At 32.6% G+C, this 72,089-nt stretch overlaps 1 protein-coding gene across 1 annotated transcript; it reads right to left on the bottom strand.

Moving 5' to 3' along the window:
• Positions 1-35,349: 35,349 nt before the first annotated feature.
• On the bottom strand, positions 35,350-70,754 carry LOC138931824 (zwei Ig domain protein zig-8). The gene is made up of 5 exons (XM_070292977.1): positions 69,388-70,754; positions 47,397-47,605; positions 41,366-41,594; positions 40,205-40,504; positions 35,350-36,823 (listed from the first exon to the last, which is right to left on the bottom strand). The coding sequence occupies exons 1-5, from the start codon at positions 69,446-69,448 to the stop codon at positions 36,723-36,725; spliced, it is 900 nt and encodes a 299-aa protein (XP_070149078.1). The 5' UTR covers positions 69,449-70,754; the 3' UTR covers positions 35,350-36,722.
• Positions 70,755-72,089: the final 1,335 nt, after the last annotated feature.

Genomic DNA, 72,089 nt, shown 5'->3' with positions numbered 1-72,089 from the left:
GGATTTTTTAGATCATATTTTATTAAATTTTTTGGAGATAAGAAACAGTTAAGATATAAAAGCACGTTGAATACAAAAATAAATAAAATAAATTGTGTACTTTCTGACGATTAAAAAAATGAATTTATTTTATATAAATAATGTACAGAATATTCTAGAGAGATATAATTTCATTTACATTAACGATGATAATCTGGCATGGTTATTAATGACGATGTCTATATAAACTCTCGAGTAATTTTACTCGAATGTAAAGCGCTCGCGATGGCACGGTATTACGCTGATTGAAACAATGGAAATCAAGAGTGGCGTATTAAACGGCTAAGAGAAATAGGAGAACGGAGCATAAATTCATTGGCGAAACATGTCGGACAACACACGGGACGCAATACTTGTTTGTTGCATCCTACACTGATATAGCGTTGCGTTTGCTTGTGCGCTTGTTTCCTAGAGTAACCGATTGGTCGGAATTAAAACATGATATTTGTTCTTTAAATGGACTAATGTTTTTGTCATTCTCACTCTTTTTCCAATACAACGTTAAAAAAAGAAAAAAGAAATGTTTTACATGCGGTTCCCGTAAAATAAAAAGTTTTGAAAGTAATATAAAAGCTTATATAAAAAATATTTGTTAAAAAAATGTTAAAAAACTAAGTCAAATAATTTAATAACTCAAAAAATATTAGTTTGCATTTAATATCAATATATTCTTGCTTATATATTGAGACTTTCTCTCTCTCTTTTTTTAATTTGTTTTTTAAAAGAAAGTGAGTACCGCTATAAAGCATTTTAATCAACAATGTCTATCTTTGCGCTTTTAAAAATTGCAAAATTTTTTGAAAAATCGTCAATAAATATATATCATTTTTTTACATACAATATATATTACTATTAAAATCAATAACTTACATTTCAAGAATTTTTTAAGAAATGCATAAGATGAGGTAATTTTATATTTTATTATAATCATATTCATGATAAAATATCAAATATGATAAAATGGAGCAAATGATTGCAGATATTATACGGGGTCTCAATAACGCTGGGAATATTACGCTTCTGATTTGCCATTCTCATACATACGGCGCGGCATAAAATTCCAGAAGACAGCGCTCACTTCCGGAGCGAGTACGTTGCGACCGCTGCGAAAATATTTTATATGTCACGATAAGGTAATGATCCTCTTTCGGGGTTTTCCAGCCAAGACTAACGAAGTTCTCCGTCAGTCCGGAAAATCGAGTGCCCGAATAGTTTCTCCTCGTCTTTCATCGACCTGAATTCGCGTCGTCGGATTGAAATTCGAAAAGAAACAATGCGAAGCGCGAAGACTTGCGAGACTGACTTGAATGTCTCCAGTACTAATGATTTCTCCTCTGCACTTCGATTGGTTTCATTATTTCGTTCCAACGGTAACAAAACACTTACTTTGCTTTCGCTTTTGTTTTGTATTGAGAAAATTCTTTCACGTTCGTGTATTTTGAGCTACAAACTCACCAGGAGAGATCTCGAAATTCTTCTTTATTTGCACATTTTTTGCCGTAATTGAAAAATCGGAAACCGTTTTATTTATCTCGAAGCACTATACTCGCGACTTTATATTTTGCAAATTCTATACAGTTTATAATTTCCAAAACCATCGAATGTCCTTTTAAAAATAGATTCTCTGGCTAATTTAGAAACAATTTTTGCTCAACAAAAATGTTGAAAAATTAACGATTCCTGAGTTATAAGCGATTGAAAAAGAAGAGCTTTTGCAAATTAAACGTTGTAGAAAAGGAGAGAGATTTGTTAACAAAAGTTAACAAAATTACATTTCTCAGTATTTTAAATGGAATTTACTTTAATAGAATTTTAATTTGAGATTTTGATATAGTTTCTGATACATTTTTCTATTTATTATTGCAAGAATTAATTTGTTCTTTATTTACTTTGAAGTTGAATTTGTCAATTTGTTCCACCTCTATAGAGCTACCAAACCGTATTATATAGACCGTACGATCTAATTCTTGTGCTAATTGTCTATAATGAAATCGAACGTCATAAGAAACGCTAGTAAATTGATTTATACTGGAGATATCCCAGCTTTTATTTTACATTTTTTACTTTTTATAATACAATTTTTAAAATTGATATCTAAATTAGTTGTGAAAATGTTTTTTGAATATCGAATGAGAGAGAAAATGTATCTATTTTAGATTGGTTCGAGTTCAAAAATAATTGAAAACAATAGTTATAATTAATATTTTTTTAAAATTCTCCAGTTAAAATATTTAAAAACTACGATGTCTAATATAATTAAGGCTTATGAAATAAAAAAAACTTATTAAGTATAAAGGCGAGTTCATAAAATTACAAAATAAAGTTTGTCGTTATTATGCGATTAGTATACCATTTGCTAAACTTTTTCCTATTTTGTGCCAACTTCTTTCCATAAACTTACCTGGTAATTCTTGTACCGTGTTATCGCCTCTCTGACCGCTAACGTGTCGGGTGGAGTTGCTGATATGTATAGATACCTCGTGGGATCCTCGGGCTCGTGTAAGGGGCTCTCCGATGCACTCTTTAATTTCCTTCGCACTTATACACACGCTCTCACATTCACTTTCGCGCTATACAAAACAAATTTGTCCTAATCCCTATCGTCCTGTCCTCACTTTCTCACGCCGTAACTTATCTCGTCCTTTAATGATCTCTTCTAATACTCACTATGATTTTCGCACACCTGCTTTGCTCTACGTTTAAGACTCGAATCGACGTAAACCGCGCACAGGAATTTAGGTTGCCTCGCAAGAGAGGCCCCTCAGATGTCCGATATTACCAAATAAGGCCATATCGGACGATACTTGCAAAAAGTTGTTTGCGCAGATTTGGATGCTTCTCGAAGATTTCCAGTCAGGGCTTTTGACAACGTTCGAAGGTGGCGTCGACGACTCAACGTACTGAAAAAGGAATTATCTACGATTCTTAATATCTTGAATTAAAGTTTTTTTCGTCGCGTTATTGATCGCCAGATGATCGATCTCGCGCACAAATATATGGAAAAATTATAATTATATCCAATCGAAATTGCGTTTTAATCATGAACAGAGCATCGCGAGATAATGAACCGATGTGACAGCGATTGAAATTAGATTGGCTTATTTTCCGGCGATTCCAAATTCATCATTCACTTCCATGAATGTGTGTTTACCGACTGAACTTTTTTTGATTAATTATCCGTAAAGACCGCGTGAGAAAAATACGGTCTGTTATTTAAATTAATTTTCTACTGGTGAAATACTCGCGAACGATGAGAACTGCAATGGTCAAAGCGGAAAAGTGCGAACACCTCGATTCCCGTTGTGATATTGTTTCGCTAACAATAAGTTGCCAAAAGCTTGCTCGCTATCTCACTCGCAGTTCGTCTTGCCCTTTTCTAAAGTGTTTTTTGAGAAAAAGAATTTTTTTTTATCTTAAAATGTAGGGCGAATTTTCATCAAGTGAGGCAGCAGAGTGTTTCGAGTTCAGCTTTTGAAAATAGGATTCAACTTTCTTTTTGATAAACGGACAATCTATCATACATATCATATCTAGAAGCTTTCTTTCTTTTAATTATGATTTATTTGGTTAACGCAAAGTAGATTTTTCCTTAAATGTATTAGAAAAACTAATATATATTTTACGAATTATAAATGATGAAAATAAAATGTATATTTTTATATGTAAATTATGAGAGATTTTACTTTATATTTAATTTTAAATAAATTCTAACAAAAGAACAAGGAAGAAATGTATCTAATTTTTCATTTTTTACTTTCTATTATATTAATAAAAAATATTAATAAAGCAACTTACACATCAGTACATCATATATATTAGATTAATAGTTTAAATAAATATAAAATGGTATACAATTTAAAACACGCGCACTTGCTTCTATCTTTTATGATTTTTTAAAAATACTTAATTTATCTATAAAACAAAAGAGGAAAGTAAATTATCTTACAAATATTTTGACAAATTAAAACTGAGGACTAATGTTCTCAAATATTAATAATAATTCTGCAAATGGCAGACATTATATGATTAACGCAGGGTACACACGTACTTGGAGGATTTATGATGTGGCAACATACGAATCTGTCGAGTTTATATCAGCGGCAGCACCTCGACAACGTGTGTCTATGCAAACAGCAAAGTTTGCTCTTGCCGGTTACCCAATTCCATTAAGCACCAAAAATATTGCACTTACAAATCTAAAAATAATATTGCGTTTTTACGTACAATTTTCATTCCAACAAAATTCGAGTTAATTTTTATTTTTTATTATTTCAGTTATATATATAGGAGAAAAAGGGATTAATCGTTAAAATCTCGGATCGCAAATTTTTAGTCACGCAATATAAAATAGTATCTTAAATTGAGATCTCGATCATTTGTACGCTTGAATAAATCCTTCGTGGGATATAGTACTTTTCGATTCACGTATAGAAAACCGTGGTATGGAATTGTTTTATATCGAATCGATAAAGACTACAGTAGAGGGATGAAAGTAAAGGGAGATAAGAAATAAAGTAAATTCTGCATATTTTTATTATATCAAGAAAAAGGAACACGCATAAAACACGTAACATTAGCGAAACAACGACGACATATTGCGAAGCAATGTGACGATAAAAATTAAAATGCACAAATGCAGGGGGTGAGAGTAGATATCGCGTCTCGGAAAAAGCCTGCTGTTCACTTCGCATGTCTATTACGTTTCGTTATCGCTGATATTTCTGTTGTTCTCACAATGCAAAGCTCGGGCCGCTGCCATCATGATAGAGTTTTAATCTCGTTACTCGTCATTTCATTCGCAGTTATTTCCCGTCGGTGTCGACTATAGAGCGTATATACGTCGACGGGGGAGAAAACGCCGACGGGGGTCTCTTCGGCGAATTGAACGTTAATATTAATTCGCTACGACAGTTATCGCGGACTTCAAACGAATCCAGTCCGCGAGTAACATCCGCTCACTCGGTTTATCCTCGAGCTATGTTGTCGCGTAAGGCGCAATCCGCAAACCGCGCTCGCCATAGCACTTCCGCTTCTATTAAGTCCGATGCAAATGTTGCTTTAACGGAGTTAAGGATAAAATTAGATTTTCTGTTTCTCTCCGGCAATGGCAACATTAAAAGTGGATCAAGATGAACTTATGGCCCACTGAGTCTTCTATTTGATTCACCCTGTGATATCGACGATAAGTAAAAAGCCAAGAAACAATAATAATATACAACAAATAAAAATTAAAAAATAATTTTAAAAAATATTATAAGATGAGACATTAAGCAAAGAAAATGAGAGGATTAATAATAATATTAATTACACATGCCACAGTTATAGCATGATAATTACGTTAAGATTGTTATTTCTTATATAATATTAATCTTAATTTTAAATCAAAATTATATAACAAAATAGAGAATTTTTGTCCAAAATAATATTGAAAATAAAGAGAAATTGAAAGAAATATAATTATCTTTTTCTTAAATTTTTTTCTATAAACCGTAAACAATCGAGTCCAGGCAGAATTCATTTGGCTTATTTTTCTGAAACACCGTTGATGCGAGTGATACCACAATCGCATAAAGCTTGAATAGCTCTATTCCATTCGACGAATGATTCTGATGAGATTGTTCATGTTTAATCAAACGGAAGGAGAAAAACGGTCCCAGCTTATAGATCTGATAGATATTTTAATACGATATATCGATTTCCTTTTTCTCGTTACAAAAAGTTTCATAAAAATAATTTTGTTGTTTCAAATTCGAGGAAGATTTAATCATTAATAGCGTTAATTAATTCTTTCACGTTTATATAATTATAGGTTAGCTTTTCGCAAAATATTATATGAAAAATCGCGATATCTCTTGCAATATTGGTTTCGGCATAAAAATGCTAAGAGTCTTTTATATCTCGTGGGATACTACCCAAAATTTTAATTAAAAAGTCGGAAATGTGCGAAAAGATTTATCACTCTCAAAGCTTGATACATCTGTATACATCATACGAAAAAATCGATCTTTTTTTAATACTTGGCTATATCTTTATACGATATAAAACTAGAACAACATAGGCGCGCGCTTTTATTTGCGGGCATTTTCCAATTTTGTTAACTTTTTCTTTCACAAATTGTCGAGATGTCAAAATTCGCATGATTTGACAGTTGCAAATAATACGAATGAAGCAAGTCGCAGCGCACAAGCGAGACAGCCAATCAGCATTCGCGGAAAAGTTCGAGGTTTCATGCCTTTTTTAAAAAGGGAAATTGTGATTATTCTTTTGTCTCGCGACTTCTGTATCGAAATGATTGTCCTTTTCTGCACATATGATCCTGTCAGGTTTCATCTCGCTTACAGCTTATATCTCTGAAACATTGTTGATGCGAGTGACATTACACTCGCATGAAGCTCGGATAGCTCTATTCCATTCGACGAATGACTCTGATGAGATTGTTCGTGTTTTATCAAACGGAAGTGGAAAAACGTTTCCAGTTTGTAGATTTGATAGATATTTAAATGCGACATGTCGATTCCCTTTGTCTCGTTATGAAAAGTTTCATAAAAAAATAACATTGGATTTTATGCAACGATATTATTTTTTCTTACTTATATTAAATTTATTCAAACCTGAATTAAGGTTTTAATTATGATTTCGGTTAGAAATATAAAATTGTTTTTTAGCGAAATTCCTCTCTTATTTTTAGTGAAGTATCTTAGAAAGTTAATTAAAGAATGTAACACAGAAAAAAATTTTGATTGATCAATAAATAAGATAAGTATAGAAATTATAAAGGCATTTATTTTAAGTAATGTATAATTTGTATTTATTCTGTTCGCGATATATATTATGATTTTCTTTTATTACTCTATCTACCTAGAGATACACTAAGCACACATTTGTCGCTTATCAGCTATAAATTAAAGTTTTATTTTTTAGCATATGAATAGCTATTGTTTTAACTTTTCAATATACATGTAGATGCTCGCATAGTTCGCTGCGAAATTGCTTCGCGTACAAAAATTTAATTCGCATTTATACCCGCAGTTGAAAACTAAAAATAAAATTGAACGGAGAGAGGCCGATACATACGGGAAATTAAAGCGCCGCCAAACATCAGGGGACGTCTCACATGCGTGAGCATATATGTGTATGTATGCATATGCATGCATTTATTAATATTGGCACGAACGTAGAAAGAATAATAGCCAAGCATTGGAAAGAGGAAGAGTAGTTCTGACACTAAGATCGAGTGATCAAGAGACACGATCGCACCAAGTCACGTGCAACAAAAATGAATTGGACCGTATATCTATACGCGAGAAGCCCAATTATATCTTAGATAAATATGAAATCTAATTAACCGCTAGATTAATTGGTATCTTAATAGGTAATTAATTGATAGTTTGAGTCTCAATTATATGAAAATAGTATTGTTAACATTTACTATCAAACATTTCATATATATATATATATATATATATATATATATATATATATATATATATAATATATTCTACATTTTTATATACATATATATTTTATAATACACGAAATATTTCGGCAATAAATTAACAATTACATACACATTTGTCCTTGGCGGCGTATAGCGCTTCATTATTTATATGCCGCGACCCGCAATCTTATTATCATTCGCGCGGCGACGTTCGAGCAGTAAAATAGTAATACGAGATGCTCCGTATATTGTTCAAATTTCTTTTCAAAACGCGATCGGAACAAGTATCGGAAAATTTCGCTTTAATCATGATAATTAATTTGATGATAAATGATATATAACTATGCGATGATAAACCTTTATCGAAGCGCATATTTTGCGCAATTATATTTCAAGTAGGAGTCGAAGCAATAGAGATAAAAATTTTAAATTATTGTATCGTTATGATCTTTACGGATTATAATAATGTACATAAAATTATTTTTTTAATGATTAGGGTTAAATATATTTTGTTCAAAATTTGTAAATCTTGCGGTATTGCTGGTTTTTAATTCTAGAGCTTTTTAAATGTCGTGTTATTGCGGCTTTCCTTTGGCATAGTCAACAAATAGAGCTAGCTAGGTCACTAAAGCTATTAGGACATTAAAAAAAGTTGAAATAAAATAAAATTATAAAGTTAAATTTATTTGTGTAGGAAATTAAAAAATATAAAAGTAATATTTAAAGTAAAATAAAAAAGTAATATTTAAAGAAGTTACAAAATGAACGAAATTCGGCCGAGAATAATTTTCAAAAAAGTGAACGAGAGGCTTTTTCTAATCAAAAGCTTCTGTTCCGCTTCCTGCTTCGCGAGTATAGTTGTTAGTATCTGCCTGACTCGTAATATAAAAAAACAACACTTATTATATTGACAAATAAATAAGTTTTCAATCGACTACAGAAATATTTTGTTTAGATCTTAGATTGCTAGGATATAAACTGTAAAAAAATTTAATTTAGACAATTATTTTTTCTTACATTCTATACTACTATATTTAATAGGAAATATTTTGTAATCTAATTATAATTGTAATTAAGAATTTTTATTATCGCAAATTTATAGTTATCTTTTTTTATAATTTTAATCGCAGATTTTTCTCTCTAAATTTCATACAAAATTGCAAAAATGATTTGAATTATCATTATGAATGATTCAAATATTCATGTAATTAATGCAGCGTTTTTTAAAAGTAATATGGAAGCGATATTAATGCAGAATATGTCAATCGAATCTGCGACACCGGTACAGTAACAAAAACCGGTGAGACAAAGCGCGAGTATTAAATTCATAAATTATATAGACGACGGGTGCGATGTCTGGTGTATTGTCGGATATAGCTCATACAAATAAGAAAATAAGAAAGTGAATAACATTCCGCGAAGTTTCCGAACTCGTATGTTATCCGCCGATTTGTCTGTCCGATTGCCTACCACAACCATGGCTTACCGAAACTAACTTTCTTTCGACGAGGAGGATAACTTTGATATTTTGGAAGACAGTCGGTAGTTGCATGTTTGTTGGCTTGCTTGCTACATTACACATTATGAAGAAATTTAAATAGAATATTTTCATCTAATAATATCTCCTCTTTTTAAATTAAAAGATATAATTTTATTAACGAAAGTTTTCTCGTGGAAAAGTTATAAAAGAAAATTTATTGAAAGAAATTTTTATTTCGAATACTTTGCAAAATATAATATGTAAACTTAGCTTAAGAGAAAATAAGAATTTTATCTACAACATAGAAAATAGCATAGAAGAAAGTAAATTCTCTTCTATGCAAGTTAAAGTTTCAAACTTGATAGTAAAAAGAATGTCAATTAAAAATATATAATTCTTACCTTCTAAAATTTATATTTAATCGCACATAATGTGATGTAACTACACTTCTTATTTCAAGTACGGTAGAAAATGACCGAATGAAAGGAAAGAGGCTTCGATCGCAAGAGATCTGAAGAAGAGGATTTACGAGAAAGAGAGTCATACGTATACAGGGTGACCCATTTTAACTTAGGCAGCCAAATAACTCGAAAAATAAGCACACTACGAAAAAATGTTTAGAATCAAAATTTTGTCATTTCGAGGGGGACGTACAATGACGTTAAAATGAGCCCCCCCACCCCTTCCCCTGGGCGGTGAGGGGGGGCAAGTTTGAAATCTTAAATGGGAACCCCTATTTTTTATTGCATATTCGGAATCTTTGGCTAAAAACACATACAATTTGTCTGAAACATTTTTCTCGATTCATGATAGATGGCGCTGTAATCGACGAAATTCAATTTCTTCGATTTCTCTTACTGAGAACCCATGCTTACGATTCTGCAATAAATTAACAATAAAAATACCACGTTTTCATTGTTAATACTCGAAATTAGTCTTAAAACAAACTTCTCATTATTTTTTATTACTCATTAATTACTTCTCAAGAAACTGCTTTTAGCGTAACCCAGGAACAACGTCGTGGACGTAGCAGTTTTCTGTTCCCTTCGGGGTGCTTGATTAACGTGAGTCCCCTCGCCTCTCACAATTCGGGGTGCTTGAACGTGTGGTAACCCAGCCAGTGAAGGCAAGGTCGTGTGGTGATCCAGCCAGTGAAGGCAAGGTCGTGTGGTGACCCAACCAGTTAAGGCAAGGTATAATTTGCCATTTTACCAGAATTTTATCAGAGTACAAATGTTAAAAAAATACATAAACACTTGTGACTTTGGCACTAAATGGACAAAATTTTGGAGGGATACTTAGAGGAACTCCATCAGATGGAAAGTCCAAAATGTCTCGGTACTTTGCACCATTCAAGTTGCCTAAAGGGCAGGTTACGCTAAAAGCAGTTTCTTGAGAAGTAATTAATGAGTAATAAAAAATAATGAGAAGTTTGTTTTAAGACTAATTTCGAGTATTAACAATGAAAACGTGGTATTTTTATTGTTAATTTATTGCAGAATCGTAAGCATGGGTTCTCAGTAAGAGAAATCGAAGAAATTGAATTTCGTCGATTACAGCGCCATCTATCATGAATCGAGAAAAATGTTTCAGACAAATTGTATGTGTTTTTAGCCAAAGATTCCGAATATGCAATAAAAAATAGGGGTTCCCATTTAAGATTTCAAACTTGCCCCCCCTCACCGCCCAGGGGAAGGGGTGGGGGGGCTCATTTTAACGTCATTGTACGTCCCCCTCGAAATGACAAAATTTTGATTCTAAACATTTTTTCGTAGTGTGCTTATTTTTCGAGTTATTTGGCTGCCTAAGTTAAAATGGGTCACCCTGTATAAGGCACTAGCGAAATTTTGAAAGTTTTGCGTTACGACCCACTTTCTTAGTTAGAACTCTTAAAACAGAGCACCGCGGAGTACGACGTGCAAGATTTTTAAAAATACAAGAATATTTTTCTTTCATGATTTTTCTGTGCAAATTATTACCAACGATTCAGGAGAGAGCAATTCTATATATCGATTTTTACGAGAAAGTAATTTACGGGACGGGGGAAGAGGAGAAGAGAATTGAAACAATATATAATAGCCATGAAATATATATGCACACCACAATCTGGTCTATATCGTAAAATTTAGCACGCCACTGAACCGCTATCTTACACTCCGGGAAACAATTCGTTTTGGGGGAATCATTTGATTTTTTTTTATTCCTTCCTAAACTCGCAGTCGGACGTTCGCGATGGATTAGCTCTGTGCATGCGCGTATCACATTGATAAAAGAGAAGCAGAGGACAGTTTAGAAACGATCCGTGATATAAAAACCGCACTATCAATAATAGTTATCAATCTCACCGTCATTATTTTAACTAACGACGCGCTCCTTTTTTCTCGTGCTGTTGGATCGTAAGGACATTTCATGTGTCGCACAAAAATATAAAAAAGCAGGCACCAGATATGTATATCTTTCTCTTCAAAATAACGAATTTTGTTATAATTGTGCATTGAATTTATAAAAATAAGATACGACAAGACATAAAAACGTATGAAATGTAAGAAAATGCAGACAAGATGCAAATGATGATATAACGAAAAAAAGAACATAAATTTGAAAATGAACGAATTATGTCATTAATAAGTAGCAAAATTTTGTCGAAACTTAACATTGAATAAGATTGAAAATGGAGAAATAATATCAGTTTATTACAGAAAATATTAAAAGCTCTTTCAAAACCCTCATCGCTGTTCACAAAAACTTCAATATTTGTCAAGTACTTTGTCTCAGAAATTGTTAACCTCTTCAAGGATTTATTGAAGTCAAAAAAAATTATTTTATTTTCTTTCAATTAAAATTTTTAAAAATATATGTATAATTATAAAATAGCAACTTAAAGAATGTTTAAAATTTCTGAAAAAGATAATGTATACATATATGGCCATTATGCGTTAAAAATTCGTGAAAGGATTTTATATACAAAAATTCTTTCTCTCTCTCTTAATGTACACATGTGTCAATGTGTCTAACCTAATCTGAAGAGATTAAAGAATTCAAAATTCAAACGGAGAGAATACATTTCTTAAAAAATATTATAAATATATTCCTCATACACATAGAGCGAGAATGTAAATGCTTTTCGTAAGTAAAATATACTGGGATCATATTTGACCTAATTCTAGTATAGCGATAGAATATTATGATACTCAAGGGATAAATAGTTTAGTTTAGAATCTCATTTATTTCGTGGTAGAACAACGAGAAGTCTCCATGTGCTCGAGCTGATAAGCTGCCAAGTTTTCATTTGTTTCTTCAAACAACGGAATGAACACTTTATTATTGAAGAAGATATGATGAAGCGCGAGGAATATGATTGTACACTATTTCCCATTGTATCGCTTGTCTGATTAAACGCTAGAGCTCAACTGGATTTTGGGCGAGATACGGAATATAATTCGCAGTTTAATTAAAAGTACGCGATCCTTTGTTTGTACCCGATTATCGCAAAAACATTCGCGCGCGAATATGTACTCATAATAAGATTTCGTAAATTTAATTATATAATATTATTCCCTTTTATTATATTGTTATATAATATTATTTACTAAAAATGAAAATATATATAGCTTAAAATTTAGAAAGCCTTATATTTAATATAATATCATATAAGAGAGATATGATTTTTTTACATATCTTGTTCCATTATATTTTTCAGACTTTTGTTTCTTTGATAGTAATTTGATATTTTATTAGATCTTTAAGTAGTTAAACGTAGCATTATAGAGACGCAAACAAACGCCATATATGCTCGAGCTGCCATTATATGCGTGTTGTATCGAAGTGGACATTAATGTCCTCTTACGGACGATTTAGTGCATATTCTACAACTAGAATAATATATGTTGGTTAAAATAGCCGAAATATCGCAACAAACAGTTGAACACGCGGAATATAATCTCGAATATTTAGAAACTTTATTGTCAATAAGTAGAAACTTCTTCTATTTTTTTTATACACATAATACTCCACTTATATTTTTATAAAAAATTATAGATTTTCAAATATTATTGTAATACATAAAAGAAATCACTTATAATCATTTTCAAAGAGTTAAAAATCGCATAAAAGTATTTGGAAAAAATATTTTCTTTTTACGATATTGTTATTTTGCTGTTTCATATATAACAATTTTCGGTAAACATTCAAATTAATCGAATCAAGTAATTTTATTATGTCTGCTACAGGCGGATTTTATGATTAGAAAATATTTGGCGATTAAATATAATTTTTATTTTATACATACAAGTAATTTCGTTATAAGAAGTATTTGAATCGACAATGTTCGATTAGATCGTAAAAGGTATTTCGAGAGTCATGCGTATTCAATTACATGTTTAACAGTTTGAAAATGAAATTAGCCTCGTGAGAGCGACCGCGCCCAATGGAATTCGGCCCGTTGAAATGCATTCAAAACTCGTCTGCATCGCGCCATGTATTTTGGCTTGCACTTTGATATCGTTAGCCCCCAGGCGCGTTAAACATTTCAGGAATTTTGTCAATACGTATATATTCATACCCGTGACATATGTTTCTAATGATTTTCGTACGTATTGAAGCGCGCGTATTGGCAAACCATGTATGCGAGATGCGAGGAACGGATTTCTGTCACTAACCATATATTATTTATACGATCGAAACTACAAACTCTATCCTATTTCAATATACAGTTCGAGTGATTCTAGATTGAAGACAATTTTGTTTTTATCAGTAAAATTTAAACTTTCTATTTTCATGATAAAATGTAGTCGTACAGCTGACACGATATAATCGCAAAATTGACAAGAGAGATTACATGTGAGTTAAAGATTTATATTGCATTCCATAGATTAGTATCGTACATTTCTTTATTCTCCAAATTTCTTCATTATTCTATTGTTTATTCTGTTAGATACGATCTTTTTAAAAGCGATACATCTAAAAAAGAAACTGCAAAGTACTTTAGAAAATTGAATTGTAATTTAATTATGGAAAACTGTATAACGAAAAAAAGGAAAATATATGATCAATTAATTAAGGCCGTGAGAAAATGTAAGCATTAAATTTTTATGGCTTTAAAATAACATATTGAATACTACATTTCAATGAATGTAATATAACACGAAAAACCTCAGATCTGTTTTGTAATCTAAGAGAAGAGCAGGATTCCTTTTTCTCGCATTCCCGTAATTTGTTTTACTGTTAATAAAGAAGTCTCTTCTAGATCTTCTGGTTTTTTTTTTAATTATTTACGTTCGTCCGCTTTTCATATATAATCAGAAGTTAAAAGAGAGCTCTTTTTGCGCTCTTTATGGTTGTTTAATTCATTTGTAAAGCTTCAAAAAAGGAAAGAGTCAAGCGGCACTGTGTAGGGTTGTCAAGTCGTTTGTAGACCGATGAATCTAAAAATATCTCGACGGCGGGGGTGTCAGAGACCCATAAATTCGGAGCCGGTACGATAAAACTCGCTGACACGGTAGAGACCGTAATTGCTCCGAGTGCCTCGTAAAGCGCGCATTTATAACAAGCGTACATGTATTCCGTGAACGTCGATATGCGTTCAACCGAGCAAGCAGAGTTTTTCGTTAAACTTGTCGCCGCGTACGCGTAAAGATTTTGCATGCCGAAAACAGCCGAGTTTATGACATTGTATCTTTCACGCAGAGACATCGTTGTTTTTTTAAGAGACATCGTTATTGTTTATTCAAGCAACAGCCATTTACACAATATTAATTATACTTTCTTGAAGTTCATAAATAAAATAAACGTCCTGATTATTTGTACTCGAAATTACGTAATGTAAACTACAAACGAGAATTCTTCTTATCTGAGAAAAAAGATATCGTTGTACTTTCCAGGCATCTAAAACAAAAGTTTCCGCAACATTAACTATATCCTTCTTTTCTTCGATTTTATAATTATATGAAAAATAAAAATCTTAATCGTGTATTTGAAATTATATTTAAAATTATTTTATCAAAAAACACGATAGGGGACAAAAAAAATCACAAGCAATAATTTATTTTCTATTTTGTATAAATGTATTTGATAAATATTGAAGAACGCACGCGCATGTATGCTAATTTGATGTAAGCGTATCTGCTAAATTCAATCTAAATATTCGATTCCTTTAGTGATATTGTTTTCTACACAAATTTAATCTTGTTGTGATGGATCGCAATACTAGTTGGATACCCTTAATGCATAAAACATTTAGTTGTATAACAGTAGATATATTTGAACTAGTCATAAGATCGACGCAAATAGTGATCGTTGCGTTTTATCGCGATACTCTTATATTTCAATAACTATATTCGCAAAAACAATTCTCGTCAAACATAGTCAAAAGTGGTTTACGCGTTTTATTTGTCTCCAAAATAAAACGCACTATCTACAATCGACGGTTCAACGTTTTTAAAAGCAAACTTTTGTCAGATACAGCGCAAAAAAAATATTACTTAACTGTCAAAAAATAATATTTTCTTAGTTTTATTTATAAAATAATCGTTTTTATATTTTTTTCATATACATATATATATATATATATATATATATATATATATATATATATACATACATATATTAAATTTAAGTATCTTAAAGAGAGATATTATGGATACAAATTAAACTTATATATTTTATAATTATTAATTTTACAATTATCTATAACAAAAAATATTATTAAATAGAAAATTGTATAATATTAAAATTTATTTATATGAATATAAAAATCATATTGGAAACTTATCAAAATTTCAAACTTAATTTAGATTTTACATAATATCGATGCAAGCGACATTTGTATATTTTTGCAGCTATCTAATTTATGGCCATATAGAGCATATCGGATACATTTCCAGTGGGATCCAGGTATGAGATAAGGTACATTAAATTCACGCTTAGGTATGCTTAAGCTCGCATTTGACCTCAATCGTAATGTGGACAGATCTAAGATATTGTCAGCATATTGATTACGACAATATAATTTCAATGCAAAGTAACTTCCATCATTAAGGATATTACAAATCAGCATTATCAAATTATCGCGTTGCGTATCAAATTATGAAAAAAGACATTGATTAAAACTTAAATAAAAAAAAAATATAAGAGAATATCTCCTATTCTTAACAATTTTAATGATTCATGTATAGGTGAATATGTAAAGATTTATTCGTCGAGCATTATTTAATCTATAAAAATGACTTGCCAAAAATACATACGAATATAATTAATGAAAATATTATCGCGTTGTGGAAAGTTTAAAGGTTTAAATCTTTTAAAATTTTTTGTTTAGAATTAAATTTCCTATAAACATAGGTCGAAAAATGTTTCCTTAAGAAATTATCGCTCAAAAACTTTTGATGCAAAGGAAGTGCAAAAGATGAAAAGAAAATCAAATAAAAAGAAAATGAAACTTAATAAGTTTCTTGAAAAAACGATAAAAATAAAAATAAAAAATAAAAATCTTTTTTTTTTTAATATGAAAATAAAATAAATTTTTTTAAACTTAAATAACACGTAATAGTAGAAAATGAATAAAGACGTGAAAAAACTAACTGTTCTCAAAATTTCCCCCCCTATCTCCAATATACTTTCGGAATCGAGTAATGATCGATCTAGTCGGTTTACGGATTTCCTTCTGATTCAACTTTAATCGATCTAACAATAAGTAACAAAAGCACTTTTTGTACGTTTGAAACTAGTTATATCAAAATCTATGGAACGTACAACAATCATTTTGATCTCATTTGAAAGATAATTTAATTTTCTACAACTTTTGTTTCGGTACTTTTGATTAAAAGACGCATGCTTTCCCTGATATTTGGAAAAATGTGTAAAATAATCACGATTTCAGAGGTTTTTGAGCGATAACTTCTTAAGAAAGCATTTTTCGATCCATGTTTATAGAAAATTTTTTATTCAGAATTAAATTTCTTATAAGATCTCAAAGTCTGGCTGGAATGTTCGGGGCCACCCTGTATATATAAAACATATCGGAATTAATATTGACACAAGCAATGGCGGGTAAAGGGGATAAATCAGCGTAACGAACAGCTGTCAAAACAGCATCATTTCTCACGCCGTTATGCTCAGTCTGTTTAAGAGCCCGCACCCCTATACATTTCGCTTCGTCTCGTTTCGCACCACTTTTCCACAACTCGTATCACTTCACACTCATGAGTCTTTATCGCTTTGAATTGCGACAACACACAACGTGTTACACACAAGTAAATAAAATAATCCGTCTTTTCTCTCATCAATATTTTCCGTCACTTTATCAGCAGTTAACACTTTCAAAGGAGCAAAGTATGAAGAAAGAAAATCGAATAAATGTTAATTTATTAGAATTAAATCTTGTTTAACAAATATAAGGTAAAGACCTGCGGTTAATTATTTTTTATTAATTATATTAAAAACAGATTTCACACACGCGTTTAGCATTCTTAATGAGTTCTTCTCGTAATCGACTTTGTAATTTCAAACACAAGTTTTGAAACAAGGGCAAATTTACGAAAACACAAAATGGCGCACTCCAACATTGGCGCAAGACCAACATTTCCCCGTTAATCTATATGTATCCTATTAAATTTTCATCATGCTTTCAATAACACTACTTGTATTATAACGATCAATCTACGAAGGCGGGCATCCAATTAAGTACGTCGGATTATCTGACAGCGATTTCGATAGCTACAACGTAGGGGACCGTGCTTCTACATATATATATTCATATATTCTAAACATTTATTATATTCATTATCAGTCTCTGTAGCTTTTCCGTTCGAGCGCAAAACTAAAGCTACATCAGCGACATAGGTTCTCGCTTACGCATTCTGAAATTATCTGAAAGGATATTTTTATATTCTTAGAGAGATACATATGAAATGTCAAAGAATCCTTGTATAAGAAAAAATTATGATACGATAAAAGAAACTAACTTTTAAATGAAGCTACGCGTTTAATTTACGTTATAAAAATAATTTATATCTGAGAAAGTAACAACAAAATATAACTGTAAAGGTATAACAAAATAGTATAAAATATTGTAGGTATGTACAAAGATCGTAGATATGTCATTCTATCTCAATATCGAAATAGCCAACTGCATTAACATTTCGACAGGAGTTACCATTCATACGCATACACATATACTCACGATCTATTTCTATTAAACGACGTGTCTCGCATAACCATCGTTTATGTCAATGACGAAGATCTAAGCGCAATTTCAGGATTGTCGGATCGAAATGTCGACTTGGCGAAATTATTATCTGCAGAACGTGGCGCGATTGGAAAACAAACCCTTGAAACTGTCTGAATGATACATCGGCGTCAATGGATTCGCAAGCAATTTCCCATTTATTTCCTATGATTTTCTTATCTCTTAAAAGAGGAAATGAGACTATTACAAAATGAAACTTATATAACTCGTGTCTTATATAAAAGAGATCTAGAGTGTGTGGAAAATATCTCAAAATAAAATAAATAGATTATTTTAACTGAATCTTTCGGAGTTTAATTCCATTTCGAAACAACAGAAATATAGTATAAACAACTTTAAGAAACTTGAAAATACGTTTTGCCTGTAAAGAAGAAATTATAGAAGAATTGGTAAAAATTTGGGTAGTTATAAAAACAATTTAATAAAATCTATCGCCAAAATAATTAATTAAATATGTTTAGCGCAATTTTGTATTTATGTATATGGTAAATGACGATTTATTACGATGTATAAATGTTAGCAAAATTGTTATATTATTTTTAATTTTTTTCCGAAAGAGAATTCAGGCCGACCCATCAATTTTCAAGTAGCTTAATGGATCTTGCGTTAATCTCTTCGTATCTCGCACCGCGCCGTTAGTAATTAAATTTCAGTCCCAGGCCAATTGCTCGTGATTGATTTGAATCGTTAAGTGGATACGGTTATCATATTACGTGCACATTGTTCTCTTTTCCCTTCTCCTAACATTTTCATGCTCGTGTATATATAAATAATTTATAATTGTATAATTTATAATCGTGCAAATTTATTCTGCTCTTCTCTCTTATCTTTTACAAAGCAATTTTCCATAAGCAAGTAAGAAATTTTAGCAAGGACTCTATTTTAACAATATTACAGTATAAAATAGTGGTAAATTCTTTTGTCGAAAAAATAATTATATTCTAATAAAAATTTTGATTTTCTTAAAATAATTCTATGTGTAGCTGTTCTACTAATATCATTCTGAATCTATATAAATTTAATGAATTTTTCTAAGTTATATAAAAATACGTAATGTTAAATATAAATATATAAGCATGGATATATATATATATATATATATATATATATATATATATACTTATATATAATTTAAATTACTATCATAAACAAATGAAATATACATTAATATTAATTATTAACATATGTATTTTTTTCATGTAACAAATATTGTCAGAATTAAAAATTGGAAGAAGCATGAATATGAATTAGCATATATTGTATATGTGTGTGGATAACATTCATATAAATTTGTATTTATTTTTAAAATATGTAATATAATTTAATTTGTTAATGGTTAGAAAATAATCTTATGATTTAAAGAAGATATTCGCTCAACTCGACAAAGATGTATATAGCTAGTTTCTGTCTGGTAACATTTGCTGCTAATTACTACTGGTCTAATTATCATCTGAGTCGAAACAGCCTCTGCAATCAGTCAACACACGCATCTTTGCGTACCAGATAATTCTATTAGACTCTTACATCTCTCTTTTATTAAGTTTAATTTATCTAGATAAATACTAATATTAACAATATAATAAATACTTATTTAAAAAATATTAGTGTCATAAAAAATTTTGAAAAAAACTATTATTCATTAAAATAATAAAGATGTAAAAATATTTATATTTATTGGCAATGTAAAAAAAATCTTGTACAAACCGAAGACAAAAAGATAAAGAATAATTACCTGTCTTTCATTGAATTCATTTACATTTTATGATATTCTGGACGTATAACAAGAACAGTTATATGTATAATAAGTATTATTCAAATGGAAGACATTCAAACATATTTGCCAATTAATCAATTTTATTAGCGATATGCATTCATAAAATTCTCTCTTGACAGTTTCCTTTCATGGTCGGCATTAATTCGGTTTTTGCAAACAAATTGTTTTAATGCGCGATGATCAATATTCAACAATAACATCCATATTATTCGATTAGTTTAATATTACTGACAATATATAATTTCAGTTATCAGTTTCTCATTAAAAATTCATGGAAATAATAATCCATTATCGAGAGAAATAATTCGTAAATTTTGAAATATTTTCTTCACAAAAACAGAAAAATTCCATTTCTCAGCGCGATTGACGGTGACATTTGTCATCGACGCGTCTGCTCCGTCGCGAGCACATAAGAGCAGGTAAAGATGAAAGTTTGCGTCGTGCGCGAGATGGGCGGGGTGGTATCAGTCAAACTGTTTTCGAATTTGAAGGATAACCTCGGATAGCCGATATGTCTCCAAAGAAAATATCTCCGACTTGCTTTCGCCGAGCCGGATCGATGGCACCGAACTTGTCGTCGCTACGTACATATATAGCGAACTGGGTTACAGACTCGTTTATCCCTGCCAAGGACATTCAGACGTCCATTTACATGGTAACACGGCATGACGTCGACGTCGTGTAACCGGGCGAGTTTCCATCCGGCTGCCCGACAAAAGGTTATTAGATCGTGATGATCTCACTTTCTCCCCCGCCTCTCTCTCTCTCTCTTTCTCTCTCTCTTTCTCTTTATCTCGTGGCTCACTTACACGCGACGTTATGGCTCCTCGGTTGACTCGTCGAAACAAACTTCTGTCGTATACTCGGAGACTTGAAGACGCAACCGTCGTTGGGGCGCACGTCATCGGGAAGAATCCCGCAACGTGTCGTCACCAACCAGTGCAGCGACATGCCGGAAGTTATCGAGAAACATGGAATGTATAGGGTACGGTTTATCTCTCGGTGTATATGTCTTCTCATTCGCGTTAGAACAAAGAAATCTTGACAGTTTTGAGACAATGCATCACGCGGAAGCAAGACAATCGCACCTGTGCACTTGTCTCATTGTCATCTTGCGATTCCTCTTAGAAAGTGTTGATACATTGTTTTCTTGATATATATTTGAAAAATTGAGAGTCAGAGCGAAAGATATTCCATTGATTTTAATTTATTGCGAACGTGTCGTAATTCATTCATAATCCGATTTCAAATTGGAAAAGTAGAGATTCAGTATAATTTTCGCTTTTATCAATTACGATATCCTAAACGCATGCTTAATATCGTTTTTTAATACGTAAAAGTAAGGTACGGAAGATTTATGTGTGAGATATCGCACGATTCTCTATCGGAAATATCGAATATAATATCTGCATAAATTGCTTCTGCACATCTGTAACTATGTGAGAATTATTACAGCACACATATTTGCATATACGTATATAATTGAAAGCTGATCAAGATGTCCGAGCGTTATACATTACGATGAATATATCCCGTCCGCGCCGTTTCGATTCAAGACTGAGCGTAACATCTCGTAATCGATGACAAAGTGCGTATTCGTAGCTATTAACAATGACGAATCGGTTATTGCCAAAACAACATCGCACCATTTCTCGGTAAATCAACCCTCAGAGTGATTGCTGTTCATCTCTTTCCCTTCCCCTCGTCCCTCTTCCTAGAAATTCTAATTATCCCTGATGCTCCCTAAGTGATGTATGAGAAGATGATATCTGATGCCTTCGTCTAAGCTCATACTAAAACTTTGTTTTCATCGGATTGCCTAAGGGCTGGTGAGGTTGCTCCGTAATCGCTAGCCAAATCATCAGAATCTAATAATCTTTTGTTCCGAGAAACTAGCGGCTTTACATAGCGTGTCGTTACACCGTAAACGGTCGCTCTATTATGATTATTCGCTCAGACTCGGGTCTATCTCGAGCCAAGATATGCAGTACCTATAATTTAAATTCATCGTCTGATTTGTATAAGAGAAGCGAAAGAGTGAAGTGCTTTTGTTTCTCTACACAATGATTCTTATACTTTGCAATTAAAGATAGTGATAAGGGGATTCATACTCACCGACTTCTTATGCAACTCGTTGAATCTTGTAATCTGTATTTGGTGTGCGGGCGTTGGCTGGAATCATATATATATTATAGAATTACAGAAATTAAGATAAGCGTATCGTTATTATCATTGATCAAAAGATTTCTGGATAACAGTCGAAGGATAGAAGAGAGTGTCACATTTGAATAATAATACACTGCCGCTGATATAATCGTTCGCGATAATAATTAGCTATCGAAACTCACCCTAAAGACTCAATCTGGCATCTCGATCTGAATCAGATACACGGTTTCAAGACCTTCAATCGATACACCTACAGCGTAGCCTTCGCGAGTCCATCGGCTTTACTATTGCCCATTTATCTTGATCCTATCACATGATTTTTTATTTATGACCCGTTATATCAGTAATTCTACGAGCGTAAAAAGCGTGCGATATAAAAATACGTATATGTTAATCTACGGAATATACTGGCGGTATATATATCAGAAAACTATATTGATTTAGCGGTCGAGATATAAACGGTATTGTGATATTGGCTCTACGTTCTGTTTAGATGTGATTACTGTTATATATGTCGTCGTTTTTATTCAGTATCGCACTTTATTATTCTAATATTTTATCGCGCTTTCTAAATAAAATATTATTTTAACTGTAAAAGGGATATTAAAATCGTATAAAGCAAAATTTCCATAAATAATGTAATTCGAATTAAATTTTGATAGAATATATATTAGTATTTAAAACAAATTTATTAAAAATTTAACAAAACAATATAAAATTACTAATTCGCTAAAAAATCTGAAAAATATTTATAATAGTTGCTACGATATTAAATAAAAACTTTATATTTATACTCGAATCTTCACATTCTACGAAAGTATAAAATGAGATTCTTTACAAGCACTAGGAAGATAAAATATTATCGCGAATTATGTAGATTATTTAATAATATTTTTTCCACATTTAACATTTAAATAGAATAATATACGCCCTCTCCGGCTATATTAGTTTCTCCTCTTTATTACTTTTGCGCACATTTGCTATTACATAAAAAAGAAATGCGCGTATATATCATGTCTGTAGGAGGGGTAGTATTGCGATCAAAGCAATTAAGCTAAGTGGCACTAGATTAAAGGAAGAAGTTACACGTTCAAGATACTGGAAGAGAATTGAAATGATTTCAACGGTCTCGCAAGAGAACTTATGCAAGCGCAGCACTGCATTCGGGTTAATGAAGTGGAAGTCTTGGGAACTAAAGTTTCCTCGAGAACGGCCTAATCAGCTCGCGATCATATCGCGGCGGATTTTCCCCTCGTCCCTAATCGCCACGCGATGTTCCTTCGTCAAGTGTATGGTTTTATCGCGACGGATCTTACTTACATACCACTCGCCGCCGAGTAAAAAACGGATAGCTTATCCCGCTGCTACCTTTCGTATGACCGAGGGTAGTTCGTTCACTAGGATGTTAGGAACGGATTTTAATGGAAAAAGCGTATCTGCACAACGGGTGTCTGAACCGCGAGAGTAGTGCCGAACACAGTTTCTCTATCTTATTTATTTCTCTCCCTACGTTCCGGACCATCTAGCTCGGGCTATAAAACGCTGCTCGTCCCGTCTATCCTTTCTCATCTTTTCCTCTATCAACCTCCTCTCGCTATCTTTATACATCCACGTTTCTCTCTCTCTCTCTCTCCACTATCTAGTATAAACGTGCCGTTTTATAGGGAAGCTAGTAACGTTCTCTCTATATTTGACTCTTTCCCGTTGTCCTTAGAATCGACCGTTTCACTCGGGAGCCGTAAACCCCGAAGCGCAAATAGCGAAATATTCGAGGCATGTACGCGGCGCGGTGCAGTTGAACTGATATTTGTAGTTAACCGCAAAACAGAGATGGGTGTTTCTCGTTCTTAACGGCCGCGCCGCAGAAGCGATAAAGCCATCTGGATAAAAAGAGTTATACGAGAAACGTATTCGTATAATCGTGTTGTGTACATCGAGCGCCATTTTCCACGTGTTATTCTGACGAGAATTAAAGTTTTTTGCATCATCCCCGTCAGAGAGAAGGACGAGAAAGAGTTGGTTCTACGCAGCGAAACGCAAATTGTCGACGATGTATTCGCACTTGCGCGAAAATTGATTCACTGCGCGCGTCGGAATTCTTTTTTTTTTAAACTGGAAAAAAAATGAAAAATTCGGAACATTCTTTTGCAGGAAAAATCGAGAAATATTAATATTGCAATTTTATTTCAGGAGCCTTCTTAATTTTAACGGCATTGCTAGAAGATCCATGAATTATATTAGAGATGAATAAACATATATATATATAATTATTATTACTATATGTTATACATATTATTATATATTGTAAAATATTTTTATTACTTTATTACATCGTATTTTAAAAATCAAGTTGCATTTTCTTGTTGATCAAGTATATTTATTTACCCTTTTGTGTATCGATTTTTGCAAAGCTAATTTCATTAATTCTCCCCTGCTGTATAAAATTATGCGAATTTCGAGAAGCTGTCTCTCGGAGAGCTTTGACGATAAGATTATTGATACGACGAGTTAACGAGCCGATAAGTCGAGCGATTCGGAAGCTTAAAACATGTTAAAATTAAGAGGGCTAATATAACGATGAAATAATAAATCATAATACACAATATTAAAGCGGATAATGAGAGCAATGTATACTAAGACATTAAAGTTTCGTTTGCTTACCAAACATAATTGTTCTGAAACATGTCATAATAATAATGATATGTATATTTGTTCATCAATGAAAGAAAACGCAATTATGTATTAAAAAATTAACAAATCGAAATAATTATTTTCCCAATGTATGTATTTATCATACATTGTCGCTATAAAAAAAGTAGATCATATATTTTATTGTATAATTGTAACTGATTAAATAATTTTTTTAAGGACAACAACTTATCTCGCGCAAAGTCGCCTTGTCAGGTTTATAAAAATCGTTCTTTTCCGATGTGTAAAAATTTATTATGAAAATTAACTAGAGAGAGCAATTATTTTAGAAATAACATGCTTAAGACTTTTATTTCTTCGTTTTGTCTATTGTACTCACTGTAATGATTCTCTTTCGAGATCATCCGCACCATCCTATGTTTGCTTGGTCTCGCTGTCATAGTCGCGGCTGGCTATGCAACGATTCTCGCGGTTGTACTTCGTGTTACATCCATGTCTCATCGGAGTTCGTTGTGCTGCCTTTGTAGCACATATTCAAGGATTGTTATGTTTTTCTAACCGTGTACGAAACACGGTACTTCACTGCAGAATCCGCAAAACCGCGCGGCATCTCGCGAGCTCGCTTCTTACGTATTTCACGAAGAGAAAGCGTCCATCACTTTAGCTGCTGCAAACGTTGAAACTCGACACGCTATTAGAGAGCTTTGACCGGATGCTCGTTAACTGTAGAAGGATATCGTGTTACGTTTCGTCGAGTTGAGTCGAGCATTTGTAAGTGGATAAATACGGAGTGATTGATCGCGGTCTATTTAGATGTCTCTCGCAAATTGGGAGAGAAATTGAGGGTGCTTGCGCAAGAGATAAAACAATAAGACAGGCATTGACAGAACTGAGATGCTAATGAATACTGAGAAAACATATGGAATAAAAAATGAAATATGATATATTATGTAATGGAGAAGAAGAAGAGATATTATAGAAGAAATATTATAAGAAATGTAATTTTATTTTTAATATTTTACGAGCGTTTGACAACAGTAAATATAGCATTAATCTTTAGAATTTAATGATCCATAAGTGGTGCACTAGGCAGAAAAAAAAGTTCAATTATTTTATGTAGCTTTTGGTAATAATAATTGAATTTTCCATATTTATCAGATATCAGATATCAGATGCAATTTTGTTTCTACAGTCATTTTCTAATAGCGCTTATAACGTTGGTACAACCGCAAAATTTTGCTGCTCACATCTTTTTTTTTCTCTTTGATGAAGAGAAGTACAGCAAGCGCTAAAATTTTTAGTGCAACGGAAACTTTTTAGAAAGATGTTTCCCCAGTAGCCAGTTAGCTTTAATTTGGCACAACGCTAGTGCGCGGTTATTAAAAGTTGGCGACCCACACATGTATTGTGATAGTTAAAGATTCAATTTCCATAATCTTACATTCTCATGCCGATTCCATTCGCAAGTGGTCGGAAAAAGATATGTGGTGTCAGTGTCTTATGGTTAAGTGTATTTTAATTGTAACTTATTGTTAGTCATTGCTTTTTACGAAAAACAAATTAAAAAAAAAAAATTAGAATAAGATTTCTTGATAAACGCTAAAATTAATAAAAAAAGACACGTTAAAAAAGTTATATCTGTGACACATTTATTCTCTTTTAAAAAAATTTTTTTTTTTATTTTATATATTTATTAGTGGTGATATACATAATTATGCTTTTAACGCGACGTTTGGAAAAATGATAATGAATCTTCTGTGCGAAAACAATTCGCCAATTTAAAATAAACATTAAAATATGCTGCCGTTTAAAAGCAAAAATAATCATTTGCAAAGGAATTGCGAAATGTATTTTGCATTTGTTGAACTTTGTGCGCTCTTCAAATGATTTAATTAAGAGAAAGCAAATATTTCGTATTCATTTAAAAATTTTTTTCTTGCATCAATAAATAAATTGACAAAATGCAAAAGAGAATATTTATATTTTTTACTTATTATTTACTTAATATTTTAATATTTATATACTCTTATGATACCATTTATACATTTTAATTCTATCAAAGATTTTCTTAGATTTAATTACATCAATATTTCTAGGAACCATTATACATTGCTCTTTTTTTTAATCTTGCTAATTAATAGAGAAATATTATATCAAAAAATGATGAATATGTAATTACTTTTTCTTTTTTTTTATACAATTCTATAAATATTTCAAAATCTTTAGTATTATTAACTGCCCTATTTTTTCTACTTACACAATATTATGAATATGCTTTCTTGTGTCACGACATATTTTTATATTAATTTTATTTTATATTAAATAATAATGAATTTTATAAAAATCTTATCAGACTCAATGGATTTATTAGAAAACAAATATACAAAGAATTGACTTTCTATATATTCGACCAACACACATATATATGTATGAGTGATATAATAGCAGATATATATATAAAAACGTATTTTTATCTGCCAAGTTTCGATGTCTATGCTTACTTTTTTTGAATCTTCTCTTAATTCGTCGTTCCGTGTTTCGAATACAATCACGTGACGATAGAGTGTCAGAAATACCGCTCGTCAATGTCCTTTGAAGCTCGTTAGTTACTTATAGTTGGCAAAAGGAGCATTCTTGATAAAAGACTGTCGGAACAAGAGAAAATGCAGGTCTCTGAAGAAGGCAAAAGGATTTCTTCGAGAATCTGGTCGTTTCCACGACTGCGAGATGTCTCTCAAAGATGGAGATTGTAACAAAGGAAATACTCTCAAGCCGATCGTTTAAAGGTGTTACGATGTCACCTTTGTAACGAACTTCTTTCACTTTTTTATCGCATATTTATGTCAGAGAAAAAGTATAGAATTAATCTCGAATCAATTATATAATATAATAATATAATATAATTATATAATGTAATAACTATAATAAAAAAATATGACTAGTATAATATATTGTTGTGTTTATTAAATACGTATATTAAATATTATCACATATATATAAATCGTATTATATACATAAAAATAAATTTAATAAGAGAAATTTCTTTTTTCTAAAGAGACTTTGTTTGAATACGTAATATTTTTGATCCCAGAATTTGATGATCTTGCAAAGAAATTTTCTTGCGGACATTATAAAAATCAATAACAGAAAGAGATTAAATATTATGTTAATAGAAAAAAAAAAATTTTATGTAGATATAGCGATATAAAGTAGAATTATATTATTATTCGATATCAGTGAAAAGATCGATGAAGACTTATCAGGGAGCATTTATTTTTTAGGATACGTTATGTACATGCGGCTCTACATGCTCTATCCGAAAGAGCACAGGCCACTCCACTTCCTCTTTCAACATTTTTATTTAGTAAACATCGTAATATCATAGTATGTACAATAATATGCCTATCTATTTCTAACGATATCACTGCGATTACGGATTTCTTTTGTGTCCACTTTTTTTTTCTTCTTATCTCATACGCTTGCACTTAGCGAAATCGTCAATTGGAATCTACGGCTCGTCGAATTTCGGTCCGTCGCGTTGTTTCGAGCGCACACTCCAAACAATTAATTCACAATCTAGTTAACGATTAGTTTCTCACTCGCGGCGCCTATCACCTGTCGCTGTTGCGAAATTTCGCGCGCGCTTCCGTATCCCCCATAAAATGCGCGGCACGCGCAAATTGGACACAGCATCGATACGGACGAGTCGAGAGAGAATGAGAGCGATACTTTATTTAATCTCTCTGATTTCTTTTTTTTTTTTGTTACGAAGAGCGATCGTACTTTATGAAGCTCTGCAAATCTGCTCACACACGACGAATCTTTTTTTTCCGTAAATGTCCTTTCTGTACAAATACTGTACACAAAAATACAAGTGTAAGCGAGTATAGCCGCACGTTTATATGTCACAACTCCAGAATTTACGCGGTATTTATATGGAAAAAGAATCATGCATATCAACGCCAAGGGAAAGGATAGTCTAGCAAGTGAAGACACCGAAAGGAAAACGATCGTATTGAAGTTCGGAGATCAGGATGAGGATGTGAGGGAAGTTTCGCGGACAAACCAACCACGGACTTTGAATTGGATTCCGTTCGCGCCTGGAATTCAATTCTCGACACGGCCGGCCACGTGGAATGAACAAAATTCGAATTCGTTTCATCTTTTCGAACTCGGGCAACGTGCCGTGTTTACCTCATTTCGCGGCTCGCGGAATCGGGAATTCGGAATGTGTCCGCTTCTATTCTACGCGCTACGTAGAGTAAAACCGCCATAATGTTCTCTTCACGAGAAATCCTTTAATCTATTTTGAGATAATTTGTCTTTAGGCATCTACAAGTTTCAAATAATTAATGATCAAAACTGAAGAATTATTAACAAACTGAATTTAAGGATAAAAAATAAAGTCTAGTAACTCTTTGGTTAAAATTTAAATAAATGTTACTCAAAAAATTTTAATTTAAAGTTTTGTTAAAAATATATATATATATATATATATATGTAATGTTAAATTTGAGAAAATGTGACAAATAAATAAGTTGTTTAAAAATTTTCAGAACAAGGAAAAATTATCTCCACGCTTAATTCCAAAAGCAATGATTAAAACGACATTTTGATGATTCTGGGGCAGATTGTATATCTATAATTGTAAAAAATTGATAAAAATTACTATAATCAGAATTGTTCTGCAGTTATCACTTCTTGACAGCAAGCGACGTGACGCTTAAGTTACTTCCGTTTCCGTATATAGATGAATCCTAGCGCAAAGCCACGCGATGCCTGGTACGATATTCGATCACGACATCACTCTTCGGTCGGTAGATATCGCTCGCGTGATATACAAGTCGCGTAATAAAACGGATGTTTCATCCAATGATTCGTATTATTAGGAAATAATATTACGCGAGAGAAGGAGAGAAGTAATTTTTGAATGTGTGTATATGTGTGCGGTTGCAATTGCCGATAGCTTTCGTTTCGGGATCGGACAATAATTTTGCCCGCGCGTTGTATTCGAAGGGTGATGAATGCCGCTTAATGGCTCGCGCAAAATTGCACCTGATTTTGGATTCGCTCTGAACGCTCGGCCCGGCTAATCGTTGCGCTAAAGAAATCAGTTTATCGCAGAATATTGGAAAGTAATGGACCGAATATATTCTCGCAATTAAAGTCAGAAGAGTACCAACTGCGTTACTGCTAGATTTACCATGATTTCTTTGTACAACTAATAAAATTGACATATAATTTATCGTAAATTCTATATAATAAAAGATGAGAAGAAAAAAAGAGAGAGGAGAGAAAATTTGATATTAATATTATAAGCTACAAAATCACAGCCAAATTGTGTGTATATTCTTAATTCTAATTTATATTGACGTATTTTATAAATTATAATCAAGCTTAAGTTAATATAAAATGTATTATATATATTGTAATTATTAAAACGAAAAATAATAGATATTTTATACATTTTAGAAATATTTATGTTATAACACACTAAATATATATATATATATATATATATATACATATTTATAACAAGGATATTATTTTATCTACAAATTATGAATTACTTCAACTAACATCCATCAGATGGAAAAACAATTTATTTTTAATCAAACACGATTTCAGATAAATATTCATTTGCAGGAAAGGACATTAGTTTAAATATCATTATCAACGTACAATGAGTTATATAATTGGATTAGCGTAACATAACATTGAATTTCAGAGAAACAGGTAAATGCTGTACCACATTCCGGTTCATGTAAATCCAAATTAGGGGAGAGTAATACGTTTATTTCATTTTCGGATTACTCGATATTGATTAATCGTAGAAATGCCATAAAATAGAATATCGTAGAATACTATAAAATTTCGAGAAACAAGATTAATTACTTTACTTCCTTTCTAATACGTTAATCGCTTTTATAATTTAGACGTTACTTATATTTTTATATATTATATAAATATATAATACTTGCATTAAAAAAACATTAACAACAAATTGATTGAAGGATTCCCGTTAGTAAATTTCCGTTAGTAACATTACATTTATAAGCATTCTGTGTTTAACCGGAATAACCAGGGCCATTGATACGCCTTCCAAACATCCGCTCAGTAACGGGAAAATCGATGCGACACGCATTGCGGACCCGGTTCCGCGACTCAACGGCGCGCTTCCTATCTCTTACACCCAGTTTCCGTCGAAAAGAAAGAAAAACGCCTGCAAACTTTTGTTTCGGCCTCTGACGCTCGTACCCGCCCGCACAATTATTTTTCTCCCAACTTCTCATTGTATTCGGGACCGTATATTCCACCGCCGAACCACACATGTAAGCGTGACTCTAGCAAGTTCGGCCTCTTGAGAAAACTTCCGAAATATTATCTTTTTTACTCTTGCACTCTTTCGGAATTATGTGCTTTTTCTATAGCCACGTGGCAAGGTGCCGACTAGTCCTGCTTCGAGATTTCTTTATGAGTTTCATTTTTCTCTGCTCTTTATTTCTTCTTTTTCCCTCTTTTCAAAGCGTAATACATTTAGGAGGAGAGATGTGTCAAGGAAGTATACGAATGACTCTTTGAAAGCCGTCCTGCGGCAGAGTAAATGATACTATCCTGGTGAGTTGTTAATCGTAATAATCATAAATATATATTTTTCTTAAATATTATAAATAATGCAAAAGTTCGTGAAATTTTGTAAACCTTTCTATTTGGATAATTCAGGGAGCTTAGCTTCCTTGATGCAAATAGTAAACTGGAAGGAAAATTTTGTTTATACTTTATTAAATGATGACATATATACAAACACGATTGCGTGCGTCTCTCGATTTGATTTAATGAATATACATATATCTCTCATCGCTGCCAATTTAAAAAGGCTTTTGTGAAATTTCAAAAAAAATTTCTCAGCAAACAAATATTTTTAAAATATTATGACAAATAAAAATAAATATACATTCTTCTTAAGATTTTACATTTTTCTGGAGCCGTGACAACACATATTTCTATATTTTTCCATCCCTCTCTCGACTCATCGCGTTACATAAATCGCCTCTGACAAACGACCATCTCTGTCGTCCTAGAGAGTTTCTTTTGTACCAGGCGGTCCTGTATTCGCGTAAGAATGTAAAAATGCAAGCAACTTGGCTTCGTCGGGCATGAATGACGCGAACGATACTTTTGATACTGTTTGATCGCACTGGCGGACAAATGATGATTTCTTTTATCGACTTTCCATTTTCTCGCGATTTTGCGCGGATGCGCAAGCGACAGTGACGTATTTTGTTCATGCATTGTTGCATTTAAAATCCGTCTTTTCGATATAAAAATTCTCAATATTACTGCTAAGAATAAGTCAGATATTTTTTAGATGTAATAAATTAAACATTTTTCTAAATATTTTAAGATTTTTTACGCATTTTATTGATTAACAAATGTGTATGTAAATTAATTTCAACCTTTTAAATGGATAAAAGTAAAACTCTATTTAATATTAGCATATTTAATACATATAAGATATTTTATAAATTATATGTGATAAAAAGAATATTTATATATTTTTTTTGAAAATTTTTTAATTTGTGCATTCATGATTAGAAACGTTTAAATACCCAAATGTATACCAGATAAATCTTTTTTACTTTAGAAAAAAAAAAAAGAAAAACGTGAAATAAATTTCTTTCTTAACTATGGTATTAAAAAGTCGGATTTGTTACATTCTTTTAAAATCAATAAGGATAATTATATAGAATTTGAGTGTAGAAAGAAATATTGTATTCAATTATGAATTGTGTATGTACTTGCAATGATAAAATGTTCTACATGTAACAAAACAAAATCTAAGCAAAACTTTTAAGAAATGATAATAGAAAATAAACGGTTAAATCGTTTTTTTCTGTAGGAAGTAAAGCTGCTTTTAATTAGACAGATCGGTCGTCGCTTGTCAGCGCTATCCGGCAAGATGTTACATCGAAACATATGGTACATAAATAGAAAGTGAAGTCCTTCTCTCTCTCTCTCTCTCTCTCTCTCTCTATCTCTCTCGTTCGCGCGAATGGAGAGCGATTCCTCCGCATCAAAAATTCGCGATTGTCTTGACGCGTCCGAGAGCGAGGGGAGAGATCGGCTCGCGTCTAAAATTTCCAAAGGCGTTTGAATGTGATGTCGCACAAGTTATGATACAGACATTATGTACAAATTTGCGATTTGGTATGCTGATGCTAATGCCGGTGGGACGTTCATTGAACGGCAAAACAGGTCGGTTCGACGCATTCGTCGCATTGCTGATTAGGGCATCGCCATTAGGCTTAATCCGTATGTAGATGCATACGAAATACGTGCCAGCGAGGCATTGGTTGCGTTTGTGCGTGCGTATTAATACGGGTCGAGAATTTAACATACGTCCAGGAAGCGAGCTAATACGCGTGTTTCTCTAGAAGCTCGCCTTTTAATCTCCATCTCGCTAACTATTTAGTTCATCTATCATTATCTCGTTCATTCTGTCTGTCGGCGATGTGGATCTTTAGGGTGACGACAGACGATAACGGGAGTGCTCGGCATTTGATTTACTACCTCTCATTTTCTACTGATAAACTAATACATTCAAAATTATACAAAACTATACCGATTTCATTGATACTTTGATCTCAAGATCTTTACGTAATCCTATCTCTACTAGTATTGTGTATGAATTTAATTATTAGGGTAACAATATACACGTATGGTTTAAACATAGCGTGTTATTACATATGCAATATGAAACAATATCGTTTAATATATCTCTTTAGTAATTTAGTTGAATCGTTACTTGATAGGATAATCATTACAAAGATAAATTAACGAAATATCATTAATCAATATTACATTTAGTTTAGTGCATCTTTTAGAAATTGAAACAATAATATTTTGCTATCATCAAGTTGCGTTTCTTAACGTGTAATTCAATTCTGTATTGTTTTACTTATATCTATAATGGAATATATGACGATCATTGAGTATATGAAATAAATGGTCACAACTAACTGCAAAAATTAACTAAAGGCAAAAATACATCGAGAAATAAGCGTGCAATATATAAAATTTTTTATGGCTAACCAATGTTCGATCTACAGGAGCGAAATTTAAAGCATGCTTTGTCATTATTTCCATCGATAGAATGCTTATTTATGCGTGACCTCCAATAATCGCTGGCGATTATTGTATCACACGTATCGTGCACACGTGGTGAACTTTGATTCGATTATTCAATCGTTTCATTCGCGTTTATTTCCGATTATAAGATTAACTTTCATGCGCGTATGCCGTTTTTATTGTTATCCATGATAATTGCTTTTTACTGACTCTTGATCAAGTGCTGTATTAAAACAAGCGCGTCTAATTGTTTATCGTATTTTTGTTTATTGTCTTGAAATAAGTGTGATTATTATTAATGCTATACCCATCGTATTATAGTTACGTTAATTTTGACATATGCATTTGCTCTGATATTTTTATAGGCTTGATTTTTTTGTTCATAAAATATTTGTTTGTATGTTAAATATCTAATCAATTTTTATTTTTCAAATGTGTTTCTAACGATTTTATATAGACTAATATATAATTTAACATTAAATTATAAGAGAAATAATTAAAAGATCAAATCCTTTTTCATATAATTTATTTTTAAATATTTTAATTTTATTTAATATTATTTATTTAATTTTGCATGTATATTTATTATTCTTTCTTATAAAAATCGGAAAATATTACATATTGTTTTTTATGCATTTTATTCTCATATTTATTTTAAATCTTGATGATTATTAATTTTATATATATCCCAATAAGAAACATTGAAATTAAACGTGTCTCGATAATTTATCTCCATGCTATTCAACATTGTTGAAGCCTTTAATTAACGGCTAATCGTGAACAATAGAAAATTAGGTCACAATTAAAGCGTTCACAATGGGATACTTAAGCCGATTGTGAGTTTATGCTGATTGCATTTAATTACTAATTCTCTATGTCACGAGTTCAATCATGATTTAAATGAACACACACACAATTTAGATACAATTTCACAATATGCGAATCAACGCATACCGTCTCGTATTAAAATGTGTCTTATCGAATATATGTATCTGATTATCTTGAAAATATTTGCTAAAATTTATTTGAATTCAAACATTTTTAGTATCACATCAATGGCTAATTGTTTAAATTAATGTCTTAGTATAACTGATACGCATTTGTATAATTATAATTATTAATATGATTGATTTGTAAAACGGTTACATACAGATGTGTGCAAGTGTTTGCAGCAAATAATAATACAGAATCGATAGTTTTTTAAGCTTAGTGTGTACGTTAAAAAATTTATATACAGTTATTAGTATCAATTTTTTAACTTTTCATTCTATACCTAGAAAAATAAATTATATCTTCAACAATCAATATTTTTTCATATAACAGTACTTTCAAATTATTTGATTATTGATGATGACATATATATTTTTATGTAAATTTTTCATAATTTTGTAATTTCTACTTGATAAAGAAAATAGAGACAAATTGATTGGTGCATTGATCTATATCATGTGACGATGATAAGATTGATCGCAAAAACTTTTTCTACAAACGTTATAAAATTTATTTTATAACAAAATTATCCGTTAATATACAAAGAGTCTTATTTTAGAACAATTATAAAATTTATAACGCTTTAAAACAGGGACTTCTTTCAAGTGTTGAAATTTGAAAGATATTTTTAATTGTGATAAGACTAATCCTTGAGAAAGCGCGCAGAGATAACTCGGCAAATCGTAATAAAATTACGGGGTACGTCACACCGGGATCAAAGAGTGATATCGCGGATAGTATATGAGGTTCGATTGTATCGCACGGCGTTTTTATGAAATACGGAAAATTGTCAAATCGAGCACTCCAGTCACGTTTTATTTTCCATTGAATCCACGTAGCATGCATTCCCAAGATTCGACCGCTCGTAAAACGTACCGTAAAGGCAATTGCTTCTCGCCTTTACGTTTCTCGTAAATCGGGTTTCTCCCGATGCGGATTACCTATATTATCGGAGGGGGAGTCCAGTCGCGGTGGTCGCGACCCTTTTTTCTCCCGTTCGCGGAGAAAAGGGGGCTTCTTATGCATCGGATTCGCCACGAAGCGTCCGCGCTTTCGGCATTAGCATCGACGTTTACTTAACTAAATGCCTTTCCATTGAAAGATACATACACACATCCATACACGCTCACATCCACATACACATACTCTGTCTCTCTCTCTCCTTCCATCGCGATCGCGTTCACATCGATAACGCGCACGATTCCATCGCGGACAGTCGAAATGCGTGCGACGAAAGTACATGCATTCCTGCATTCTCCATTTTGATTTCTGATGCACGTCGGTACGAGAGTGTTATTAATTAGTAGTGCACGGAGAAAGTGGCGTTTCCCGATAGGAAGAAACCAATCAGTTCGGCAGTAACTCGATGCGTATTATCGTTTGAGATCAAAAAAGAGAAGGAATAGATTCGCGTGAGCGCTTTCACTTCGCGCATTCTTGTTTTACGGTATGCGTCTTGTAATTTGACGTATCGCTAATTAATTGTAATTCACAATGCTTTCGATAATCAGTTAATCGTAAACACTGTTAATTGTGGGAAGATAATTGCTGTTTTTTTATTGGCAGTTTTTTTTTCTCCTTATGAAAACATCGTGAATTACATGAAACGTATATCAACTAAACACACACTGTCTTAATCATTTTTTGTTTCGGAATCTCTTTATATCCCGTATAGAAAAAAAAAAAAATGCAGTATCGTCCCGCGATCACATCTATTAGATGGAATACGTGGAAACGCATTCGCGCGTAAACGCATATAGGAACGTACCGCGACGGATGTGAATTCTGAGTCGTGGCGACATTCCATTTCCATTTATACCGAGGATATGTACAAAATGATGAGGGACACCAATAGACAACTCGAGGACAGTATCGGTCCCGCGGTCCCGGTCTGCATAGCTTCCGGTCGCTCGCCTGGAACACGAAGAGCAATCCTACTTAAAATCACTGATCTCTTACAGATAATTGCTGACATTTTATTTTAATATTTTTATCTCAGTACCTATATACATATGGATTGTAAAGAGAATATTTCTCTCTATTTTCTCGCGCGGTTCCGTCTTTTATCGTGACACGTTGGCGTGGAATTATCCTTCCAACTGGAACTCGGCTAACCGGCTATACATTTTTATTACGTCACTCTTGCTTCTGTTACGCGGTAAAGCTATTATTACGAGAGGTTCTCGGGAGTTTATGTCAGGAATAAATAAACCATCCATCAATCTATCAAGTCTCATTCAGTGAATATAATATACTTCACGCGAACCGGAAGCGGAGGAGGAAAAGGGTGGGGACAAGAAAAGGGAGCTGAAATAGCCGGGAATTGCGGACGTGATCCGGATAACGAGGGCTCACTATGCAGCACGTGGCACGGATTGGATTTTTGCATGGAAAGTTATTGAAATACTAGTGACGTGTACATCGCGCGAGGAAAGTTTCTCCATCCAATGTGACTGGCTGAAATTAATTGAACCGCGCGCGCGTGCGCGATTTGTTTCGCGTCGCGAGATGCGTCGCGAAACTTTTTAATGAATTTCAACTGAGAACGGCGCGATACATTCGGATAAATGATCCCATTTTCTGGCGGGCGCAATTTGCCGGATCGCACGGCGCGAGATCGCCACGTTTGTCCGTTTGGAATGTTGATCGCGGGCGATTTCGTCGCTATTGTAAAAGTTCCGGCCGGAAAGGCGTGGAACAAGCGGCGTGTATTAGGCTCAGCGTCCTTCCTATCCGACGTTCCATCGGATATCGCTCACTTCGTAAAAGCGAATCGAAGTACAATTTCCGGTGACGGGAACGCGCGTGTCTCGCCCCTTCGCTTTTATCCGTAAATGCCGGACGCGAAATTTTCCGACTAGGTCCTCGTAAATTTTCCAAGTTTTGCGCCCACGCGAAAACTTTGGTACGTTTGCGCGCTATCCGCGTTTCTTATCGCAACGCGAGAGATTTCGGAAAGACATTCCTTCCAACGACGTAACTGAAAGGAGGGGAGAGAGAAGGATTGAGGGAGAAGAAGATAGGAGAGAGACGAACTTTCTCCGAAATTGTTTTTAACGCATTGTAACCGGAAACTCTGAGGAATTATTCCAGAACACGGCTAATGATAAAGTTTTCACACCAAGTCGGGGACCTATATATTTCTTTCGACGTGGAATATCGGTCGCACCAGCCGGATAGAACCGTGCGCCGCTGTATGCGTGTACGAATCGAAGAGTAATTTCCGCCCCGTTCAAGCCGTATCAAGCTGGGTAGTTGTAAATTTCTGCGAGCTTTTAAGATGTCGTATTCTACGGATGGATTTTTCGTGAAATTTAAAGAGCTTGCACTCAAGATTTATTTTTCGCCGTTGCAATTTGTATTTTCCGCGACAATACGCGCATTAATCGATATTGCAACATTAAATCTTTGCGATAGATTCCGAAGCAAACATTCTGCAAAAAGTCAGGGAGATTAAAGATTACGGAAATTTAAACACGGATTTATTCTACTTGATGTACTTTGTCTCTCATAATTTATGTGTATCAATATTATATCAATGTATGTATATAAAAATATATTAATCACACGATGCAAATGTTAAAAGAAAAGCACCAAACATATGGAATTCTATTTTTCTAAATTTTAATAGAAAATATAAAATAAAAATTTGTTAAAGATATTTATTGTAGAAATCGCTCTCCATCAAACTGTATCATAGTTTTGATAATATCGATTCAAAGTAAATGGTTTTTGTTGTGAAGTAAATAAAAAAAATTATATAATAGAAATTTTTATAAATCCAACGTTAGCTTTCTACGTTTATGATTCCATTAATGGAATATTATTGGATAAATGGCTTCTTCTCATATCGGAATATATCGGAATATATTGAGAATATATGTATAAATTATCTGTGCATGTAAAAGAATTCTTCCCTTTTTACAACGTTTCGCAAATGATTGCTTGTTACATACGATAGTACACCATGCCCGAATTATTTTTGTGTTCCATAATGTTTCACTTCACGATTTATAAATTCCGATGACCGTAATATACTAGAATATTCACGAATTGAAATTTGTACTCGCGCGACGTTGTCGCATCATGAAAAGTAGACCGGAATAACGAACATAATTCTGTGTTTTCCGCACGAATTTCATTAATAAATTATTCAAGCCGTATCAATGAAGCGTTCGCCAACTCCGCGGCGCGCAACTCCTTCACTCGTCGCGGATGACGAAGGGCCTTATTATACGGAACCGATGCATTCGTGTATTCGTGCAGACACGCGCGAACTTCACGACTGCATAATTGCCGGGAGTCGATTAGAGCGGTAAGTTTCTAAACCGAAAGCTGGGAAGAGACAGCTGCGAATGTACACCTCCGATCGATAGTATTTTCGGGATATCGGTACGCGTGAGAGATCACGCGATAAGAGTAATAAAAATGAAGGGAAATATTTTTCTTTTCGTATCTCGGTATCATTATCGTCGGATTTCCATTCTAAGCGGATTTGTGAATGGTGGCGGAGCCATTTGTAGATTCCGGGAAACTTTTTCGATCCGCATCGGGCGCGGAGAAAGAGATTTTAACGATCGTGGTCGCGGAATATTCCGAGTTTACGAGCTGGTTGTAAATAGTTAATGCATAAAGAGGCCCCGTGCGAAATCCCCGAACACAGCGACAGCCAATAGAATAATTCTGCACGCTGCAAAACGGGGACTTACGACAACTTTGGGAATTTGTGGGGCAGAAATTACAACTTACGGAATGAATAGTCGGTTCAGAGTTTCGGTATCTCCATTTGCGCGAAACGACATGATGGCCAGTCATTGCGCGACGAGACAGAATTACCGTAACTCTATGGAACTGCATGCACGGAGCTTGTATCTGATAGTCCGCACATTTTTATTATTTGCTAATTGTCTTAATATTTTCACAAAAATTCGAAAAGTTTGTCAGTAGGACGAAATTTTTTTACATTTAAATACATTTACTAATAAATACATTTATTAGTAAATTTATGCAAGATTTTATGGACGATAATTAATAATAATTATTCGCAGCGTTCGGGATTTATTTAAATAAATGTTAACGGATGCTATATAATTTGACAACAAATCCAAATTTATAAAATGTAAACTTTGTAATCTCAGGCTACTTCCGTACATTTGATTAAACGATGGAGTGGAAAATTTTTACGCGAGTATCCGCTCAGCGCACGTGACCTCTCGCGACTGTCGTACTCGCGTTGCTCGTAAAATATTGTCGAGAAGACAGAGCTGGCGGGGACTCGCAGGAGTAAAGACTCACCATTTAGGACATGAACCCTGATGGACGCGTTATTGGCGTTGCTGGGCTTGCAGCTGTACTCCCCGGAGTCCGAGGGTTGCGCCGTCTGAATAAGGAGCCAGGAGGTGGTGACGTCGCCACCCTTCTCGGTTATCACCGAGACGCCGCCCCTGGGACTGTCGTAGCTCAGTACGTTCGCATTGTAATACCAGAAGATGTAGGCTGGTGGCTCCGAGCTAAAGTGTATGGCGCACGTCAGGTTTATCGTGCTGCCAGCACCGACGTATAGCTCGGGTCCGCCCAGTATCGTCGCCGTAGGTACTGCGATAAAGAAGAATTTTCTTTCGTTTTCCTCTTTCACTCTTTCTCTCTCTCTCTCTCTCTCTCTCTCTCTTCTTTTCCCCTTTTCCCGCTCGTTGCTCTACCTCCTTACTTCTTTCACTATTTCTTATACGTTCCCCTCTCGCTCGCTCGGATAACTCCGGAGATCGCGAAAGCTCTCCGCATGAAAGCTTTTCGGGAATGGTACTTAGTGAACGAGAGGAATGAAAGATCTTTAAAGTCCTCTCGTGATCTGTGAGAAGTAACGAGGTGGAGATTCTTAACAAACGCAAGGTCAGTCTAATTGAAATAATGAGTGGGACGTTGACGTTATTCTCTATCGATGTTGAGAGCCTCGGGAGTTTCATCGTTAAACATTTTAATCTCGTCAAGCGCAACTTTCTTCGTCAAATAGATATATATTGTATATATATTTTTATTTTTTATACTGATTATTTTCTTTATTTATTTACAATTTAAATATTGTTCCAAGCATGTTTGGGAATTACATTTATCCACAATCTATAACGCGTATCTTATACGTCTTGGTATATAGCAATCCCATAGTGAATATCTCATTTTTTATGGTCATGCATTCGTAGATTCTTTTTGTTGATCATGCATTTATTAATTTAACTTTACTATAAACAAATAAAATTTAAAAAAAAATAATAATAAAAAAAAAGACGCTGATCTTCTAGATCGAGAGAGAGAGAGAGAGAGAGAGAGAGAAATGTTACGCGAATTGAAAAGTTAAATACGTTCTATTACGATGTACAACATTAAAAAAAAATGCCATTAATGAGAAGATACAAAGAACGATGTAAAATTAAATCGTGCGAGAATATACGTGAAACTTACCAACGACGTTCAAATGAAACTGATACGACTTGATAGGTATGGTGGAAATCTGACATTCGTAGATTCCCTCGTCTCGCTTCTGTGCCCATTTTATACAGAGAGTCCACTCGGACCACTCGTTATTGTGACCCGTTTTTTCTCTATGTAGCGCTTGAAATCGCTGATCGCTCGTGTATGTGTACGCTCCCGCCGTTAGGATGTGGATGTCTCTATGCCTGACCCAGGATACCTTTGCATACGAAAATTGCAATAAAGGTGATAAACGATAAAGATATAATCAATATACATAGCGCCAATAAAGTATCTTGTATGTCTTCGATTGCACTACATATTATTATGAAAAAAATATATATTTTTAATATTTCATACATTGTATTATTAGTATAAATTACCGTTTTAATTATTTTTTGATTAATATCTGGTAATTTAATTTATAGATACTATCGAGTTAAAAGAAAAAAGGATATTATTTATTTCTTCAAATCTTCAAAGTCAATTCTTTCAAAAATTAACTTTTATACCAAAAAATTGTATTGCACATTTTCAACTTATTTTTCTTTTTTTAATCATTTCTTTTACAGTTATATCATAGGACATCCAATAAATAGCGAAACGTGAATTTAAAACGATAACGTTACAAATATTTGTATCACTTTTATAAAAGATTAATAATTTTATAAAATATTCTTTCTCAACTATTTAAAGATTTAATTCATTCTTTAAATGTCGTCTTTTAAAGTAAATACATGTACTAATGAGAAAGTTGTTCCTGTGACTCATAAATTTCGTGCGTCATCTTAAGTGAGTTTTTTTTCAATATGAGCGACTCGTAAGAATATACTCTCGCACTGGAAACTTACCTCTCTCGATAACTTTGAACCTAACCCGCTCGACTGTACTACAATCTAGCGTCGTGAAGTGCTTCGTATATAGTATCAGATTTTATTGCGACCCCGCAATGGAAGGATTGAACGAGAGAATCTATTCATCTATTTCCGTGGAACGGCGAAAACCAGCGATCCGTACGCGAGAGACGGTAAGAAAAGTTGCGAAGAAAACTTTTCCGGGGAAGTTTTAGCGTTCCCATCCCCTTTTGGCGCACGCAAAGCAGATTCCGACGAACGCATGGTGGTGATGGTGTCAGTGCAAAACTACGGGTCCTCGAAGGTTTTCAGGGAAAGCCTTCGAATGGAAAATAAAAGGATTTCCGTGGAACGGAACGATCCAGGCGTTCTCTTACACTCGAGAAACCTTCCCTCAGAATTCTTCAGAAATAATATTATCCTAAGAGCCGCGCCCTTCATTCGAATCTTCTTGCATTTCTTTTAAGCGACTGATTTTCTATCTACTGTCCCTTATCTTAATTCTCTATCGATTATCTTATCTTGAAGGCAAGCAAGATTAACAAAGTTGCAGTACACAAAAAGCAAAATCAATACAATTAGTGATCGGATTAACAAGTATAAAGTTACAAAATAACACAAATTTGCATGAAGAATTGATTTGTAATAGAATCGATATGAAATAGAATTTTGCTTTTTGTCATGAATATATTTAACATAGAAATTAATCAAGTTATAGTTATTGTTTATTATTAAAGAAGAAATTGTAAGAAAATCTCAAATAGTTTTCTTACACGATCGTAAATTGCAAATGAAAACTATTCAGAAGGAGCAATAGTCTATATCTAAAGAAATTTTAATTATCATTCTAATTACGTGGAAGGGACAATAAAGGGGACTAATTTAATCGCAATCTCCTTTCTCGTGTGGAATAATAATACATTGCGGTGATAAGTGGACAAAGACGAGAAATTAAATCTTTCTGATGAGGAAAGTTGGGTCACTTAAAAGTTAGACCGTAAGAAAAGGCACCTTGGCCTCTCACCGGTTGATGCTCACCGACTATTTTAATATTTTCAAAAAAATTACCCTTTGAGCTTTCAATAAAATGTATACTTCTCTCTGTTCCGACAAAGCAAATATTTTTATTCTTCTATAGTTTTCAAATATGTAATATGATGAGGAAGAGGGAAAAATTTATTAGTCGTCCAAAGAAAAAGAGATTTTGTAATAGTAAAAAAAATTACATTTAATATAACGAATCACAACACATTAGGCGTTTGCGTGAAATAGTTATATAATGTTTTATTCAATTATTTTCATATTAAATTTAATCTCAACTAAAAAAATTATTATTTTCGCCGATATAGCCATCACGTTAAGTCATAATGCCATTAAATCATAGTGTCTAAAGAGTCATACGTGCAAAATAATATTCATGTCGAGATAATTTATCGCTGCCATCCATCAGCCATCCATCCCGAAAGTAATCGCGGAGCAACGTATTAACGTCGGGTCTTCGTACATCCCCAATGCGGGAAAATTTCAGAAATACATCCCCGTGGGTGGTCTTTAGCAGAGTGAGGTTGGAACTTGGCTGTTTGTCGATATTTTCACAGTGTCCGACCTCGTACGTAAACCAGGAGAAGAGGACGGTTGTGTGTCGGTGCGCACGTACGTACGTACTACTACCGTCAACGTATACGCATGTCCCGCCGTTCGCATCACTTAGCGTATTTACTCAGCCAAGTTTACGTCTCTCGCGAGCGTCTGGCTAGCCGGGCAACTATCGCACGGGAACAAAAGCAGTTTAGCGCTTCCTAACTTAACCATTGGGACGAATGGGGCGACTCACAGACTGATGCAAAGTGCCGGCACCCGCGCTGAAACTACGAGATGTCGGGAATGATGTATGTCGAACGCTAAGTGAAACTCGCACAAACATAACAGAAACGTGGCAAATGGTTTCTCATATTGTCTGCAAGGTGAAATCTAATATGTACATTTCTGCAAAGAGATTCCCGAAGTTCTTCGAAAATCGCGATTTATTAAAAAATAATCCATGCTGATATAACGCGCACAGGTACTTTAGTATATTAAAAATTTTTTAATTTTACTAATGTTTTTATAGATCTCTTCTAATCTTATTTCTTCGAACACTGATGAAAAATGTCTCTTTCCAAAATTTTCCTTACATTCAATTATTTTGATAAATATATCACAATATTCATCATTTTTAATATTAATATTTAGTAAAAATTTTAAAATAAATTTTTCGAAAACTTTGATATTAAGACGGTTATAAGAGTCTTAGAATTTAAAAAGAGTCATCCGTTTACATTATAATAATTAAAAAATAATTCATATATGAATATCAAATACTTAAAATTGATTCCTTTTGTACGCTAAAATACAAGACTTCTTTGGTTTAGCGATACTTGTATAGTTGAAATCTAGCAATACTAGTAATTATTGTGCAAAAATATTACGCAAAAATTGAAGCGTTGCACATCTTTTGCGTTTTCGATAATAAAGAGAGGAGGACAACTACTTTTAAATTGATGTCGCTTTAAATTATCTTGTATACATATATGCGTCACGAATAAACTTCATATTTTATTAATTTATTTTCGCGATCACTTTTTTATCACGAGTGATCTCGTTCTCGCGTCAATTGAGCACACGATATATTGATCCTGTTAATTGATGATTTTTTTGGTATTCGTCTCGAGCAAGGCGTTTGATCGTTTTTGTTTATCATTTAGTCGTAAAATATGTTTTTTTTTTTATATAAATATTAACCGTCAACTTCTTGTGACATTGACATAGTGATTGGAAATGCATACGCGTAAACAGATACCTAGCGTGATATGCGTTAGAATATATTATTTGCAGTCTCGATAGCGTCGAGAAGATCTTTTATCTTTATAATATATTTTATTCGAAATTATACGACATTTTATATGAATTTATAAAGTTTATTTATCGCGAAACAATATTGTGAGAATAACATATACATATAATGCAATCTCATGACATAAATATTTACAATCGTAACTATAATCATAAATATCGTTTATATTCTCTTTTTTTTTACTTCAAAAAAATACGTTTCTTTATTTGTAATTTGTATCCTTTCGAACTAAGCACATCTTAAAATTTTTGAATTTTTAATCTTGTCATCTGCTATCTAAAATGCCACCGCAAAATTGGCAATTAGGCGGTTAGTTTTTTCACGTCTTTATTCATTTTCTACTATTATGTACTATTTTAGTTTAAAAAAATTTATTTTATTTTCATAAAAAAAAAAAAAAAGGTTTTTATTTTTTATTTTTATTGTTTTTTCAAGAAATTTATTAAGTTTCATTTTCTTTTTATTTCATTTTCTTTTCGCCTTTTGTCTTCCTTTGCATCAGAGGTTTTTGAGCGATAACTTCTTAAGGAAGCATTTCTCGACCCATGTTTATAGGAAATTTTTTGTTCAGAATTAAATTTCCTATAAGATCTCAAAGTCTGGCTGGAACGTTTGGGGCCACCCTGTATAATATATTAGCTTTGCAACAAGCAGCCTAAGGCGACTACCAACTCGTAAATTGGGTTTCGCGTGAGGTAGCTTAACCATTAGTGCACGAATAATTAAATTGCTTTGTGAGAAAGCAGAATCGCGGAAAATTTTTTGAGCAAAACCCTGCTCTATTATTAAACGCAATTACCACGTAACGCCGCAAAACAATTATATAGGAGTGCAAAGTCAATTTCTTTCTTCTATATAATATTCAAATATTGCATCCGACGTTTTTACAGACGTTACAATAACGCTTAAATTAAGTCTTTACAGTTTTAATTATTCGTTATGATTGAAAACAGTAAAAGATATATTTTTAGATAAAACAAGTGCACGCGGTATTGTATTTGCACCTTGTATTTATAATAATATTATATCAATTTTTTTCTTTTTAATACAAGAATTTAATGGAACAATCTCTATTTCTTTTTTCAAATTTTTAATTTTGATATATTTTAGTAATTTCTTTATTTAAGTAATCAGAAACAACTTTTTATTTTTAAATTTTCAAACATTTTCTAAAACTATTAAAGCGACATTTTTCGTGTGAAAAAAATTAAATCCAGCTTAGAAACTAGAAAAATTTATCGAGAAAAAGTAACTTAACCTGTGTAACAATTTTCGATTTTTGTCATATAATACTTCTCTCAATCTTTTTAATTGCTTTATAAATCTGGCATGGAGTTAAGCTACTGTTGCAAGAATTTTTATTGGCATCATTAGAGTAGAGTAACTGAATCTCTGTCTTGTAACACTCCCAAAGCGAATACAAGGACCGTCATACAATATCCAACAAACGCATCTGTTTAAAATAATCAAAATCAAGAAGGTTCGTGTAATCTCATAAAAGATTATATTCAATGATGAATCTATACATAAGATCGATCAATTCGATTATTTAACAACTCTGATAATTTCTTTCAATAGAAACGGTAGTATTGCGTCTGCGATAAAACTTTCTTTTAAGACTGGATTCTTTCATAAAAGGAATAAAAAAGAGAAAGAGGGCAAGAGAGAAAGACAATTTATCTTCATTTTAAATGTCCTTACAGATTTAAATTAAATGTACATAAAAAATTAATAATATCTTGCATCAGAAACGTAATATTGTCAATATAATATTATCATACGTCATATATTAAAAACCGTATTATTAATATCCCCATAAAATGTAGTATTATTAATATAACGATGCACAGTGGCGTTTTCATAATCAAAATAAAGATTCTTGTTCGTTTATATTGTACAATGTAGAAATGTGAATATTTCAAATTATATTATTATATGAAACTAATTATAGCGATCCAAATATTGTCGATTTTAAATATATTATTACTATTATGTAATAATAATTCTAAATTTATCGATGCACGGATTTTAGAATATGTAACTATATATGGTATATATATTCGTATATTTTTTATTTAAAAAAATAAACATACCATAGAGATATTATCAAATCATATTAATTTATAATTATTATCATAATTTATAATTTATAACATTTAAAACTGTGCGAATATTACTCTTATAGATGATTCCTCTATTTTATGTTTTTTTTTTTTTTCGTAATTTATAATGATTATAGAGGATACGTTAAGGAAAAAAAAAAAAACACTCTTACGGATTTGTCGCCCAAGTTGCGAACTCGGCATGTGAGGTATGCTGCTTTTCCAACCAGAGCCGTCACGTTAGTATTCTGCGAGAAATCGAAGGTTGGTTCCGGTTTCGCTTTCAGTCCGGAAGAATGATCCAGCAATTGTTGTCGTGGTCTGGTATGAATCGCGTGTCTGTCCATGTTATCTATCGTTCGATCTCCTAGACTCAGCGTATCTGAAACGAAGAGAAATTTGTCGATTGAGTATTCAAAAGTTGCAGCACACGTCGAGTGATCAATATTAATTCAACGCATTACATATAAATTTTACATATTATTCTCTTATTAATTAATTCTTATGTATAATAATTATATATTTGATAAAGGGAGTTTAAAGCTACTATTGCATCGAAATTTCGAATAAATTTTATTTAAACTTCTTATTATCGTTTTAAATAAAAGACACGAAATTGTGACGACATTTGCAATTGACATTTTCAACTTTATAAAATTTCAATTTATACTAGAATACATGAATAGAATATTTTATCTGTATCTTTTGATTCATGATTGATAGATCAGCTTTTAAAACTAGACAAGCGATTAGTGTGAAATTTCGGGTTAATTGAAATCTCCAATAGCAGCTATTAAATGCACGAGCGAGGAATAACGAGCGAGGAAATTCTGAAACGCCAATATCCGCAAACGTTTACAACTCTTTGAAAAATACGCAATATTCTCGACAGCGTTTTTCCTAGAATTATTCGCTCCAAATTTCAATAAAAACGATCAGATTTTTTTGTAACTTGAAAATCGAAATTTTTTATCAATTCTCCCTCTATTTCAATATTCGCAGAAACTAAACGCAGATAGCGACAATTTGATACGCAAGCGACGATCCTAGTATTCTCCGAAATAGAGAACGATTGGCGTTTCACTCGACAAATCGAGGCTATTGATTTCGTCTATTCACTCGTGCCGCATTCGCCACTATCGCATGCATTTGTATCTCTTCTTGCATGATACTCTCACGCGCGCACAATAATTTTTGTTATCTTTTACCGTGACTCTCGCACGGAGGTTTCATTACAGTGAAAGCTTTAGATTTCTGTGAGCATTTGGATCATAGTCGACTTAGGGGCAAATCTATAGGAAAGCTAATGACATTTGAACTTTAAATGTCTTAAATTGTTGATAGATAGAGTATTGTGAGATAAAGACTAATAATAAAATATAATTATTTATTAGGTTATTTTCTGATCAATTTACAACAAATAATTTTAACAATATGCGCAAATGACTATTCAAATAACTATTTGAGTTTTATTACGCATTATATCAAATAGAATAAAATATTTTTATTTTAACAATTTTTTGTTCATATATTTATATGTTTGTGTTAAAACTTTCAAAGATTTTTAATTTTGTCAAAAGTCATCATCTGTGTTGAATAGGGCCGTTTCAGCCTGTGATGTTGATAAAATGAAATTGTTATATACAAGACACTTTTCCCTCTATTTTTCTCTTTCGGTTTGTTCAATCTCTTCTCTGTTCTTTCTTTCTCTATTCCGGATGTATTTTTCCCTCCCTTTCTCTCTCTCTCTCTCTCTCTCTCTCTCTCTTCAATATAATTAAAAAAATTACTTCATCCACAAAATTGCGAGAGCAAAGTGGATTGTCATTATTCGCATGTATTTGCGTTAAGAAAGATAATAAGTATTTTAATAAGGACACATGTGAAGGTGAGGTACATGGATGAACAACTTTCATATCAGCCAACTGCGGACCATCGATTTTCGAATCGCATATAAATATCAATTTATGGAAAGTAACCGCATGACAACAACGTAAATATCGTTAAAGTGCAACGAAATGAAATAATCTAATTGTATCGAAAAATGGAAATGGCGTTTCTTATAAAGTAAAGAGATTGATAATTTGCATTAACTTAATGTAATTTTATTAAGTAAAAATTTAATAATAAATACATCACGCGTCATTTTAACGATATAATTTTTTGTTAATTACTTTGAGGAGAGACGCTCAAATATATCATAAACGAAATTCATTGCAAAGAAATATATTATAATATAAAATATTAAAATAATATACACTTCTGTTTGACACTTTCTCCTGAAATTATAAAACATAATAGAACGTAACTACGTATAACAAGTGGTTTGAAATCCTGAGTAGTCCTTGAGCTATTCACCTGAAAAGTTCTCAAAAGTTAACGTTGATTCTAAGTAATATGTACATGTTAACTTTTAACTAGAGTTGTAAAAGTTACGAAAAGCACACGTGCTGTGATATTTGAGATAATGTAATTACAGTAGAAAGAGCAATGTATCAAAGTACACTTTAAATATTTGAGAAATGTATAAAAACAATAATTTTTATTTTTAACCATAATTTAATTAATGAAACGCGATCAACTATTGAGAAAATTTAATGGCATTATTCAAGACCCGTGTAGTTGTGTGTTGAGATGCTGCAAAATGGTCTGTAGCACTCGTGCACTTTGTGCACCGCGAGTTGTTGAGTTAGAAATGCACTCAGGAACGGTCGATATATGTTTCGAAGTAGCAGAAGTGTTTGCTTAGTGTTTGAAACTAACTCTGCTGCATATTCCGGATTTAATGGCAAAAGATATATCTTGTACTGTCGTACAAACTCTATAATTAAAGCATTGTAACAAATTGTTTCTTTCTCACATTTCAGTTTTATTCTAACTATAATATGTTTTAATTTGTATGTGAAATATCCATATCCTTTAATTATGACAAAATAATCAACTAAATAAATAATGGCCATTAAATCGGGTGAATATTTTCTCTTTATATATCTCTTTGTATATTCTTGGTATTTTATTTTATCCTATTATAATAAAGAAGTAATAAATTCAAAAAAAAATTTCTTAAACAAAATAAGTCCTCAGAATTTAAAATATAAAATAATTAAACTTATATTATTAACAGTCTTTTCATTCGCTGTATAGATAGTAGAGATGAGTAGCTTTAATAGCCAAATACATTCAAAGTATCTATAGTTTAGTAATCAGAGAACTGTAATAGCTGCGGGATGTAGCTATAGCCGGAGGAAGATTGGATGGAATTAGATTAGATCAGAGCTCATTACGCTTTAGCTTAAGAGTGAATTAGGTAGAGAATCGGTAAAGGACTCTATTTCCGATCAAGATAAATTCTTCTTCCTCATTGTTTTTCCTATAATACATCACGTGGATGATAATGACACTGCCATCTTGAAGACAATGGCTACGAGCCGCAATGTAGTAGTATCTTGTCTCTCGGAACACTGAGTATTGAACTTTAAGACGCCAACATAGCTCTTCAGCTTTGGCATCCTCGCAAGATCTGATACATAATATAGACGATAGCAAAAGTAGCACGTTTCTTCGTATTTATGGCTTCTTCGATTTTGGCATAAATCTCTTCTTCCGTAAATTCGATCATCATTTTTCATATCTTTCTTTTATACCCAAAGAAATATTATTTTTAATATTTTTGTAACAAGCTATAAAATAAAAGTATAAGACTAGTTCTAAGAATAAAAAGTATAAAGAATAAGACTTTATTATCTGTTTGAATTTTTAAAACTTTATATGTAAGAAAAGAACTTTACATTTTTAGTTGCTTACAAGTCTAACTCAAAGAGAAAATTATAAAAATAATAAACATTTCTCTGTGTTCAATCTTTAGTTTTTATTATTATGATAGAACATGTGCATGCATTTTATAAACGAGCCAGATAATTGCGATCCTTGTTTATTTCGACTTCAACGATAAAATTGTTGAAGCTTTGTTTCTCGTGAGACAACAAAGGAGAGTAAGTCGAGTTGATAGTTTGATGTCAACGCACTCAAATGGAAACGATAGATTGTAACCTCCTTAATTAACGCAGACGTATCCTAACAAGCGAGCAAAAGCTGATAGTCTGCGTGGAAAACTTTGCACTTCATTAGCTTCCCACTGTGATACGACTCAGGTGCAGTACAGTCTATGCTTTTAAAGGTTTAACAATGTGATATCCGTAGAGAAATGTATGTATGTGTACGTGTGTATTAGTATTAGTAGATGCTTGCTCGAATCTCGATATACGAAGACAGCAATGATGATATAGAAGAGACGAGTTCTGGGAAAAGCTAAAGAGAGGGACTCCCCGGAGTGCATGGAAAAGCTCGCTATAAGCTCTCTTAGTTGCCGCTACAAAATTAATTAAAGCAAGTGCTCGCTCAGGCGAGGACGCGAGATATCAAGAAATGTCTTTTTGTTGGTCGTACAGTGGTTAATCCGTATCATTTTGTAGAAGATAATAAACGGCGGGTATTTCCTTAGATATGTCACTTAAGATTAAGCGAAAAGATTATTAAGATAAAGATTTAATTATACGCGTCACACACACGTAAAGCTAAAATGTTGTTGGATGTTTATATCTCGTTCGTCACCATTGTGGCATCGCGTGGCATGTTAATATAGTACAGTTGCGGCTTGCGTGCATCTCGAGAAGTACACCGTGTTACAGACATTGCGAAACTCTTGTTTGGCTTTGTTAATTTATCTGTTCTATATACAGTATGCGCGACAATTATTTTTATAAATAATTCGTTTAAATCTCCGTAACATATATTATTCATATTTCTAATGAGAATACTAAAACGGATATGTCATTATTAGATAGTACAAGAGATTATTAATATTCAGTTCTAGATGATTAATATTTTAAAATTTTAATTCTAAAATATTAATTCTCTAAATTATCAATACCAAAATATGGAACTGAATATGGGGAATACGGAATATTAGAATTTTAAATTTTAGATAAAATATTTTTGATAAAAATTATATATTCTTGTTATTGTGCAACTGTTAATCTGTTTAACGAACGTGAAACATCCTGCGAAAATATATAGATGTTTCAGAATAAAAGACAGCAGATTATATTCAATATAGAAAGAAAAGACATTCCACAAAGTAAAATTATTCGCGAATAGATTTCTAATATAACTCGGGCAATTTTCATCGATTTATAGACGACTAGCCGTTCAGCAAATGACGAACCTTTCGTTTTCAGTGAGTTAAGGGAAAACTGGATGTGTCGACGGGTTCATGTCACTTCCTTTTTTTCAGAGCGACTCGCAGTAATTGCGTTCTCTGTCACTTCAACGTCATTTGATATGGATGGTTACTCGCGTTATTATGGTCGCATTCAAAATTATAGATTTCATTTATGGTAGAATAAGTGCTATAGAATAAGTGCTTTAGTTACAGTTATGTGGAAAAAAAGCCACATGAATTCTACGATATTTGTAAAAAAATTAGATTCGTATTTTAACTCTCTTTTTCATTAATTGTGCCGCGTTAATTGTATTATATTTTTAGAAAATTTTAGAAAACAAAATTTTTATCAGATCGACACATTTTTCAAGTTTAACATTTTTATTAATTATATTTTACTGTTGCTATATTTGTGCTAATCTATGTCTCAAAAAAAAAAAAAAAAAATGTTTTAATGATTTGTAAATTAAAATGACTGATTATTAACTTTCGTATATCAATTAATTTTTTGAGCTTTAAAGAATTTCAAGAACAATTGACGTTTATCGATTACATACAATATATATTGTTGTATTTTATGTAACGTGAAAGAAATTTAATATCTTAAGAAAATCGTGATATAAAAGTAATATATTAATCGTGAAGAGAAATACCGGACAAGATCTCACAATAAATATACATGGTTTTCTAGAAAAATCTCAAACAAAGTAAGAACGTTTCAAGGGTAGCTTTTCCTACGAAACTTGAACTTAAAGATTTAACAAATACGCTGGTTTTGCTCTCAATGCAAAAATTTTTACAATTTTTTAAGAGATAGTCTGCCGTACCGGAGAATAAACTTAAAAACTTTAAAAAGAAATCACAATCTCGTTTATAAGAGTTCTCAATAAATTTTCTGTCAATTTTTGATATTGGGTGTAATTTAGCGTGTTATTGCTTCAAGCCTCGTTCGTCATTCACGCGGTCAGTGGCGAACGGCGGAATTCATTACACCGGAAAATAGTTCGCGAAACGGCAGCCGCAAAAAAGAATGGCATATACAATGAGTTATCGACGCGAAAGTACCAATAGATATTGTAACAGCTGCGGCAGCCGCAGCCGTATCATAAAACGCCGATGATGGAGGAGGAATAACGATACCTCCGGCGGGCACATATTTCTAGCGTTACGATATATGGATCGTCACAAAATAATCTTCCCCATAGCGCTTCCTGCGTCTTTTTCCGGAGCATATTGGACGGAAAATTATTTTTTTGCCAACTTATTTGATGCTAACTGCGCGTTGCCCGCACGTGACCCGAAGGATTTGCGCGCGAATCGGTGCTCTGGATTAAGGTATTTAAATGAATATAAGATCGCAGCCGTCTTTGCGTTGCAATTTCCTGATAGAGAAAGAAAGAGAGAAAGAGAATGGAAAATAGGGGGGAAGGGGATTCCAGACTGGCGCTGCATCCAGCGATCTGAATATTTAGATCGCTCTAGGGCATCGGGCGAATGACCCTCGCAATAGTGAGAGAAGATCGTTTTCCGCCTCCGTGGAAGTGGACGGTAAAAGTTACGATCTTATTTCGAGCTCATCGCAATTTGTACTCAGGGCTCCTCGCCTTTACGATTCAACCCCGTAACTGCGATCCGACGAACCGAACGAAAGAGCTGGGAATTTTTCTACGGTCACATGGTAATAGAATATTGAAATCTAATTGCGCTTTTGCGCTGGTCTTTATATATAACGAGAGTAGATTAATTTACTTTCAATATTTTTTTCACAGGATTATGTATTGAAACATTATCTTGAATTCCATTATTATTTTTACGTTACATTTTGAGTCTGTCTAAGATCACGACTCAATCAGAAGCTCACTTTAGGATATCGCGCATTATTTACCTAGTTCGTAAAAGTGCCCTCCGGTCGGATATGTATCACTGTGTAGTAAACGAGATTGGACATTTTTCACTCTCTACACGCGAAGAATTATTGGTGCGCGAAACTTGTCCGTGTCGCATGAACGAATTTGTAAAAGCACGCGTTTTACAATGAATTACGCATTTGTTGAAAGGTTCACGTTTTCGTAAAATTTATTCATAAGTTGAAAAAAAAAATATACGGCATAATTTTCATAGAAATATTCTACATTCAAACTGCAGAACGCGAGCGAGTTATTTGGCCAACATTTCATGCATTATTTCGCGACAACGCGCGATTGTTTCATTCTTCCTGAACGTACGCGAAATCTTGCTTAGAGGCATCGAAATTGTTTGCAGAATTTAATAAAATCCCACGCGCGAAAATCCGCGATACACTGCCAAGATTTACGACCACCGGAACGCGCACTGTGCGTGCCGTTTCGCGGAAATAACGGAAACGTCAAAACGTAATTCCATTCCAGCGGTATGTGTGTGTGTGTGTGTGCTATTATTTTCTAAATTATGCATCAGTGATGCGCGAGTGCTTAAGAAGAAAGGATGGGGGCAAAATATGCAAATTCGACAACCCGAGAAGCTCGAAGCTCTTACGTTCTTTAACGGTCACTCTCGAACGGTTTATACCTTTAATAAGTAAGTCAGATAAAATCCCATGGTTTCCTTATTTTTAAACTGGCCGTGTAATTTAATCACACCGGCGCGCAGTCGCGTGACTCCCGCGGATCATGGATTTGTCTTTCATGTTGCGTCGGTGTGCCCGATGTTATGTGCCCGCGCGAGAGACGCGTTATTTTTTCACGTTGCCCGAGATTGCACGGAAATAAATCGCGCCCGCTCGTACGCGCGCCGCGAGCATAACTTTTGCGTGTAGTAACGAGCGACGTAAATGATTTGTGAGTAGGTACGAAAGCGGAATAAAACGGGGCGCCCGACGCTGATATTATGGCATGCGAAATGCGCAAGCGTATACTTTTTTTTTTTTTTTTAAATAACGAAATTAGATGAAACTAGATGATACTTCTGAATCCGAGAAGAGCGGAAATTCGAAATGTGAATATGCAACGTACCGTATGAAAATTTATCCGATAAAGCAAGGAATTTTTATCCCTAGAAAAATACGCAAATCTCTATATCTTTACAGATTTTATAAAAAATTGTATTCTGTTAAATACTGTGAAAATTGTTTGTAATTGGAAATAACGCTAACACATAGCATATGAGAAGTTATCTCAATAAAGCAAAATATTTTTATAAAGCACAAATATATATATATATATATATATATATATATATATATATATATATATTTATATATATAAATATAGATATTGTATAAAAAGTTTTATTTTGTAAAAGTTAATTTAATAAAACAAAGCATTTTTTTATCTAAAAGCAAATTGTATATTTTTGCATTCTATAAAAAGTTGAATTTTAGTCAATAATATGTACCATTATCAATGTTTTTTAATTTTTGATTTTACTCAATTAGATTTTATTTTTATGCTTTCCATAGAAATAAAAGAATATAAATTTATATTTCTCTATATTATTTTTTTATTCTAATTTTTATTATATGTATATGTAAATACAGCTTACATATATTTAAATCACGTAGAATATATAATAAAATTCAGTTTTAGATTAATGAAATCTTAAATGTTTATTGTAAATTTTGTTTTAAATTGTCATTGATTTCAACATATACATATTTGTATATACTACATATTTGTGCGTGACACATAATATTAAATTAAATTTGCCAGTTTTTGCTTTGATAATAAATACAATTTTCATACCTCTTCTAGTTATTTCAGATATACATATAATATAGTATGATCCATATAGATGTAATATATCTAATTTAAAGTTAGATCTTATTGGGGAGGAGGATAGCTTTGTTTTCCATTCAGAAAGAAAGATTTAGGAGCTCGTAATTATAATATTATGAAAAATGCAGTAATCATACAGAAAGGTTGCTTCAAAAATGCAAAGTAGATATTATTATGCTTATTATACAATATATGTATATTATACGTGTTTCTAATTTGTCCAGCTGTCTCGCTAATGCCGCTGTGCTCCCGACATTTCTCCTCAAATATCTCTAGCCATGACATCGCAAGTGTGTTTTGCATTTGCCGAATTTGTAGTTTCTGTCGGTTTTTTCGAGATTACTCGCCCTCGTTGCTCGCATCCAATGCATCCTCGCTAAAAACTGCACGAATTTACGGCAGAGCATTACGATATTTAAATGCGAGTTCTAGAAAAGTATTTTGAACCGCAAGAGTCTCGGGACATGTTCACATTCACTCATAAATTTAAACGATTATAATTTTTATAACATGAAAATCTAAATAGAAGAGGACAGTATTTCGTGTAATCGAGAGATTGTATAAAATGATGCTACAGCAATCTAACGAATATATTTTATATATGGAAAGTAAATTAATCGGCGTAAATTAAAATAAATCCGTTTTGCAGTAAATTATAATATTTTCTGCCTATCGCTTGATTTTCCGCTTGTCGCGTAAAATAATCCAGTATCACGCATTAAAATAAAATATGTATCCAAAAACACAAACATATATATACAATATATATATATATATATATATATATATATATATATGGTCATATCTTTTAATGTTTAAAGTTTAGAATATTACAAATTAATAAAATTTTTGATTTAAATATTTATAAAAAGAGATGAGTGTTAGTATTACTGTATATAGCTAATAGTATTAAAATACTGGTAAATGCCAATATTAAGGGTAATATAATACATAAGATTTTTATTATATCTTGTATAAAGCATAATAAAAGATAAAATTAATATATATATATATATATATATATATATATATATGCAATAAAAATAGGTGTTTTTATTTTTATATAAGAATAAAAGCAAATGAGAGAAAATAAGAACAAATAATTTTCGATATCAAAGCTTGAGCACTACTAGATGTGGAATATTTAGGTAAAGACTTGTTCAGATAGCAAAGGCAAAAAACGACTTTTTTCTATTAGTAAAGAAATACTGTACTTTTAAATTAAATCATTTGTATCTACATGCTTAATAATACTGATAACGAGTCATTCTATCGCCGCCAACTACAATGCAAAAAAGGAATATTAAGTGCGCAAAAGTTAAATTTATTGACATATAAATCTCGCGGTAACGCCCCTCATTATAACCGCTAATGATCTCAAACCAGATCTCGACGATTTCGCTTTTCTTTTTCACTCTTCAGAATATCTTCCCTAACTTTCCTCGCTTATTACGTACAAAAAGAAAAAAAAAGGATGTTGCGCCCTCGCGGGACAACAAAGTGATAGAACCAATTAATTAAAAACGTGTAGATCCTCTACACGGAGCTTGAACGTATCAAATGTAGAACGAGCAAGTCGCATCGCGAAATAATGACAGTCATGATTCCGCGTGTTTATCGTCTACTGTCACGTGACGCGGAAATGCAACAAAACTTCAGGAACTGCATTTAAAGTAGGCGAAAGCACTCGCACTTGGTCTCGTAATTAAAACAGGGAGCGGAGCTGGGGAAACTTAACGTTTCCTTCCTTTCGAAGATTCGCGAATAACAATAAGGTGCCCCCGAATCTTGCGCAATTTAGTTCAAATTACGTTTTGCATCGTGTGCGTGATGTCATTTGCGAATTGCATGCGAGAAGTAAACGAACTGATAGAGGAGGGGGGGGGGGATTGAAATGAAATGCTTTATTTGCATAACGCAGTAATATAATAACGAATTTTGTTACAACAATTTCTGAATCTAAATTTAAGTTGATTGTACTGATATTTGGATTGCATTGAATTTTCGCTACATTAATGTAGATATTAACCAGAGCTTTATTATATGTACTCACGAGAACAAACTCGATAAAAATATTTTCACCGAGATATGTACGATAATGAAATAAGGGATGATTTATGTAGGTGTAATTCGATAGTCCCATGTATAATTAATTGCAAGTGTATTAAATCGTCGCAAAATATATATATAATATTTTCTTTGTAATTCTGTAATACAATGAATTTTACATATGGACACGAGTTTCTATCGCAACATCACAAAATACTCTTTTATCTTCTCAGCATTTGTTTGGAATAAAAACATAATTAATTATCATGTAATGGACGGAACGCAGCTCGTTGATAAAACCTCTGTGTTGTATGATCGGCAAAACTTGCTCATGAAAAATTGCAAAGCTTACGCGAATAGCAGTTAAGAAAAGAAAATAAGAAAACAATGTTTAATGATGATCCTAAACTACGTCGGTTGGTTTTTCAAGATTAAAAAAAATTAAGAGTTCCGGAATAATTCTCTCCCTCTTTTTTTTCACTTAGGTAGGTTTATTTCGTGACTACTTGGCATTTCCGTATATTCTCCCTGTATAATATCGCCCTATCATCTCTTCTATAATATCGAGCCAATTGAGCGTAATTCCAACCGCCCAAGCGACTAACAGTGTTACTTTTGGAATGAACTTTGCAGTAGCTGGCAGATGCGCCGTCAATCTCGAGAATTTACCTGCTAGACTCCATCCTAGAATCATTTTATTCCTCTTTCGCACGCGCTCGAAAAGTATGATGAACCTTGAAATAACTTCTCGCAATAATAAAACGAGAGGGAGAGAGGAGAAGAAGAAGAGAGAAAGAGAGAAAGAGTGAGCTCGACTAACAAGTTTGCAAGCACGGAGTTCCTTGCCTCGGCAGTGCCCTCGGGCGCACTTGGTTACTCCGGTCGGGGATCTCTTTTTAGAGGAGCCTCGCATATATAGATCGGCGAGGGAAAAAACTCGAATAAGAATAAAGTGGCCGGTAATTATTTTTCACGCCGTACGCGAAACTCTCGAGTTTCCATTAAGGATCCGCCTGGCAATGCTGCGCGAAAAAAGACGATTCTTCTAGAGATTACGCCGGATTCAGCGGCATTCCGCGTCGCGAAATCATTTCCGCTCCACTTAATCCGCTGCAAACTCATCGCGGATCGAGATTTATATCTCACGATAGTGGCATCATGAGATTTAAATTTGTTGAATAACACGGTCAAAGATATTTTGAATCTTCATTGAAAATAAATACAGAAATCAATCATTGATTACATCCCAAGAATATGACGATATGCTGCGAAATTTATGTAGAAATCTTGCTGTTATATAATGACTGCATGAATAAATTTTTTAAGAATTAGCAACATTCTTTATTGTTCACTGCGAATATCTATTTCTTCTGCAAATATTGTTAAAATTGTATTAAGTTTTAAAATTCTTATTCGAAATTATCTTTTAAAATATTTTTGAACTTAAAAATTTAACGTTATTTAATTTTTATATTATTCTATATCGACAATGTAACAGAAAAATATAAGAAATAATATTTATATAATATATTTATTATATTTTTAAGATATTGTATTTTATACAAGGTTGTATAATATTATGTGATAATACAATATTTCTTTTAACTTATTTGCATTTTTTTACAATAATTCTATTAAAATAAGAAAATGGAAAATTTTTGACATTTATTTGATGTTTATTCTAAAATTTTAATAATGCAACACGAAACTCTATGAATAAATTGTTATCCTTTATCTGTATTCATGCTCTGTTACAATGAATTTATATAAATGAAAACCACACACACTTACACACATACACATACATCCTAAACTTGAGGAATAACCTTTTCGACAGTTTTATACTAGTAGTACTTAATTAATAATTTTTCCTTCAATCGCAGAAAAGGAACAACCTTTCCCGTTTGCGCAAACTTCTAGACAGTAGATTTATTTAAAGTACTGGTATCGTTTTTTGTTGGGGTAATACAGAAATATCTTTATCTAAACTATAGCTGCTTAATTATTTTTATTATATTGATTCTCGTGATTAAATTTATATTATTTGTTTAATGGAGTTTGACGTAGCCTTTTGCTATAATGATCCATAGCTCTTCTATCTTTAACTGGCAAGATTATTCAACGTATCGCTTGTGTGGATAAACAAAAATAAATGCATTATAATTTTCTGATAACGTTTTACTAATGTATTATAAAATGTATACAAAAATATCTCGATTGGCAATAAATAGGTGTTATTAAGGTTGCAATAAAATTATTTTTTAAATCGATGTTTTCTGAAATGAATTTCCGTTTATTTACGCAATATATTGCGTATTGCAATTAACAACGCTAATTATCTTAACGTTTCCTATTTTAGGTATGTATCCTATACTTAAGTACAGATGTATGTGATGCTTTAATGATGACATCGTAACAAAAAGAATTGATCCGCGCATCAAAAAGAGATTTATTTAACATTAAAATTGCAACAAATTGAAAACAAAAATTAATGCAAAATGTGTTTAACTACAAAAACCATTACGTTTGTAAGAAGCTATATATATCTTTGAAAGGAATTTACTAATGACAATGCGCTAATAAAAATTGGAAGTCTTATTTCTACGAGCCTTATTAATAGTTCTTATCGATATAAATTTTTTTTATAAATTTAATAATTATAATAATTGTAGGAAAGTTCTTGTAATAAAATTTTATGGAAAAATTATTTATTGTGAAAAAATATGTAACGTTCATAATTTACATATTGAAAACTAAAAGTAAATTAAAGTTAAAAATATCTCATTAATTAATTTTTAATAATGTGTAAATAGATCATAAAATCTCGTTTTTCAAGTTAGTTTTATTTGATTTTGTTTATATCGAGAACTGAATCGCGAGCATATTAAATATTGAGAATAATGTACTGCCATCGAATTTTTGCAAAGAAAATATCGACTTTTGAGTCGATAAAAGTGTCTCTCGTTAAAATTTAATATTGCGAAGCTACATAGCGAGAGCATCGCACTATACAGCGAGAAAACTGGTAGCGAGATCCGAGTTGCTTGGTTGCTTGGAACAACGGGGAAGCAGGAAATTTCGATTTATCGCTAAGATAGAGAAGGAGCGGGGACCCGATCTCTCTTTCGAACGACGTCGGGTCATATTTTCCGGAACGAGTGCGCCGCAAGCTCCGCGGCGACAAGCCGGTATAATAAGATGAGATACGTGGCCTGAAAGTTTTGTGCTTCCACAGACAGTTCGAAACATACCACGCTTGCAAAAGTGCACCACTGAGAGACTATAACAATCATTTTCCACCGGAATAGAAAGAAGAAAAGAGAGAAAGAGAGAGAGAGAGAGAGAGAGAGAGAGAGAGAGAGAAGAGAGAGAGAGAGAGAGAGAGAGAGAGAGAGAGAGAGAGAGAGAGAGAGAGAGAGAGAGAGAGAGATTGATATAACATGACGAAGAATCGTAAGTTCGAGAGTCGTAAGATAGAAACGTCATTAATGTTCCATTTGCAGTGCCTAGAGGAGATATTTTGTTAAATTTCTACGGTATTTCACTATCTCGCGACCGTATCTAGATTGCATCGCGAATAATCAGTTTGAGATACGGCTTTAGAGAGCGACCGTAATTTCTGAGAGAGAGAAAAAGAGACGTAACGTTTTTCTAAAATTAAAATTAGTATTTTACATAAATTATGATTTTCTTAATCTATATGGATTTGGAAAATTACATCTCTCTATAATGTTTAAATGCATATGTGATAAATGTTAGTTTGACATTTGATTTTACAGTTTCTACCGTTAAATTATAAAGAATATTGTTAATAATTATAAAAGCTTAAACGCGCTTTTACGTAAGTTTAAAAATGGTTTAAAATGGGCTTCTGATTATAACCCGAATAAATTGTAGCTGGATATTTCCATTTGTAGTTGTATTGATCTTGGGTTATATGTCAAAGCATGCTCTTTCATCGATAACTAATGTCGGTTGCGGGGCTTTGATTACAGTCATGGTGAGATCAGATGTCTGGAGAGTGGCAAAGGAATAATTTATGATATGAATTTTTCCGAAGGCTCGATTTACATGAGAAATCCAATATATATATATATATATATATATATATATATATATATATATATATATATATTCTCATTTAGTATACAATCTTCCTACAAATATATATAGTTACTCCACAATTAGCAACTTTGAATAGATTTTTTTGGGAAAAATACCAGCCAATTTCTTTATTGCAAAAATGTTCTTATTTATTGTACATTTCCAATGCAAATAACATTCTTTTCCTATATAACAATGATCAAGTTGTAATAACATACTAAAATATTATAAAATTAAAATAAATAAAAATAGTTAAGCGCAGGATGTAACACAAATAATTAATTTATTAAAGATACTAGGATAATAATTATATATTATAAAACATAAATTAATTAAAATAGATTTAAAGAAATTTATTTATACAAATTTCTGAACGTTCGAAACGTATTAGTTTTGAAATCTTTGCAAAAGAATGCTCGGTAAATTCAATCTAGGCTTTTTCATCTCTGATTGTAAGTGCAACTCAAAGTAAATTATGGTGTCCTTTTTTTTAGAACTAAGACACATTGAGACACCTAAAACTGTTCCAATGCATCTACATTCTCCGTGTTCACGGTGAAATTTTTTTCCTCGTACATATATATATATATACATATACATATATATCTATCGATAAGCCACACGCACGTCGCTTTTATTGCAGGTTCAAGTACTGCGGGTCAACGACTCGCGTTCTCACGACTGATGGCATACACGGTCAACCACTGGAGGCAAATGCGAATCGTCTATAGAGCTCTATAAGCCATACTTTCCCGTCGTTATATTCGCGACATATTGAAATGCTAACTAGGGTAAAGTCGCTTTGTAAAATATTGCTATGCGCTAATTAGCGTATATATTAGCACTGGGTGTGCGACATCAATCACCCTTTTTTCTATCTTTCTCTCGCGAAACATGCACGATATTACACGATATATGCAGGGGGAAAATAAATATCTCTGTATTATTAATGCTTAATGTACACGGATGTTTATCCCATAAATTTAATCTTAACATTGGCGAGCCGCCTATATCAACACGTTATTTCATGGCATTTAATGTGCAAGTTTATCATTAGCCTAATAATAATACAAACGACAAATGTTTCTGCAAAAGCATATGTGCTGACTTGTTTTTAATTAGTATACTACTAATTAAAATAGTATGCTACTTGTTTTTAATATAGTATAATCAGCATAAATAGTGAGAGCAGAGTAAGCAAATATTCTAAGAATGCTCATAATAAAAAGCACGTTCTATTTTGGAATAGTAGTGCATTGAGATAGGGGAAAAAAAAAATAAAAAGAAAACTGCAAGATATTCAAAAGTTTATTTAAGCTATCTGCTGACTCAAATGTCTGAAAGTTTTTGTAAGCTTTTCAAAGCTCCGTGAAAATGATAATGCAAACATTTTTTTGGAGACTTTTGGTATGCATTTGGCTAACAACCGTCAAAAGTTCGGAATTTGCAAGAGTTTTGCAAAGAATAAAGTAGGAAACTATATCATTATACAAACTTTCGAGTGTAGAAAGATATGGTTTCTATACAGCCTCTTTAACTGGAATATGTAGATAAAAGAAATAAACAGAAAAGCATATACGTTTCAAAATTTACTAAAAATCTACATAGAAACAATTATTTGCGCGAACTAATAACGAGATCTCTCAAAGTCTCTTTGACGCATGTATATTTCAAACAGCCAAAGTACCTGTTAAATTTTTGCAAATTTGCAAACTTTTTTTCTCTTTCTTCTCTTTCTCTCATAATATTATTCTAAATTAAAGATTTTATCATCTTAAATTAAGACACGTGTAAACTGTTTATAAAGCCATTGTGTACTTTTTACGGCAATCTTGCGTAAAACCTTCTTAGTCCCTTTTAGCAATCCTTTCGCGAGAATCTGGAAATCTCTTGAAATGTTTGTCGAGCGCAAATCTGTTAAACCACGGGTGCGTTTCCAGAAGATTAACTTTACTTGATCCCATAATATCGTGAGATCCAACACGAAACACCCTCGCCTACGATGACTATCTCGCAACGTCTTACCCAATTAGCATGTTTTAGTCTGGTTAGAAGAACGAAGCGGAAGTTTCAAAGATTGTACCGCGAGAGTGCCGACAGATTTTATATCTTATATATAGAAGAAGCTATAAATTATATAAAAATAGAAAGCTTATGTGATATGTAAAATACGCACAGTTTATATCCATATTTTTATAAATCTTAAATTCGATCTATAAATTTTTCGCAATAAAAATCTGACCGCAACTTTTTAACATTTGGCCTTAGATATTTTTCTAATTAAAATTCAACCTATAAAATTCTGTTACAAAAATATAGTCTAGTTAAATTTGATATATTGAACATATAAAATTGATATTTATAAGAATCTTTAACATTTTCCGTTGTATAAAATTATTATAATTCGTGAACTATTAATGCTATAATATTTTCTGTAAAAATCCCAATTTTGACAATTTAAATAAAAAATAAATAATATGGCATATATATTTATATATAGAGCGTTGCTGACGTAACTGACGCATATATCGATAATAAACAAATATTTGGAAATCAGGAATAAAAATACGTCACACATACACACGCAGATATTTTTCCAATTCGTCCCAAATCAGGTATTATATTTCTAAAACTTGTGCTATTGTTGAGTTTAAATGTAGATTGTAAATCGAAAAATAGTTTCTGTGTTTTTTTTTTTTTCGTGACGGAGTAGAAATACGATAGTGATGTAAGGTATACTTCTGTCAATCTCTATACAACATCGGAAATCGAATCTATCGAAATTATACTGGTTCCAATATCGTCCCTGCCAAATTTTTGATATTCTGGCACTTTTGTCTGTCCATTTCGGCCTATTTTGACTCACGCTACTTTTCCCTCAGTGACACTAGCCTTTTATCATCTTGCACCCGAAGCGATGGTAATTGCTTGAATTTCCGAGATCCTCTAGCACGGCTGAAGATCGCCGAGCTAGGCATCGCGAGCGGAGACAAGCGTTTAATTTACCTGGGCCAAGTTCGCGCGCCAAGTCCTTGTCGCAGTCCATGGCGCCGAATGAAATTGCGAAAGTTGTTCGTCTAGAACGACAATGGCGCAAACGAGGTGTGAAGCGAGGCTATGAAATATAACGGCACGACGACGACAACGACGACGATGATGACGACGACGACGACAATGATGACGACATTCCAACCCGCTCGGGGAGACCCCTCGGCGACTTTTTACAACATATGTCCATGTAATATTCCAATGATCAATATATATTGCGCGATATTCTTCTTATGTGCGAGATTGATATATGTATACATCAATATATATATATATATATATATATATATATATATATATATATATATATTCGAAAGGAAGAGTAGTGTTTTACTTGTAGGACGCGCGAACACCATCGCTGACGGCGTCGGCTGACTTGGGCCGAGTTATGAATAATGCATGCGATAAATTTGCGTCGCACGCATGCAAGCGCGCCGGTGTAATTCCATTAGCTGTACCGTTTTATCGCCCGATACCGTGGATTCAATTGAGTAACTCCTTTCACGCCGCCAAGTACCATTCCATTATTTCTTTCGACCGCCCTGCGCTACGACAAGTCGCAGGGTGTGCGGTACGTGATCCCGATATTTCTCGCGCACGATAAATGTCGTGTGGCATGTTAACTAGTTCATTAACGTCTACAGTTTATTTTTCTAACAAATATGGTTGTCTTGTTAATAAGTGATATAATGAGAAAAAATAGACAATTTATTTATTATTAAAGTTCTTTAGAAAAGTACAATGATCTCTCTGTTGTAATCTTTTATCTAAAAATAAAAGATATAGTAATATATTATACACACACATACATACATTTACATATAAAAATAAAAATTTGAAATATAGAAAATATATTTCATTTTGTAAAGTTAACATTCTATTTTTATAAAATTATATATAAACAATAGAGATTTCTCAAATAAAAGCGTTTTTTATGAATTTTTAAATTAGTTTTGGCAATTAACTAAAATAATAAAAATAAAAATAGACAATTCTAGGAATATTTCAGTTTTACAGGAAAATTTTCTATGGATTAAAAATTATTGACGTCACTGTGTACTTTTTTGTCAGAATTAGTAAATAATTGTATTCTCTCTCAATGAAGAAAGCTTTATCTTGGTAGAATCTATGAAATTAAATTATATACATAACAAAGGCTTATTTTTTCATAACTTTAATTAATGTTTCTCAATATTATTTTGCATTTCAACTTTTTTAATATTGTTTATAACAAATATTAATATTATTTTTAATTACTTAATGGAAAGTTATAATTACTTATAAATAATAAAAGATGTATTCGAAAAAAACGACTTGTGCGTGTGTATGTGTGTGTTGTTCATTCCATTTAATTATATAATACGCATACACACATCAAAAAAGTAATAGATATTCCAAACTCTTTGTTATTATTAAAGAAAAGATATATTTTTAATTAAATTAGATTTTGAGTGATTAAAAACAGATATATAACAATTACACATACACAAGTGGAATTATATAAATAAATTTTGAAAGATTCAGTTTTTTAATTCATATATAATATAAAATTAAAAATAATAAAATCAAAATATAAACTTATCATATTTGTTTAAACAATACTGTACGTGTGTGTTTAATGAGCAATCTATTCTATTGTTTCAAATAAAGTAAAGAAAATAATTTGCTATAAATATATATTAAATTAGTTCAATAGTAAATTTTCTCGTGTCTATATAATTTTCAGAGGTTTTTATAATGGATAATAATTTATATACTTTACATAATATGTGGTGTTATCTCATTATCCTTATTTGTGCCATAATTTAACCATCTCTTCCTTTCTTTATGAGACGATTCATTAATCATTCTAATTAATCGGCGAAACGACGCGAACTATATGTATACATATTTATATTACTCTCACTGTTTTATATAATATTTTACACTATTCATCTTTCTAGTATTATGCAATATATCAAATATTAATAACAATTAAATAATGTTTTAAAACTATATAATTTAAAATAATTATAACGATTTCTATTATATATTTGATATGTCAAAATTATCAAAATTATAATTGCAAAATATGCTATTAATTTCTTTTTATTTATGCTGCAACTATGATAATATACATATTTATCACATGTGTTAAGTTACATTATAAATTTTGCAATACCCGATATGAAATGTTTGAATTAATTATTCATTATAATTGATTATATGTAATTTAATAGATAAATAATTGAATTTTCTTTATCAGCATATATGTGTATATAAATTTAATCTATTGCGCTATTTAATTCAAAGTTCTATTCGATATGCTTCACCACTAATGCTTTGACTCCAATTTCAAAGTCTACAATACATTTTATGCATTACATTTCTTAATTAAGTAATTATTTAATATAAATGTGAATATATATATTTTTATATTTTTAAATATTAATTTTTTTCGTCAATTTTTATCAATTTCGAGTAGCTTATTATATTCTTTCCATTTCTCATCTCATTTCACGAGAATTTATTCATGATTATGTTATTTTAATAAGCTTGTTAGAGATGCTTTTTAATTTTGCATCTGATAATTTCTTTCTGCTATTAAATATTTGATATTTTCATTATTATATTTGTTTTCATTTATCAAAATAATTGAAAGTTTAATCTCGATTATTTATTGGCAATGAAAAGATATACGAAACAATGTAACTCTTACGTGAAATCTTTCTTCTTATACAGCGTACATTAAAAACTTTATGCAAGGATAATTTTTTTTTTCTGCATACATTCCGATTAAGTATATTTATATTATTAATTTAATTATTTTATGAAAGGTATTCTTTTTATTATTTCAGGAGAAATTTTAATAGCTTTTACACAAACCGAAAATTCACATTTTTACATATGTCAAATTGATCAATAATTATAAGTTTTATTTAAACATATGCATAAATAATTGTTCCACGAAAAGTATTTGTTATTTTACAAGAATTTGCATATTATATTTTCTCTCTTATGTCGTAATTATTCTCATTTTTAGATGCTCATCTACTATCAACAAAATTTAAATTATAAATCATCTTCCATTTTCAATTTACATTGACCGTACATAGTAAAGGAATTGTACGGATATCACAGTCAAACAGCAAACAATCGACTTCCTCTGCGTTTACGAAGCGCAAACATAAGCTATAAATCTCTACATTTCTTTCCCCTCTATCCCTCTTTCTCCCTTTCTCTCACTCTCTCTTGCTTTTTGACTAGAACGGCAGTCGTAAATCTCTCTTCCTTTGCGAATAGCAAATGTCGCGTTGCAATTAAAGTAATTAAACTGAATCTTAATTTTCATGGACGATAGTAAATGAGATTTTATCTACGTTGTGAAATACCACTTCGCTGTTCCATATATGTATATACATATGTATATATGTATTTTTTATACTAAAAAAAAATCAATATTTTTTATTCTTCTTTTATCATTATCATTTTTCAATCGTATTTTTTGTCTTGTTAATATTAATATATCTTTTTGAAAACGATATTTTACAAAATAGAATTATAAATTTATCGTTTTTATACCGTAGAAGGTCAATAGTAATTTTTTTCCACTTATTTATATTCAAATACGAAGGAAGAGATAATATGTCCGATATTAATTTCAATCATTTACAATAACTATTGTTTTATATATATATTCCTTTAGCGTGTTTATAATTTTTGTTGTTGCAGCTGTTAAAGAAAACAATTTTAATCGAGTTTTAGTGTGATAACGTTTTTAATCATTAATAAACATTTACGATCTGAAATTGTAGTTGCGCACAAACACGATGGAATAATAATAATTCCAAGATATTAGTCATGTTTCTTCTTCATGATCCGAGGTACTTCTTCACGATTTTCCTACGGTCATCTAATGTCGCGAACACACGCCACGAGTCATCTTCTTTTCTCGTCGCAAGCAAGTAGGCGAGATCATGCAAGATGATTAGAATGTAGCAGAGTAATTACCTTCTGTGCACATGAAGAGTATGGCAGCAATTGAGAGCCTCGCTTGCCATCTCAGAGCCATTTCCGCGACTATTCGGGAGACGCTTACACTTGAATACTAAAATGATTCACATTCTCTTCCCGTGATCGCTACTATCACCATCCACTCACTGACATGGTACACCAGACGGCCTCTTATCACTCGTCTCTTTCCGACTCTTGCACGCTAATATAACACACACAGTTCACAATCGCATCCAAACGTTTCGAAAACGAAATAAAAAGCCGACACGATTTACTCGCGATTAGTTCAAGATATCAATCCTTTCTCCGCAAATCGCTCGATTAAAAAGGGGGATAAATTATCGCGAGAGCTGACGGTTTTGTCGAATCCGCCATAAGATACAGCCCGGTCCTTCGCGCGTGCATACGTCGATCTTCCGCACAAAGTGATATCTCCTATAATAGTGACTATGTAGACGATAACGCGCGCAAAAATGATTATGGCAAAACTTTCGACGGCGTGCCACGTATCCTGCGAAACTTTTCATATATATCGTCGGATGAAGTCCTCGTCCAGTCGCGTTCCTTCGCGCGACTCGATAGAGTTTGAATCTTCTTGGATTCGCGAATAAACCCGTAAACTTTCGTTGCCTCGAGAAACTACGCGTTACACTTACGAGGATTTGGACAAAATTTCCTCTTCGCGATCATCGAACAGGCTCTTCACAGGACGGTCCCAGTTTCCGTCGCGCGAACAACGGGCGAGCTTCTCATCGTCGCGCGGAGAATCCTGAGAATCAAAAATCGCCGTGGACTCGTAAAAGTCCACATAATCAGAGCTATTTCCCGATCGGAGCGACGAAATCCCGACGATCGACGCTGCGTGCCGCGTCGGATCTCGTTCAATCGGAGCAATCGATCGATCGGACGGAGACTTGTCAGTCGGCACGAAAATTACTCCCGAACGCAGTCTCTTCTTCGCCCTCGCTCCGTCGTTCCGTTCGAAATTGTTCGAAATCGCGCAAACCAGCGATTCTTCGTTCACCGCACAACCGCATCCATTGATCAACTCTTCTTTTTTTTATATTATATCATTTTTTAATAATTCATCGATTGAAAAATGTTTCTTGGATTTTGCGGCCTCTTAAATTACTTCTGATTCTCAGTCTCTCACAATTCCACCTCTTTCTCTCTCTCTCTCTCTTTGCGTTTCGACTTTACGTTTCGATAAACAACTCGGAACTCCGACTGTCGCGGCTTCCCATGTCGATAGTTTGGCCTCGCGAGCTGTTACACGCGGAGCTATTTTAAGAAATCGTCACGGCGATCGTTCGCGTACGCAACATTGTATATAGCATAACGGCACGCACGCACGTCTTGTTTCGGTGACAGATTTACCCTGACTGGGGAGATTCTCGGCCGTGGGAGCATGCGCGTTTCCGATCCACCCCCTGTGACGATGGAGGCGCGCGGAAGGTCCGCGGATGCACACGCACACACATAAGGATTTACACCGATGCACATATACTCTCCCTCTCTTTTCGCGAGAAAGCACATCGACACACAAACATTCGTCCAGGAGGGTGTACGCACACTCATACATTTATATAGGTATGAGTGTACGTGTAAAGGAAACCTCTCTCTTTCTCTCTCCCCCTTCTTCCTCATTATTTCTCTCTTTCTCTATCTCTCTATCTCTGTCTTTCTCTCTTCTCACTCTTTCTTCTTATTCTCAGGACTGTATGTCACGGACAGAAACTGTGGCAAGGCGTGCAAGGAGTGCAGAATCGAGGTACGAAATCCACGGTACTCTTAGAGACATTGTGATGGGCTTAAAGATTTATTCGCGTCTTCACACACTTGTCAATCCAATATCACCAGGATAGAGGATCTTTGACACCGTCAGATTTCTAGATTTCTCTTTTTCAGAGAAAACGAAAATTTAATTATCTAAAGCAAAAAGTAAGCTCCAAATTATAATGTAAAAATGATTTTTAGCAATAGTAATCACTTCAATAATAGTAAATATTCATTTTATTATTTGAAGAATCAATTTTTTTTTATATCTTTAGTCTTCTGTAATTTTTTTTCCACAATTTATTTATACTCCTATGAAATACTCATGAACAACAAGATCCGAAACTATCTTAATTCGGGAATACGGTATTCCAGGAAATATCGCGAACTCTCACAAAGCGACTAGTTCGACCGAAGGTAAAAGCTGTACGAATTATAAAGGAACAGGTGATGTGAAGAAAACGTTCTAGGAATACAAATACTATAAAACTTTCGAAGCGTACTTAAAAAGCCATGTGCGATACGTGCAGATCTCATCGCAGATCATAAGAACACAAACATGCATTGGTCGACATACAAAAAATATACTTTTTCTGGTATTTTTCTTTTATTATTTATATTGTTGTATATAACTTGTATATAATTGACGCGTTGTATATAATTGACTATGATACATATTCCATATTATTATTATTAAGCAAATATTGTTGTTTCATAATTTAGTATCTCATATTTTATGCATGTAATATAGTACATAAAATTAATATGAATTAAAGATAGAATAGACATGAAATTAATATGATTTTAAAGAAGGGGAATGCGCATATGATAATTATAACTACTGGATAATTATATATTATTACACAATTAAATAAAAGCTTTATTGCATGCTCTAAACAAAGATTTATGTAGCCAATAAAGTG

The sequence above is a fragment of the Polyergus mexicanus genome, unplaced genomic scaffold, assembly GCF_030449975.1.
Source record: "Polyergus mexicanus isolate NDT 795.1 unplaced genomic scaffold, iyPolMexi1.0 SCAF_3, whole genome shotgun sequence".
Classification (NCBI taxonomy): Eukaryota; Metazoa; Arthropoda; class Insecta; order Hymenoptera; family Formicidae; genus Polyergus; species Polyergus mexicanus.
This window is presented reverse-complemented; position numbering and strand designations above follow the sequence as displayed.

What these genes read in the sequence shown, in the direction of transcription:
- LOC138931824 (XM_070292977.1), bottom strand. Translation starts at nt 69,448, where the DNA reads ATGGCTCTGAGATGGCAAGCGAGGCTCTCAATTGCTGCCATACTCTTC. An exon ending in GTTTCATTTGAACGTCGTTG is followed by an intron (nt 40,505 to 41,365) that starts GTAAGTTTCACG and finishes TCTTTATCGCAG; the next exon opens with TACCTACGGCGACGATACTG. An exon ending in CAGGGTTCATGTCCTAAATG is followed by an intron (nt 36,824 to 40,204) that starts GTGAGTCTTTAC and finishes TTCGTGTTCCAG; the next exon opens with GCGAGCGACCGGAAGCTATG.